General features: G+C 38.8%; 2 protein-coding genes and 1 pseudogene across 2 annotated transcripts in view; 1 reads left to right on the forward strand and 2 right to left on the reverse strand.

Moving 5' to 3' along the window:
• Positions 1-4,910, reverse strand: part of PTGER2 (prostaglandin E receptor 2) — a 9,164-nt gene extending 4,254 nt beyond the window's left edge. Inside the window, exon 1 of the mRNA XM_039865121.1 lies at positions 3,330-4,910. Within this exon, the coding sequence (XP_039721055.1) occupies positions 3,330-4,367 (1,038 nt within the window). The 5' untranslated portion in view covers positions 4,368-4,910. The remainder of the gene's footprint in view (positions 1-3,329) is intronic.
• Positions 4,911-32,417: 27,507 nt separating this feature from the next.
• PTGDR (prostaglandin D2 receptor) lies at positions 32,418-41,461 on the reverse strand. The gene is made up of 2 exons (XM_039865123.1): positions 40,468-41,461; positions 32,418-34,166 (listed from the first exon to the last, which is right to left on the reverse strand). The coding sequence occupies exons 1-2, from the start codon at positions 41,311-41,313 to the stop codon at positions 33,930-33,932; spliced, it is 1,083 nt and encodes a 360-aa protein (XP_039721057.1). The 5' UTR covers positions 41,314-41,461; the 3' UTR covers positions 32,418-33,929.
• On the forward strand, positions 38,601-38,719 carry LOC120604762 (uncharacterized; annotated as a pseudogene).
• Positions 41,462-72,089: the final 30,628 nt, after the last annotated feature.

A 72,089-nucleotide genomic window follows, 5' to 3' on the forward strand; every position in this document is an offset into this window, starting at 1 on the left:
AGAGAAACTTTCTCTTGAAAAGTAATGTATATTAAAACTATTTCAACAATCCCCAAATACATCATTAATGACGCATGAACCATAAGGACCTTCAAGTAGTACATGGACATTAAAATATCACCAAGCAAAGTTCATCGTGATTATGCATAGAGATTTCTGGATCTCTCATCCCTACAAGAATTGTGATATTTTCCACAATGTAATTGACCAATTTCATATCAGTTTTATAACCTCCATTCATGTCATAAAGAGTACTAGGAACGAACAGGAAACTCCAGGGCTGTTTACTTGAGTTTGTTCTGTATTGCAAAGATCAGATTTCCACTAATCAGATTTACTTAGAAATTATAGCCCTAAAGAATTTCTAAAGATGAAGACATTTTTAGAGAGTCAGTGGTTCACTTTTGAAATTTTAGAACTGAATAAAATACATAAGCACTTTATCCTAATGGCATGTGGAAAACCATTTAAAATGACCAGAAGCTATCCACAATTACTAGTAAAGTAGTGAGAAAGTGGCTTGATGTGGATTGGAAATAAAGACACTAACTATCTGAGGCAAGAATGGAGGTCTGATATATTTCCTGTGTTCTATTCCATGTCAGGAGGAAAGTTTCTACTTATCTCTGTGAAATAACGACAACAGCTGATTAACATAAGGAGGAATTTATTAATATATACGCTATCCCTTTAGTGCATAAACAGTTTGGAATATGTTGTTGGTCATATGCATGATTTCATATTGGACAGCCAAAATAATGTCATTTCCTAAACAATACATGCCTTTTTTTCCCAATCAGTTGAGAAATGTTTTACGGTACCAGCGGAAGATTTTACATGAGGGGTAATCCGATTATTTCTTAATTTAGAGCAGCATTTACATTAGCCAATCTCCTAAAAACCCATTCTCAGCCTTTTAATTCACGGGTCTGTGGGGAATTAAAAAAAACAAAAACATACACTTGGCCCCTTTTTCTGACATGGAGAAAAAGGTCTTTGCTATTTTATTTTTAAAACTAACAAATTGGAATTAAGAGGCAAAGTGGTCCAGATACTTATAACTCTTCACATTTCTCTTATGAAATCTTGGATTAATTTTCTCATGTGAAAAATGAGTACTTTCTCTCTGATAGTACTGTGGTTAAGAGCATAGCCTCTATGTTTAAATGGCTTAGCTTTGAATCCTGGCTCCAACACTCATCAGCTGTGGGACCCAGGATAAGTTACTTGCCTCATCTATAAAATGGGAATAATAATACTATCTATTTTACAGGCAGTTGTGAAAATAATGGAATAGTGTATGTAAAAATTAGCATCCCCAAATGTTTGCCATGTTGATGTTGATAATAATGATATTTGAGGTTGAACTTGACTTCATTACAGGGCACTGAGCATTTTACATTTCAATAGTTTCACTTCCCAAACTTTGGAAGTCCTAGACTAGGATTCTTGGAGGAAACAGTAATTCTAACCTGCGTTAGTAGTCCCGACTTTCCTAAATCCCCACCACCCTCTTCCCCCTACTTCTGAAGTGCTAGAATAAGCTGGTAGACCACTGAGTACACAGCTGTGAACTTCCCTCCTTGCTGGGCAACTTTTAAAAGACCTGGAAAGCGGTTCCAGCAGGAACAGGCAGAGATAGAAAATACTGGTAAATTGCCAGTATTTTCTAGGACATAAGGAAGAAAATTAGTTGGAATAGCTCACTAATTATTTTGCATTGATTACATTTTAAATTGATAATATTTTGGATAAATTGAGTTAAATAAAATACATTGATTAAAATTAATTGCATCTGTTTATTTTTGTTGTTATGTAGCTACTAGGAAATCCTAAATTCCATATGTGTTTCACATTTGTGGCCCATGCTGTATTTCTATTGGACTGCATGTGCTCTGTTAAAATAATAGGAAAATTTCCGAAGGCAACCACAAGTCTTCGCCTTGCCTGACAGTGTCCTTGGTTATTATGGGACATGTGGAAATGATTCCTGCCTCAAGTGGGACCTCGGTGTCGGCCATTTCTGAACACAGCTTCAGTGTGGGCCAATAGTGTATGAAGATAATAAAAAATAGTGATGGTGGGAAGTAGGATAAAGTTACTTCTTTAGTTTCTACAGGTCAGTCCTGCTAATGGCAGGCAGTGTCCAACTCTTTCTTGTCTCCAAGACTGTGGCAGGTAGGAATCACTGCCAACTTCTCACTCCCTGCAGGGTCAGTCTTGTTCTTCTGAAGATTAGGAAATGGAGCTGCCAGAATCCTCAATTCCTATTTCTTTGTAAGAGGCCAGCCCGTGCTCAGATACATCCCAGGCTCAGTAAACCTCAGCAGGCTCAATCTCACAGCATCATAAAACTAACTGGTGAGGTTGCCCCAAACCAGGACAACACCCATCCCAGTACCTAAACTGCCTCCAGGTCTCCAGGCAGGCTCTGGCCTGCTGGGTCATGGCAAGTGGACATGCCTAATTCTCCCATCCCTGAGATGGACCAGCCATTCCTGTTATAACCTTGTGCTCATAACATGCACAATGGTAAGCTGAAGAGCACCTGTATATATTTCTGACAGTGACATCAGGAAGATATTTTGTAAGAGGGTAAATGCCTCCTTTAAAGGGATCTCAAAAGCTTAGTAAAGGGTTTCTCCAAGTAACCATCTTTTCCTATAATTATCATTACAGATGTATTATGAATTTTCATGGCTACAGAGTTATGCTCCTAAAATGTAAACTGGGAAACCCATAAACTAGAAACTTGTTGAACTTTTAGGACAAATAGTGATCTGAAGTTCTGCAACAAGGATCTTTCTCACTTGGGACAATTATCAATGTCCACTAGGTTGGATACCACATTTTGCCCTTTGAGAAACAGCAGGCAAAGTATGGAACTAGCAGCAGTGAGTGGGGGGTACCACGGGGCAAACTGCAGCTCAGGGAAGTCAGACTGAACTGGCAACCATCTAGAGGTGGAAGGGGCTGCCTCCTCCTCGGGTACTAAGCCATGCTAGTGGTGGTGGTTTGGGGACACTGTAAGGGGCCTTTCATTCTAGGATGGAGAGTTTGGTGGCTTAGTGAGTGTCAAGGCTCCTTATCAGTGGGACTGTACTACTGTATGAGAAACACTAGCCTAGAGAAACCCCTACACCAGGATTAGGGAAGGAAGGAAGTGGGGTAAAGGTGAAAAGGGACAGGGGAAGTCTACAGACCTTTACAAATTAGGACATATTTTTACAAGTTGCAAAAGATCATGTGGCAGTTGAAAGGGTAGGAGAGGGGAGGGTGTGAGGAGGCTGAGGCAGAGCTGGGCTGTGAAAGCAAAGTGAGTAACTTACTGTGAAAGGCAATGAACAGACGGCAAAGGTGATAGTCATAATAGCCAGGAGAATGAGATGGTCTGTCTCCTCCGCCATGGACATCCTTTCCCCTCTCCTGCGGGTCGAAGGGCCGCCCTGGCCGCTGCCCAAGGAGGGCCCACAGCGGCTTCTTCTGCCCCGGCGGTACATACGGATGAGGTTGAGGATGACGCTGAAGTTGCAAGCGAGCACCGCGACGATGAGGAGCAGCAGCAGGGTGGCATAAAGCTGCAGGTACGAGGTCCGCCCGTGCTGGATGAAGCACCACGTCCCGGGACAGTACTGGACGTACTGCCCGTAGTTCAGCAGCGGCAGGGAGCAGAAAAGCAGGGAGACGGTGTAGATGGCTGGTAGCACCGCCAGGCCGCGGTGGCGCGTGATGTGGCGCTGGTAGAAGTAGGGGTGCCCGATGGATAAGTAGCGCTCCAGGGCCATGGCGAAGAGCATAAGCATCGTGGCCAGGCTGAAGAACGTCATGGCAAAGGCGAAGTAGGTGCACGCGTGGCCGTCGGGCGCCAGTGCCACCAGGGTCTGGTTCCGCGCATACGAAGCCAGCACCACCGGGCTGATGAGGCAGGTTCCGAGCAGGTCGGTGAACACCAGCTCAGTAACCAGCACGTGGAACAAGGAGATGGAATTCCTGCGCCCCGCGTCACCCCGCCAGCGGCGCGCCAGCAGTGCCAGCGCGATGAGGTTCCCCAGCACCCCGGCCGAGAACATCACGGAGCTGATGGCTGGGCTTTCGCCGGAAGGGAGCCACTGTCGAGTCTCGCAGTCCTCCCACCGGGAGCCATTGGACCTATTGCCCATGGTGGGGTGCCGGGAGGAGAGATGTGTCCTCCACTCCCGGCCTGTACCTGGGAGGAGGAGGATCTGAGTGGGAGTGTCCCGAGACCCAGAAGGAAAAGACGAGGAGGGATCGAAATCCAGAGCCCCCTTCTGGTCCCCAGCACGCACCGAGGGCAGGCTCGTCCCAGGTCTCCCGCAGCTCCCGGAGTGGCGGCTGGGCTGCAGCATCTGGGAGGCGCTCGAGGCTCCTCCGACCCGCGCCCACCACGCGTGGAGGAAACTGCATCCTTCTCCTCGGCGCCGCCCGGGGGCGTGCTAGGGCGCAGTGTTATGAATGTCCGAGGCCAGCGCCCTCGGGTCGCCAGGCCGCACTGCGAGTCCCTTGGGTGCACCGGCGGAGAGGGGGAGGGAGAGGGGTCCAGGCACTGGTCCCGCGCTTAGCTGGGCAGGGGCGCGCGGGCAGCGGGAGTGGTGTTCTTGGGTGGGATGCTCGAAGCCGCACGGTCTTCAGACTTCCTCTAGGAAGCGTTTATCCCTGGCAGAGGGCTGAAAGGGAGCAACGGGGAAAGCGAAGCGACTCACTGAACAAGAGAAGTTAAGACCATCAGTCTCTTGAGATGTGAAAAAGAAAGGAACAACAGACTCCAAAGACGGTTTGCAGGTTAAGACTAATATATTTGCTTGCTCTTTCTTTCTTTTTTCTTTTTCTTTCTTTCTTTCTTTCTTTCTTTCTTTCTTTCTTTCTTTCTTTCTTCTTTTCTTTCTTTCTTTCTTTCTTTCTTTCTTTTCTTTCTTTCTTTCTTTCTCTTTCTTTCTTTCTTTCTTTCTTTCTCTCTCTCTCTCCTCTCTCTCTCTCTCTCTCTCTCTCTCTCTCTCTTTCTTTCTTTCCCTCTCTCTTTCTCTGTTTTGTTTTGTTTTCTTTCTTTTCTTTTCTTTTTCCTTTTCTTTTCTTTCTTAACTCTCAGGAAAATACACTAAGAGGGCGGGACCAAAATTGGGAGGAAGTGAAAAGCAAGCCTGTCCATCCAAGGAACTAAACCACACAGGCTACTGAGCTGCCCGTTGCACTGTTGCTTTGATTCGGTGGCCAGCATTTTGCCTTTTCCTATGTCAACAGCATAACGGATAACCACTTGTTTAAGCAACCATTAAAAAAAGAAAGAAAGAAAGAAATGTTTCTTGTAATTGTGTAGAATGTGTTTGTGAACACAGCTTTGAACCACTACACGTTGTTCTCTACTCAAGCTCAACCTTGAAAGAAAATGTTGTTTCCCTGTTACTTTTTGACTTTCAGTTAACAGTGCAGGGCCCATCTGGCAAGCACAATTCCTGGTAAAGTTTATGAGTTAAGTGATAAGTTTAGAGAGTTGGAGCTGACAAAAATGATTACCTACCACCTATTGTCATAATTGCAAAGTCATGAAAACGGGCTGATATTTAAAACAAAAAAAAAAATCCAGTTTGACAGCATGGGCAATTATATTCTATAAAGAAGGTCATATTCATTTGGACAAGGGTGCTGGAAGGATCTACACAGGGAACTGGCAAGGGAAAAAAAGTCATGTTGTAGTAAAGAAAAGATTGCCTGCTGAAGAGCACACCTTACTAGAGCCTCCCTGCTCATTGTGAATATCTTACCTTATCTTGATAACTCTGGCCTAGATGGGGTTCCCAACTGGACAAGCTAAGGGGGGATCTATTTTTCTTATATAAGAAGCTCAGGGGTGGCAAACTAGTGGGCCTCCCAGGACTATTTCCTCCAGCCCTGTTTCCTCCAGCCCTGTCATACCCAACATGCTAGCTTTCTATCTACATGTTTCACCTCCCTACCCTTGGTTACGGATTGCCTATATCAGTCAAGATTTAACCAGAGAAACAGAACCACTGTGAGTAATAAAGAATAAGAGATTTATTATTAGGCACTAGACCTATGCTGTTCAGTATGGTAGCAGCCATTAGCCACACAGATGGCTATCTGAATTAGAATTAGACAAGAGTAAAAATTTCATTACTCAGTGGTACCAAGTACATTTCAAGTGCTCAATAGCCACATGTAACTAGTGGTTATCATATTGGGCAGCTCATATATAAAACACTTCCATCATCACAAAAGTTTTATTGAACCATTCTGCATGAGACCTTACATGATCATGGGAACTTATGGAGGAGTCTATGCAAGGCTGTTTGCTGTCTTTGGTTCTAGTGTTGAGCCTGAAGTTACCATAGCCTGAAGTTACCATAGCCAGAAGGAAGTCAGGGTAGAAAGCTGGACTTGGATGAGAGCAGGAATAGACTTGGAACCTGCAAGGACAAACTGGAATTCATGAGCTGGAATGCTCAAAGACAGACTGGATCTGCGACCTTAATAATGCAGATGTATTGCAGGAGAACTTGGCACTCTTCATGGAGCTGCACATGCACTTGACTTGGGACCCAGAGAAACTGAAGGAGGAGATCTGGTGGGAGCTGGATTCTAGGTGCTGCCTCATGTCAGCAAGGTGAGCCAGCAGATCAGTGACAATGTGCAAGAGTTACCACCATGCCTAGAACCCTGCATTGTCCTTCAGAGCATGAAAACCATGACTGCTGCTTTGCCACTGCCTTCCACATTTCATGTAACATTTATCTCCTGGCCAAGAGTAACCTGAAACCATGCAGGATTCTGGAAAACAGATCCTGCTTAGCTGAGCTGACATTGTACAAAGTCACCACGCTGCCCTGCAGGTTCAGGCATCAAATCAGCACTGAAGGCAGAGGGTGAGGGAGAGACAGCACCTCTTAGCTTGCTCTCTCTTGTGCCATCAAGAAAGCAAAAGGTTTTCCAGAAGCACCCAATAGACTTTCCTTCTTGTCTCATTAGCCAGAACTTGGGAAAATGGCTACCCCTTAGCTCCAAAGGAGGGTGAGAAAGGGGGTATTGAGCATTTTCAGCCTCTTCTAGAGTAGAGGCAGGTAAAAGAAAAGGGTCTGGGAACGGCATTGGGTCTGTCAATGAAGAGTGTCTGCTACAGATCTGCACAGTGCATTCCCATCATCTCTTCCTTATAGTAGCTGGCAAGGAAGTTCAAGAATAGTCATTCCAATTCTTTCATTTACATTTGAATAAACTGAGGCTTAGAAAGGTCCAGTGGCTTACTCAAGGACACAGAGCTTCCAGTGTGGAAGCCAGATTTTCTAATTTAAATTCTATTATATTACATTGTCCATTTAAGGCCAGAATGGTAAGATATCCATCCTTAACACTGCACTAAAACTCACTGGCAAGTCACTCAACACAATTTAGATATTACTTTTTGACTGACACATAGGTAAAATTTGAAAAGATTGCACACTCCCAGTATGACCAAAGATGGAAATGGGCTCACTGTTGGCAGGAGTGTGAGTGGGTTCAACCTTACTGGTGGGAATAGTTTATTATTAAAAATTTTGAATATGCTGCAGCCCAGAAATAATAAAATGTACTGCCCCAAGGAGACATAATCTGACAAGTACACAAAGATGTTACACACACACACACACACACACACATGCACACACACACACCACACACGGAGAGAAAGCAGAAGGAATGTTCATTATTGCAAGAATCTAGAATGAAATGTCCTTCCATAGAGGACTGGTTAAATATATTTTGATACACTTATGTGATGGAATACACAGTCACTAAAAAAGATAGGTATCTGTATTTATTGATAATGATCTTTACTACCCATTGAGTTAAAAGCGTGCATACTATTCCATTCATATAAAATTATATGCATAAGTATTTTCATTGAACAGCATCTAGTTGGATGTTTAGCAAAATATTAAATGGTAATTTCTCTGGGTAGTATTTTCTTCTTTATGCCTGTCTGTTTTGGTTGTTTTTTTTCCTTTAAGTATGTATTACCTTTATGTTAGGAATGCAAGGAAACTGCTTTTTGCTTAGAAAAAAATTAATCATTGGAAGAGACTGTCCTACTTGGCTGAAGGCAGGGAATTAGATGCTAATGTTTTAAGCTCTCTTCTAGTTATTTTCTTTAATGAGTGGGACTGTCTTGCAGTTGTTTGAGACTGATCAAGAAGATTGGAGATTCTACCCTTATGTTTTTCACAGTGGTTTGCAACTGTCTTACTTATTTGAAGACCGGAAATAATCACACATTTTGCACCATTTCTAATGAGATGATGCCCTGCCCTACTTTGTGACTGCTTTGACATTAGATTCTTATCATCCGTTAGTGTCATTGCTTGACCTAATTCTGACACTGCAATCACTAGGAAGTCCTTCTTTCATAAAGGTGGAAAAAACCCCCACCAACCTAAAGGTCAAAAACAAGAACAAAAAAGCAGTCAATAGAAACTAACTTTGAGATAAGTTCAAAGAATTAAGGGAAATGGTGACTGAGCAGGTAAAAAAAAAATCTTAATAGAGATACAGAAACTATAAAAAAAGAACCAAATGGAAATTCTAGAACTAAGATTTATAGCATCTTAGAGTTGGCAGAAGAAAGGGTGAACTTGAAGATTAATCACATCTGGTTGCCTTTCTTTCAATGTCATCAGTACTTTTGTGCTCATGAGAAATATTCTCATTCTTTCTATATTCTGTGAAGCTTAGAGAACTCTTGCTTACCCCATTTCTATTCAAGAAGTGAAGCATCAGTTTTCTATGCCCTCAGCTCCCTCAAACCTCTGAGATTTTTGGCTACAGAGCCACATTATCTAAGAAACCCCTGCATTATCATCTAAGCTCTCTAGTTCTCTTGAAATTCACCTTCCCTTCTTCACAGACTGTGGAATTAGTTGGGGAAGAAGTGGTGCAACTTTGCTCTTCCTCATCTCCTCCAGTCTAGGGCTCCTGTAGGTCTAGGCTTTCAAAAGTCGTAAGCCAAGAACTGATGCCTATGTTCTGTTAAATTGTCCTTTCTCCAAGGCAGTAAGCACAGACTGCCCTAGCTGCTGCTAAAACCAGGGAAAGGCCAGGAGCATCGAGAAGTCCTGTGCAAAAAATACATAGGTTAAATTAGTGTCCGTCTATCTTTGCATTCACATAGGCATGTGTGTGTATCCGAGGCTTAGTGGGATTTATTAACGGCCTCATGGGATTGTTTGAGAAACAACTTGATTAAGTCTTTGCAAAATCATGAGTCAATAAAAAGTGCTTTACAAATGGATGTAAGACTACAGTTCTCTTGTCCTCAGCCAGGAAATATCAGAAGGGTAAATCTATAACACTGCTTATTCGTGCCAGGAGTTTGATCAAATGAGTTAGGAAGGCCAAGTGCCTGTGATTCTCATTTCCTTTTTTTAAGATTGATAGAGGGCAAAAAACCCAATATAATGATGAAAATTCTCTTTTCTTAGGTTTACTTCTAAAGGAAGAACCAACTATAAGGCAGAAAAGCGCATATAACACAAATCTAAGGCTATGGTTATTCAACTTGTTTGTATAAAGTAACAACTCATTTTAGAAATTTTGGAAAAATGAAGAAAAAAAGTCATCCATGAATATAGCCATCATAAATTGCCAGTCTTAACATTTCGATGTGTGATAACATTATTGATATTTTTGTACTGCTTTTTAAACATTTTCAAATTTCAAAGAGCTTACATTGCAATATGTGTTAAAGGCCTTAAAAATGTGTGTGCTATGAGACTTAGAAATTGCATTTTTAGAAATCTAGAATCCATTAATTTATGTACTCAGTAACAATTTATTAAAGCATATATTTACTGAGGCAGCACAGTATAGTTTTTTTTTTAAGTTTATTGGGGTAACATTGGTTAATACAATTATATAATTTTGGGGTGTACATTATAATTTGACATCTATATCTTTTATTGTGTGATTACCTCCCAGAGTCCACTTTCCTTCAGCTACCATATATTTGATCCCCTTTACCCACTTCGCCCTCCCCAAAGCACCCTATATTTGACCCCTTTTACCCTATCTACCTCTTCCCTCCTCCCCCACTCCTTACCCTCTGGTAACCACTAGTCCATTATCCATGTCCCTGAGTCTCTGTTTGTCCTGTTCATTTGTTGCTTTTAGGTTTATATCCCACATATAAATGATATCATGTGATTTTCAATTTTTTCAGTTGGCTTATTTTGCTTAGCATGATTATCTCGAGGTCTATCCAGGTTGTCGCAATTGGCAGTATTTCATCTCTTCTTATGGCTGAGTAATATTCCATTGTATATATGTACCACAGCTTCTTTAGCCAATCATCTATCGTAGGACACTTCGGTTGCTTCCATGTCCTGGCCACTGTGAATAGTGCTGCAATGAACATTGGTGTGCAAATATCTTTTTGGATATGGGTTTTCAAGTCTTTGGGGTAAATACTCAGTAGAGGGATTGCTGGATCATATGGTAGATCAATTCTTAGTTTTTTGAGGAACCTCCATACTGTTTTCCACTGTGGCTGTACCAATTCGCAGTCCCACCAGCAGCGTATGAGGGTTCCTTTTTCTCCACATCCTCTCCAACATTTGTTATTACTTGTCCTGTTGATTATAGCTATTCTAACAGGTATGAGGTGGTATCTCATTGTGGTTTTGATTTTCATTTCCCTAATAGCTAGTGACGTTGAGCATCTTTTCATATATTTGTTGGCCATTTGTATGTCCTCTAGGGAGAAGTGTCTGTTCAGGTCCTTGCCCATTTTTTGATTGGATTGTTTGTTTTTCGTTGTTATTGAGTCATATGAGTTCTTTGTATATTTTGGATATTAGGCCCTTATCGGAGGAGTTGTTGCTTGCAAATATATTCTCCCATTTGGATGGTTCTCTCTTTACCTTATTGATGATTTCTTTTGCTGAACAGAAGTTTTTTAGTTTGATGTAGCTTCATTTATTTATTTTTGCTTTTACTTCCCTTGCCTTTGAGGTCAAATTCATAAAATCCTCTTTAAGTCCAAGGTCCTTGAGTTTACTTCCTATGTTTTCTTCTATGCATTTTATTGATTCCAGTCTCATATTCAGGTCTTTAATCCATTTTGACTTAATTTTGGTGTGTGGCAATAGACAACAGTCTAGTTTCATTCTTTTGCAGGTGGCCTTCCAATTTTCCCAGCACCATTTATTGAAGAGGCTTTCCTTTCTCCACTGTATGTTTTTGGCTTTTTTGTCTAAAATTATTTGCCCATATAAATATGGGTTTACTTCTGGACTCTCAATTCTGTTCCACCAGTCCATGTGTCTGTTTTGCTGCCAATACCATGCTGTTTTGATTACCGTTGCTTTGTAGTATAATTTGAAGTAGGGCAGAGTGAAGCCTCCAGCCTCATTCTTTTTCTCAGGATGGCTTTGGCAATTTGGGGTGTTTTGTGCTTCTATACAAATCTGATGATTTTTTTGTTCTATTTCTTTAAAAATGCCTATGGGGTTTTGATGGAGATTGTATTAAATCTGTATAATACTTTAGGTAATGTGGTCATTTTACCTATGTTGGTTCTTCCAATCCAGGAACACAGAATATCTTTCCATTTCTTTGTATCTTCTTCTATTTCTTTTAATAGAGTCTTATAGTTTTCATTATATAGGTCCTTCACTTGTTTCGTTAAATTTATTCCTAGGTATTTTATTCTTTTTGTTGCAATTGCAAAAGGGATTATTTTTTCCCACTTCTTTTTTTGATGCTTCATTATTAGAATATAGGAATGCTGTGGATTTTTGAACATTGATTTTGTATCCAGAGACTTTACTGTATTTGCTTACTGTTTCTAGGAGTATTCTTGTGGAGTCTTTAGGATTTTCTATATAGAGAATCATGTCATCCACAAATAGTGACAGTTTGACTTCTTTGTTTCCTATTTGGATGCCTTTTATGTATTTCTCTTGCCTAACTGCTCTTGCTAGGACCTCCAATGTTATATTGAATAACAGTGGTGATAGTGGACAGCCTTGCCTTGTTCCTGATCTTAGAGGAAAAGTTTTTAGTTTTTCATCGTTAAATATAATGGCTGAGGGTTTGTCATATATGGTCTTTATTATGTTAAGTTACTTTCCTTCTATATCGATTTTGTTAAGTGTTTTGATCATAAATGCAGTATCTTGTCGAAGGCTTTTTCTGCATCTATTGATATGATCGTATGATTCTTATTTTTTAATTTGTTTATGTGGTGTGTCACATTAATCAATTTGCATGTGTTGAACCATTCCTGTGCCTCTGGGATGAAGCCCACTTGATCGTGGTGTATAATCTTTTTAATATGTTGCTGTATTCGGTTTGCTAGTATCTTATTTAGGATTTTTGCATCTGTGTTCGTGAGAGATATTGGTCTGTAGTTTTCTTTTTTGTGTTATCTTTACCAGGTTTTGGTATAAGAGTAATATTTGCCTCATAAAATGAGCTGGGAAGTATTGCCTCTTCTTTGATTATTTGGAAAAGTTTGAGGAGAATAGATATTAAATCTTCTTTGAATGTTTGGTAAAATTCACTGGGGAAGCCATCTGGTCCTGGACTTTTACTTTTTGGTAGGTCTTTGATGATCGTTTCAATTTCCATTCTGCTGATTGGTCTATTTAGATTTTCCAGATCTTCTTGATTCAGTCTAGGAAGATTGTATTTTTCTAAGTACTGGTCCGTTTCTTCTAAGTTATTAAATTTGTTATTATATACTTTTTCATTGTATTCTTGCATGATCCTTTGTATTTCTGTGATATCAGTCATATTTCTCCTCTTTCATCCCTGATTTTGTTTATTTTGTCCTTTCTCTTTTTCTTTAGTGAGTCTAGCCAGGGGTTTGTCAATTTTATTAACCTTCTCAAAGAACCAGATCCTTGTTTATTTATTTTTTCTATTGTTTTTGTTTGTTTGTTTGTTTGTTTTCAATTTCATTTATTTCTGCTCTAATTTTGATGATTTCTTTCCTTCTACTGACTTTAGGCCTCATCTGTTCTTCCTTTTCTAGTTTTTTAAGATGAAGTGTTAGGTTGTTTATTTGGGCTCATTCTTGTTTTTGGAGATAGGCTTGTAATAATATGAACTTTCCTCTTATGACCACTTTTGCCATGTCCCAAAAGTTTTGATACGTTGTACTATCATTCATTTCTATATATTGTTGTATTATCATTCATTTCTATATATCTCTTGATCTCTCTTTTTATTTCTTCCCTGACCCAGTTATTCTTCAGTAGCATATTGTTTAACCCCCACGTATTTGTAGTTCTTCCTGATTTCTTTTTGCAGTTGAGCACGGTATAGTTTTAAGAGCATGGTTTCTGGAGTCAGATTGCTCTGAATTTAAAATTTAGTTCTTGTCCTTAGGCAAGTTACTTCATTTCTATGTGCATCAATTTCCTCATCTGCAATATAGGATAATAACAGTACTTACCTCAAAGGTTGTAGTTGACTTAGAGCCTGGCTCATAGAAACTCAGCAGATGTCAGCTAGTTTATTATTAAGTTAGGTCCTGAGTTCTGCTAATATGGCCCCTGCCCTAATGAAGCTCATAATCAGATGATAATAAGAAAAAAGGCTACAATTTATTAAGGGCTTATTATATCTCCTAAACTGTTAAAGTCTTCATACACATTATCTCATTAATTTTTTTTTAATTCTGTAGGAAGGGTCAGAGATATCCTCATTTTACATATGAACGAACTGAGGCTCAAAGGATAAATGTTCAAAGTTGTAAGTATAAGAAACTCCTTTCAGCATTTTTATATGCTAGCTTTAGGAACTAACCAAAATGTCCAGTAAAAGGGAGTTCTATAAATACATTATGTGTATCTGTTCAATGGAATATTTTGCAACTATTTAAAAATACAGCTGTGTATTCTTGACATGGTAGATGTCTACAGTGTTAAGTGAATGAAGTGAGTCATGGAACACTATGTATGATTTAATTTCTGTAAAAAAAAAAACACCACTTACTGAGATATATAGCTGGTGAACTTTTCATAAAAAAGTATGTATTCCCCACTGTTAACTTTTTAAATAAGTGTTAAATATTAAACTTATTTATTAAAATTTCACTTATTAAAAGATCAATGATTAATTTTAAAACAATGAGTTATCATCTTAATAAATAATAAATATTTAATACCTATTGTATCAGTTACCTATTTCTTTGTGACAAACCACTCCAAAATTAAATTGTTTAAAATAGTCATTTTACATTCTCCTGATTCACGAGTCAGTAATGTTGGTCTAGACTCAGCTAGGTGGTTCTGTGCTGGTCTGTAAAGGATTATTCTTGTGGCTGAAGTCACTTGGTGGCTAGACTGGAGAGTGGTTGGTTTAGGAGGCCTCAGCTGGCAGGGCTTGTCTCATTTTCCAGCAGGCTAGCCTGAGCTGGTTTCTGTGGTGGCATGGTGTTCCAACAGGGCGAAAGTGGAAGCTGTAAGGTCGAGGCTTAAAAGTTTCGCATCATCATTTCACCACATTCCATTAGTCCCAAGGCCAGCCTGGCTTCAAGGGGCTGGGGAACAGACCCTCTCTCCTGGTGGGAGGAGCGTGCACACTGCGAGCATCCCCACTATCCCTTCTCCTGAATTTTCATGTTTTCTTCTTCCCAATATTCTCACATCAAGTCCAAGAGAAGTAGGAGAGAGAAGAGTAGTGACTTAAGAAGGATGGCACACGAAAATGTGATTCATTTTTTATTATGTGGGGATATATACACATATCCTCTAATTCAATTTGATATTAAATATTGTTGCCACATAGGACGTGTTTCGTTATAGTATAATTGTGTGCTAAAAGGAAGTTCTACAAGGTCATTGCTTAGTTCTGTCTTCTTTTCCATAGACCTTATTGCCTTCTAACATGCCACAATTTAGTTATTTATTGTGTTTTGCTTCACTATCTCTCTCTGGTAGAATATCAATTCCCCAAGGAGAAGGATCTTTGTCTCTAATTTATTGAAATATCCAGAGGATTAGACACATGCCTGGCATAGTGTAAATATTTTTTGAATGAATAAAGGAGCAAGTGGTGGGCTGGGCCAGTGCTGCTGAGAGATCTAATATGATAGGTGCCAAGAACCGACCACTAACTTTTGCAGGAGGTACTCCACTGGTAATCCTGCTAAGAACACCTTTGGATGGCATAGTAGGGACAAAAACCTGATTAGAGAGGAAGGAGCTAGGGGAGAGAATGGGGAGATTAACTGAAGGTTAGAAAGAAAATAAAGGAATGAAGACAACAGTATGGATAAGTTTGGAGAACTAAGAGTGGTGCTAAGAAATTCAGTGGTAGCTGGAGGGGTGGTGGGGTCAAGAGAAGTTGTCTTTCTAAAATGGGTGATAGCATATAGATGGAAATCATTCTAGAGAGGGAGAAAAAGATAATATAGGAGAGAAAATCAGTAACTGCCAGGGTGAACACCTGGAGAATTTTGAGACGAGAATGATTTAAGGCCTAAGTAGAGGTATGTCGTAAAGAGGAGCAGGCACATTTTTTTCACTGAAACTGGATGAAAGTCAGGGTATGTGGCACAGAAGCAGGTAGGTTGGTGGAATTGGTGTGGAGGTTGTCCAAGAGAGAAGGAAGAAGGAATGTTGGTGATTTCAAGTAGAAATGGTGTGTTACCACGTCCAGGAGCAGGAAAATGCATTTGCTGGGAAAGTGCGGTCATTTACACCTATATTATGATAAGCTGTGGTGGAACTTAGCATCCATTGTCCTCAATCTCGGTGAATGGCATCATTGGAGTTTCTCATCCATTGTCAATGGAGTTTCTCATCCATTGTCCTCAATCTCGGTGAATGGCATCATTGCCCAAGCTAGAAACCTGGCTCATCCTTTACTCTTCCTTCTTCTTTGGCTTCTATATCTAAATAAGATATAAATCACCAAGTCCTGTTGATAATTATTTATGAACACTTTTTTGACCCATCCACTTCTCTCTATCCCCATTTCCCCTTCCTTGGATCTGATTATCTGAATGAGTGCAGTGTAAGAGGCTTCATAACTGGTTTTCCAGCCTCTAATCCCATTTATCTTTGTTCAAGTCTCCATATTATGGCCTAAGTGATTATTCCAAAATGGAGATCTGATGATGTTATCCCCTTGCTTATAACTGGTCGATGTCTCCCCACTGCCTTCCAGTTAAAGTCTAAATTCTTCAACTTGGTATATAAGAAGTGTCATGCCCTGGCTCCTGCCTAAATCTCTGCAAAGACAAAGACAAGAGGAAAGAGACAACACCAATGAAATTTTGAAAATTGGAAAGAAAATGGACAATGAATTATTGATTTGGCAGGCCAGTGATAAATACTTTTTATGGTCATGAATTTTTAAGTTGAAAATTAAAAGGTAGAAAGTTGTTTATATTAGAAAAAACTATATATCCCCATGTATAATAAAGAGTATTAATGACTTAGGAGAATAGTAACAAAAAGTATTAAGCATAAATTGAGGGCTGGGATAGGGCCCAGAAGAAGAAATATTATCTGTAAAATCTAAATTTAAAAATATGTCAAAATAGGGAGCCCAGCCAATAGCCTAAGTTGCAATAATTTGAATATCAAAAAGAATAATGATTTAGTGGATCCGAATCATTGCTGAATTATAAAAATCCATGTCTATATAAAGATACTAAAAAAGAGAGAAAGAGAGAGAGAAAGCCAATGAGACCTCATAAATCATTATTTGAGATGGCTTATAAATTGACCTCTTACTTTGACAATTTGTAACCAAGGAGAAAGAATTAAGCATTTATCCAAACTTTCCTGTAAGAAATATATCTTAGAGTAACCAAATAGCCCCAATTAATGAGGGGGAGTTCTATTTTACAGAAGAATGCTAGCCAAGAATGTAGAAGGAATGACAATTAGAAAATCATCATTCTGTTATTCCTATTAAAATCCATTGATTTAGACAAGGGTATTCAGATGCTATTAAAACATTTAAGTAAATGATTGATAGGAACTAAACATTCTTGTAAAACCAAAGAGATCTTGTTGCAAGGGGTGCAAGAGGTATTAACTATTCAATGAAAGGCTCAGACTATTACCCTAAATTTAGCAACCAGTTAATATGTATCTTCTCTGATATGATAAAAATGCAACATGAAGTACAACATCATCCATGATATATTCCAGCTAAAACAAAAATTAACTTGAATTCATCAAGTTTTTAGTTTTAACTTTCAGATTTAAATTCTGGGGATTGAAGAACAAGTTGAATGGCATGACAAAGCAGTAAACAAACTCGGAACGTGGGACATCTGACTCAGTCTCTTCAACAAGTGATATTCGTTAAAAAAAAAAAAGTGGGACTGTAGTAGATCAAGAGATTAAGGCATATTATGATCGGATGCAAAGCATGGTTGTGGATTGAGTTGTGGTTTGAACAAATGAAATGTAAAGGGCATTTTGGGAACAAACTGTGGAATTTGAATACTGATCAGGTATTAAACAAGATGAAAATGTAGTGACATGGAAAATTGGAGAATCTTAAGTAAAATAAGCAGATAAAACATCACAGTATGTCTCATTTTGGTAACACACACACACACACATACACACACACACACAAAAATCAAATATCAGGAAGGATATACACCAAGTTGTTAATAATGGTAGTTTCCTGGTGGTAGGGGATATGGTGTATTATTTCAGTTTTGCTTCTCTATTTTTTTTTTTTTTTGTAACTTTCCGCAAGGCACACATTCTTTTAAATAATAACAAGGAGGAGGTGGTGGTTGAAAAGTGCAAAGATGGGTGAGGGGCCCACTGTGGGAGATAGTAAAGCATAGTACCTCTATTTTGGGCAAATGTTCTGCAAATGAGATGAAAGTCCAGGATCTTGGCCTTTTAATTCATCCTTCAGACTGCGTTCAATACAAGAACTAAGATTCTTGAGAAAGCCATTCCAAATAGAAGAATTTTATGGTCTATTTCCACTTCTGGATTCCAAGAGAAATAGTGCTACCGGCTGCTTCTCTGTCTATATGAGCCCAGAGAGCTACTAAGACTTGTAATATTATCTGAGAAGATTTTCATAGTTCAGGTTTAGTATCAGAAAAAAAGTTCTTGGGCTCCTACCATCCCTATCTTTTGTTGCTATCTAGGTATGTAAACATGAAGAGAGAAATAAATGCTTCTGAAGAAGCTGTGCTCTTCTTTTTATTCTTGCTTCTCAGTAGCTATAAGGCAAAACTGGGTTACTAGAAAGAGATTAGGCATCTTAATTAGGGTTTTTGAAATTTGAATTTAACAAACAGATAAGACACTTTAGAGTGAACTCAGAGCTAGAGAGTGGTTGAGCCCAGATGTAACCTGAGGGCCATCCAAAGCTAAATCCCATCTCCTCTTGCAATTGGCATAGCCAGACAGACACATTTCAGGCGGACCCTTGATCAGATTTGCTTTACCTGGATAGACCCCTAGTCAAATTAACTACACATCAAAGCTGCAAATTCTTTCCTTATCTTGATGCTTTGTGAAACCAAATCTTAACAGGATACCAAAAAACAAAAACAAAGAACAAAACCATTAAATGAGCTCAGAGCACTTTTCTTTGAAATTTCAGGGGATAATTATTTGTAATTCCATGGCAGAAATATTAGGGCTTTGAGAATAGTTTGCATTTTTGATTCTTTCTTTCTTTTTTAAAAAATTTATTGGGGTGACTTTGGTTAATAAATTATATAGATTTCAAGTGTACAATTCTATAATATGTCATCTGTATACAGCATAGTGTGTTCATCACCCTAAGTCAAATCTCCTTCTGTCACCATATATTTGACCCCTTTTTCTCTCACCTACCTCCTCTCCATTTCTCCCTTCCCTTCTGGAAACTACTAAACTGTTGTCTGTGTCTATGAGTTTTTGTTTGTTTTGTTCATTTGTTGCTTTTAGTTTTACATCTCACATATGAGTGAAATCATATGATTCTCAACTTTTTCTGTCTGATTTATTTCACTTAGCATGGTAATCTCAAGATCCATCCATGTTGTCACAAGTGGCTGTATTTCATCTTTTCTTATGGCTGAGTAGTATTCCACTGTATATATGTACCACATCTTCTTTATCCAATCACCTGTCGAAGGACACTTGGGTTGTTTCCATGTCTTGGCTACCATGAATAATGCTGCAGTGAACATTGGGGGGTATATATATATATATATCTTTTTCAGATAAATGTTTTCAAATTTTTGGGGTAGATACCCAGAAGAAGGATTTCTGGGTCATATGGTAATTCTATTCTTAATTTTTTGAGGAACCTCCATACTGTCTTGATTTTCTTTTACCATTTTTCTCTCCATTGGGAACCTCAACTCAAAAAGATTATATGCTCAATACAGGGAAGTCTGTGTCACTTAAAAGCAATATTAATAACAGAAACCAAATTATTTATAGCTAGAGATTATCTTCTGTATATCCCTAAGACTAAAGAAAACACATCAGATTTTCTTTGAAGTCCCTCGTAGCTCTAAAATTCTTGACTATTGTGTCTGTAACAGTTATGGTTATGATGTGTTTTAAGCACTCGTGCTCCCTCTAGAGGAGCAATATCAAAAAATCAGGGCAGTCTGCTTTTGCTAAGAGTTTTGAAGTTAAATTTTGGTGTTATTTAAAAGAGAAAGAACCCATTTGGAAATAATCAAAAATATATAGTTTTAATTAACTATAACTTTTAAGTTGTAAAAGTAGTGATCCTCCATAATGATACCACTCTAACATGATTACTGTTTCTATTCTGAAATATATCCTTCCAGTTTTGTCTGCTGTACAGTACACAAAAATACTGCATCCCGCTTTTTTTTCTCTCATTGTTAATATTTTCTATGTAGTATCAGTGTAATTTCCATATCCACTGGATAAAAAGGGTTGTGCTAACTTATATATTCTCAGTAAAGTCTGAAAATACCAATTTCAACACATTCTCACAGCACTGGGTTCAACTGTTTTTAAAACATTTTGATAGTTTAGTAGACCAAAAGATGCTATTTCATTATTTCGATTTGCATTTCTTTGACTTTTGGTGAGGGCGAACATTTTTTCCAAGCTTATGGGTTTTATATCCTCTTTGAGAACTCTGTTCACATTCTTTATGCATTTATTTTGGGGGGACTTAACGTTCTCCTCCTTAGTGAGCTCTTACTATCATGACCACCACCACCACCACTTAATAGTGGTACTAACGCTTAGTAGTTAGTACTATCATACGTTGAGCAACCATAATGTGTCAAATATCGTGCTAAGAACTTTACATATATTTTAAATCCTTGCCACAAGCCTGGCAAGGAGGAAGAAAACTGGTTCTCAGAGAAGCTAAATAATTATCCAAAGCCACATGGCCTTTGACATGTGGCTACTACAATCTCTGCCTCATATGAAGATATATCTTTATTTTTATGACTAAGATATTAATCCTTTGCAGTATTTTCCCCAGGCCTATATACTCTTTTATTTTAGCTACTTTTTGGACAAATAGAAGTAGCATATAATATTGTAACTGTAAATCCTTTTCAACGTCACACATATCTTGGTTTTAATTAGGTGTCACATAATGACCATTGGAAGTCATAAAAAAATAAGACACACTTGGCTTTCTCTAAAAACAAATTAGGGCCTAGTAACCTAACAACATGTTCCACATTGTTAAACAGTTATTCCTATAGTATATATTGACTAATCTTTCTCTTCCTCACTGATTTGTGGTGTATTCTCTGTCATTCATATAGTAAGATTTATATTGGGACCTGTCTGTTTTATTGACCTAACCTTCTTCTTTGCACAAATACCACATTTTAAAAAATTACTATATCGGTGTAAGATGATTGAAATAGAATAGGACTAAATCTTCCCACAATTAATTTTTTTTTCAGAAATTTCTTCCCTTTTTATTTTCCAGGTGAACTTTATGATCATTTTGTCAATGTAGGCAAAAAAATTATTTTTCTTTTAAAGAAGGAACTCAAAGGAGTAGAAATTTTGATTGGGGTTACATTAAACCAGTAAAATAATTTAGACATAATTATTTTCATATTCAGTTTTCCTAACCAGGAATAAAACTCTAGTGACTTTTCCAAGTCTTATTCTGTATTTTTAATACAATTTATATTTTTTCTTTATGCCATCACTACATATTCTTGTTAAGATTATTCTCAGACATTATATATGTTTTAGTTGCTATTGCAAACAGGACCTATACATCTGTTTGTTTGTTCTTGTATGGGTTGCTATTAGTATATAAAAATGTTACTGATTTTTTATATATTTTATATTAAGACATTTATAAACTCATTCACTTTAATAGTTTAACAGATGATTCCATTATATTTTCTAGATACTAATAATATGTTAAGAACTCTGCTTTTCTTCCTTCATATAAAATTTCATGTGTAGAAAAGGGGTTAATACAGCAGGCCTGAGACTGCTCCCCTTAGGAAGGCCTGCTCGTACAGTTGGCCTGGGCTGTGTTTGGCAGCTGGGAACTTGGATTTTGGGAGGGTTCTCACTATTTCCTAAGTGATAAAGGTGGTTTACTGTGCCTACACTGTTCGTGCAAACAATATGATTTACGCTGAACATCTGCTTTCCTTCTAGGAGTCTTAAATTTTGGTATGTGCCAGTCAAAAGCTGTCTATGTGACCAATACCCAATAAAAACCTTAAGCACTGAGTCCCTATGCACGTCCCCGGAGGACAACATTTCATAAATGTTGTCACAATTATTTGCCAGAGGAATTATACATGTCTGTGCAACTCCACGAGAGAGGTCTCTAAGAAGCTTGTGCCCAGTTTTCTCTGGACTTCACGCCATACGCTTTTTCCCACTGCTGATTTCGCTTTGTATCCTTTCACTGTAATAAATCATAGCCATGAGTACAATCATATGCTGAGTCTTGTGAGTTCTTCTAGAGAATCCTCGAAATGGTATGTGTATGCGAGGGCTTGTCTGGGGGACCCCTAACACAATTTGTAATGCTTATGTCTTCTGTGTGGTAATTTTTTTGTCAAGTCTAGGTATCAATATAAATGGAGCTGCTCCAGATGACTGAGATGGAGAAAGGTTTGGCCCCCTCCTGATCTGATTTCCTGCCTTACTCCCCTGGTGCTCTGGGAAGTAGACTTCAAAAATTCTTGGTGCCTAATATCTTCTCACAGCTGCAAATTTTTATCAGTGTCATCCCTTTTATCTTTAATTTTGTTTATGTTATTTTCCCAATTAATTAGTTATAATTAATTTGGTCTTTCCAAGTTCTCTTCCCTCAAAAAATCAGCTTTTAGTTTACTTACATTTTTTTCATCCTTCCATTTATTTAACCATTTGAAATTCCATTTTGCTTAGGATCTGTGATCTTTTTTCCAATATTATAAATAATGTAATCCCTTTCTCTTTTTAATATTAAAAGTACTTGTTGCTATGGATTTTACCTCTACAATACAGTATTGACTAACTCATATATTTTTTACATTAACTGATCTTGTTTTAATTATTCACTAAACGATTTTAGTTATTTCATTTAAGATATTCCTTTCCTCTTTCGTGGTGGTTTGATAGTCTGAAAACTTAAAAGAAGTCATATTTTGGGTAATGTAGCAGACTAGACTCTTCAGATTAATCCTCCTGCTAAAAACAAGTAAAAAATGCGCAAAGATTTCAAAAGTCTGAAACTATGAAAAACATAAGATAATAAAGATTTATCGGGCCAAATATAAATGAAAACAGGAATCTAAAGGGAAAACAGAACACTAACATTGTTTTTGCCTCTGAGGACGTCCGCCAGCTAAGGAAACTTGATTTTTATTTTTTAGGACTTTGCGGGGCCCACAAGCTCAGAAATTAAAGTCTAAATTCTGCCAAAGATGGAGAGTGTCATAGGAAATCTTCCCCTGTAAGGTTAAGGTTACTTCTTCAGGTTGAGAATGAACCAGAAGTAAACCTACTCTCACTCTAACCCCTGCCCCCGGGAGTTTGTAAGAAAAAGTCCTTTGGTGTTGAACAGCGAAGAGGGAGTAAAAAAAAGAAAACCCCTGTCCCTGGGAAGTTATAACCACATGCTGGCAGTCCCCGTAAGTTTGTAACCCCAATTCATGTCATCTGGATGGTCCAAAAAGAAGCCTTAAGGCCTGAACTCATTTAAAGTAGTCCTAGACTGAGCTAGGTGACTGGCGAGTGCTAATCCTCTCTAGAGGAAGGCGCCATCATCTTAGGTGTCAGAGAATCTCAGAAATATGAGCAGTTAGCATATCAAGCTCACCAGGAAATGAGGTGTCATAAGCCAGATTCAGCAAAAACACACCTACAATGGCTACAGGTATCCTTCATTATCAAAATTCTCACATTGAATTCCAGGATTTAAGTAGATTTGGATTTACTAGAATTTCCATACCGTATAATATTTTGCCAAATACTGCCCAAAGCCCCAAACTCAAGAATCTAACAGAGCCAGATGATGAAACTCAGTAAGGAAAAGGCAGACAACTTTATATAAATGGAAAAAGACTTGAACAGATCCTTCACAGACATAGATATCCAAAGGACAATAAATATATGCAAAGGTACATATTAGGGATATGCAAATTAAAACTACAATGTGATACCACTCTATAGTCTTAGAATGGCTAAATTGAAATAGGAAGACAATATAAAGTACTGATGAACAAGTGGATTGACTAGAACTTTCATACACTGCCATAGAAGTATAAATTAATATAATCTATTTTGGAAGACTGTTTGGCAGTATTTACTAGAGATAAAATTTATGACCTAGCAATTACATTCACAGTTAGATCCTGAATAGAACTGTATGCATATGTGCCCAAAAGATGTGTACAAGAATGTTTATTATTATTTATAATAGCCCCAAGTAGAAATAACTCAAATATTTATCTATAACAGAATAGATTAATCTATTGCAGTGAATTCGTACAGTGAAATAGTACACACTACAATAATGAGAATAAATAAAACATAACTATGAATGAATTTCATAAGCATAATGCTGAGTGAAAAAAAGCTAAGTAGTATATACTGTGATTCCATTTTTATAAAGCTCAAAGGCAGACAAAATTAACATATGATATTTGCAGTTAAATAAGTGGTTACCCTTTGTTGGTGAGGTTAATAGCTAAAGAGTGTTTTTAGAGGAACATGGGATTCTGGTAGTATTCTGTTTCTTGATGTGGGTGCTGGTTACTTAGGTGTTTACTTTGTAAAAATTTATTCCACTATCTACTTATAATTTGCATATTTTTTGTATGTATATTATACTTTAACAATAATTGAAACCTTTGTAAAAAAACATGAAGAAGACCTAAGTAAATTGGGAGATATACCAAATTGATCAATAGATCCATTGCAAGCCCAATAAAAATCTCAGCAGGTTTTTTGGTTTATTTGCTTTTGGTTGAACTTGGCAAGCTTGTTTTCAAATTTATACAGAAACACGAAACACTAAGATTAGGAGGGCTCACCTGAAAAAGAACTAGGTGGAAAGATTTAGTGTGCCAGCTATTGTAAAACTAGAGTAGCTAAGAGGCCAATGCTATAGTATAGAGAGACTAGAAATAGACATTCAAATTTGGAAACTTGCTATGCGATAGAAGTAAAACTTATTATCAATGAGGAAAGGATGAACTTTTAAATAAAAAGTTCAATTGAAAGCAACTGATTATGTGGTAAAAATGAGAAATTGGATACTTATATCACACATACACAAAATAAATTGCAAGTGGTTTAAGACCCAAGTCCGAAAGGCAAAACTATAAAGCTTTTATAAAATAATATAGAAAAATATTTCAGGACTCCAGGTTAGGAAAAAATTTCTCAAACAAAACATAAAAAGCTTAACCATAAAAGAGAAGATTAATAAATTAGATTCTAATAAAATAAAAACTTCTATTCATTAGAAGTCAAAGATGCTGAAAAGAGAGATTACAGAATAGGAAAAGATTTTTGCAACATATGTAACTGAAAAAAATAACAGTAGGCAGCACATTTGCAAATCAATAAGAAAAAAACGACATTATATGAAAAACCTAGGCAAAAGACTTGAACAGAAATTTTACAAAAATAGAATTTCCAAACAGCCAATAAATGTATGCATTAACACCTCAATGAGATACTGTTACAAACTGACCAGAATAGTTAAAATAAAAACTGGCAAAGATGTGAAGCATCTTTGGTAGCAATGGGAGCTACCAAACAATGCTAGTGGTAGTATAAATTGGAAAATAATTTTTATAATATAATAAAATCAAAGATGCACATACCCTACAATCCTGCAATTCCACTCCCGGGTGTATGCTTTAGATGTCTAACAAACAACATGATATGAATAGTCAAAACAGCTTTTTTTTTGTAATAGACAAATCTGGAAACAACTCAAGTGTTCATTGGCAGCATATGATATATTCATACAATAGAATAGTTCTTGGCAATGAAAATGTAGGAACTGCAGCTACACATAGAGCAAGGCTGAATCACAAACATAACATGGGTGCTGTCCAGATGCCTTTTCCAGGCCAATGCACCCCCCCCTCCGCTCCCAGAGTACTGACTGCTAAATAGCTCACCACAGGCTCCTGCTTTGAAAAATTGCCCTTGGTCTAAAAGGAACCCCCAGCACACCCTCGCCAAAGACTTTTACTTACGTGCTGTCACAGGTATCTCATTGGAACACATACTGTGGTGGTATCCATGTGCCAGAGCTTCCTTGGGGATCAGGCTGTAGCTGAGACCTCATCCTCATTGCCTGTCCCTGCCATGTCCTGTGTCCTTTACCACCTTTCTCCTGAGAGCAGGAGCTCCACAAATCATATACATCTGACTTCCTGTTCTCACGTCCACATGTGAGGAATCAGATCTGAGACATATTGCTAAGCTAGAGAGACACTAAAAAGTTCATATATTACAATGCACACATAGGTGGTAAAATAAAAGAAAGCAAAGACATATTTATCACAAAGTCAGGACAGTGTTCACCTCGAGAGCTATGATGAGGGAAAGCACTTGGGTCTTCTGGTAATGTTCTGTTTCTTGATATGCCTTGTGCTCACTTGGATGTTCACTTTAGAATTATTATTTAAACTGTAAATGCATATCTTATGCTCTATTTAATATGTATGATATACACAAAAAGAAGAAAATTTCCCAAGTAATTAGAGTTTATTTTTGTTACAACTTAAGTAAAAAGGTATTTCCTAATCAGAGAAGACGAACTGTTCAATTTTGCCTTATATTTGTTGAGATTTTTTGTAGCCTAATATACAATCAAGGTTTGTAACTATTTTGTGTTATCATATTTGTTTATAAGTTGCATTAATTTATTAATTAATTTATCCATTAATTTAATAAAAATGTACTAGTTATCTATGACTACAAAAAAAATTACCCCGAAATTTAGCAGCTTAAAACCAGTATTTTCTCTCACCTTTTGTGTGGGTCAGGAATCTGGGCGTGGCTTAGCTGGGTCGTCTGTATCTCACAAAGCTGCAGTCAAGGCGCTGGCAGGGGTTGCAGCCACCTAATGGCTGGCCTCGGAAGGCTCCACTTCCAAGAACGCTCACACGGTTGCTGGAGAATTCAGTTCCTTGTGGGTCATTGCACAGAGGGCTAATGGCTGGCGCCCACCCCACACTCCCTCAGTTTTTTGCCATATGAGCCTCTCACAGCATGGCAGCTGGCTTCCTTTAGCGCGAACAAGCAAGGCAGAAGCCAGAGTCTTTTTAACCTAATCTGGAGTATAACACCACAGATGCTTTTCGCTATATTCCACTCATTAGCAGTAAGTCTCTAGGTCCAGCTCACACTTGAGGGGAAGAGAATACAGAAGGCCATGAAGACCAGGAGACAGGGAGCATTGGCAACTCCATTAGAAGCTGCCTACTGCAATGATATAAATCAACAGCTGGCTTCTCTTCTATTGCTTTGGAGAATCGCTAATGATTATTAAACAAAATTCTGACTGATATTTATCTTGGATCACAGTATACAGAGTTTTGCATGCGCAAAGCAGCTGGATCGCAAACTAACATGTAACAGCCAGAAATTCTTTCCTTATGACTTTGAGTTTGGGTCTTGTATTTGAAACACTGTTCATTTCCTCTGCCTACAATATCCTTACAAATGTGGCATGTATCTTTCACACTGAAGCCTCTTGTTGAACCTCGGTTTGAGCTGCTCTGGATGACCACTGCGTGTCTCTCTTAAGGTTCTTAGAATGGCCTCCAGAGTAAATCTTAGTTCTGTTATCATAGCCTATGCTTAAAAATAGACCATCCTAAATATAGTCTGCCTACTGAGTAAAAATCCATCTGAGTTTTCAGTGATGTGAAAACAAAAATATAAATATATTTAAACAAATGTCTTTGTCTATTTTGATCTACCTTTGATTGATGTTGGGGCATGAACATCATCCATGACAATAGGGATTACTTCCATTTCTCACGTTTCTAGTGTTTTTTCCTTTGTACTTTAATTGCCATATTATTTGGTCAAGATAAGTCCATGCGGTAAGGCAGTGGTCCCCAACCTTTTTTGCACCAGGGACCGGTGCTCCTGTAATAATCTAATGCCTGATGATCTGAGGTGGAGCTGAGGAGGTGATGCTAGCATTGGGGAGCGGCTGCGAATAGAGTTGAAGCTTCCCTCACCCACTACTCACCTCCTGCTGTGCAGCCCTGTTCCTAACACACCACAGACCAATACCAGTCCACGGCACAGAGGTTGAGGACTCCTGCAGTGTAAGGTATTCATTACTGATTCTATCTTGTAGCCACAGATTGACTTTTTATTTCAAACCTATTGCCTTAAATTCTGCTTTGCCAGATGATCATTTTTGTTCACATTTGAAGGATAGATCTTTGGTGCCCTTGTAGCTTTTGAAGGGGATCATTTTATTTTGGATGTGCTTTTTCAAACTTGTGGTCTAAACCAGAAATTGATGTTGGCAAGCTACCAACTTCATCGTTTGCCCAGGTGTCTATACAATGTACTATTAGATTAATCTTAAATATCAATTATCTCCGATTTGGAGCTCTGCTGTATGAAAATCTATGCCCCATACTGTAGCACCTGGTAACACGTGCACTACATTGTATTATTTTTAACTTCTGATCTGTCACTTTTCCAACTGGATTCTTTCTATTTATTAAGTACTTTCTATTAATTAGGAATCATTATAAGACCCTATGAGTTTGACTTAAAATATATTTTCTTATCAGATTTGACTATGCTTTATTGTTCTTACTGGTTTTAGCATTTAGGTAGCAAAAAGAAAAAAAATCAAGTTCATTTCTTGTTTTCTCTATATTTGACTCCATAAACTCTGTAACCAGAGCATGACAGACTCTAAACATCTTCACTGCAAATATTTTTAAAACTGGACTGATTCCTGAGTATATGCAGTTCTTAAAAATTGTCTGGAAGACTGAAATTTTCTTCTCGATGGTATCAAGTGAGATCTACTGATTTGTTTCCAAGAGTTAGGCAATTGTGGAAAGGCAGGGAGAGCAAGCCCTAATTACAGTCCCACCCCTTACCTGTGAGCTCAGCTTTCCTCCACCTAGATGCTGTACTGGGAATACCCAGACTGGCAATTTTAGTCTCACTCCTGAGAGGAATTACAGGAGATGGCATGAAACACTCTGTTCCCATAAGAGGAAGTGGTTTTTAAATGTTAAAATTGCCTAATCAATACACTTTTTATAATGTTAATTTTGTTAATTATGAATTGCTATTTCCTAATTGAAATGCATGTTAAGTTCCATAATTTCTATTACAGCAGGAAACACATGGAACAAAAATGTTTTCTCCTGCATTTATTATTTTCACTTTTGAATGGTCTAAGAAAAAAAATCCTTATATGCTGGAGTTAGAACATTCCTCATCAGGTACAGAGGAATCTCTGACCAAGTTATAGTAGCCTCTTATTGAATATACTTATGTTATTGGAAGCTTATGAAAGAGAGAACCTTTTATTCAATGTATACTTATGATATGTTTGTAGCCCTTCTATAGCACATGTTAGTCATTAGGGAAAAAAAGAGAAAAATAGTTGAATATCTGGCCCTCAAATCTTGTAAAGCCTGGAAAGGAAGATGAAACCTATATTTCTAAAACTATGCAAAAAGGTCAAATAACAAAAGTTTAAAAACAGCTTTACATATTTTAATGAGAATTTCTATTCTATAGAGAGCTAAAAATATTAAATCCCTCATAAAAGCTCACCTTTAGATATAATCTCCGATAATATTTTTGTAAGTGCCCTTCAGTTGGTTTTCTTTAACAATGGTACAACTGTCAGGTTTAAGCCCAAAAAGCATCTCCAGGAGGCAGAAGAAGCAGCACATCTCAGGGAGCATCTTTCCCTCCATGGACCAAAGGCTCATCAGTCACTGCCATCAGTGCTTTGAGCAGGTGAAAGAATCAGTGATGGCTGCCTGTATGTAAATGCTGACAACCGCCTCAAGAACATTACAGATAAAATGCTCCTGGGAGTCAGGTGTGAGTGATTAGATCTGAGACCCAGAATTCAAAGAAACATGAATGAAGTCTATTGCATATTTTGGTTTCTTGTCTTTTTTCTTTTTTTTGCATGCATTAGTCGTTCTCAAACTTTAACATACATGAGAACACTTGGAAGGTGTGTTAAACTACAGCTTGCCGGCCCCACCCCCAGAAATTCTGATCCAGTAGATCTGGGTGGGGCCAGAGATTGTATATATTAGGTGATGCTGCTGCTGCTTGTTTAGACCACGAGCTTGGAGAAGCACTGGCCTGGAGCACAGAGATCTTCAGTTAAATGAGCAGGAAGCCTGCATGCCTAGTGACTTCTGGGGTCATCCAAGTGCATGTTATTAGTAGGATTCCTTCTCTCCTCTAAAGTTTCAGGAACACCTGGCCTGATGAATTTCTGGAATGAAATGAACATTCCTAATAGCTGGCCCGGTATGAACTTGGCTGAGTAGTATATAATCAAAATTCAGGGATAACCCAGAAACTTCACTGTGTTCAGTACTGCAATCTTTCTGTACAGATACACTGGACATGTGGGAAAAAAATTGAGAGAGACTTTTTTTTTTAGAATTTTTCCCTTTCTTAACTTGTTCCTGAAAATATTAAAACTTTGAAATTAAGAAGCAGAAAATGATCAAATATATGCAGCTGAAAGAAGAACAAAAGGCATGACTGAGTCATAAGTTGGAATCCTTCCCATCAGCTCTACCTACTAAAAAGCTATGCAATTCATCTTTCCCTCCCTGCTGATTGAATTCAGTTCCTTCTCACCTCTTTCCCTCCTTTGCAGCAGGGCACTCCTACACTTGCATATATGATGTCTTTGTTCCCCTACAACTAGAAAAATCACAAAAAGGAGCCCTTCCCTTTGAGCTGATGAAGCCCACAGTCAGGAAAGCAGGGCTGGGGCTGTATTTCAATCCTACTCACTTCTTTATCTAGCACCTTAGTCTAGCGCACTGATTGCATGACTGTGCAGATCCCCAGCACACCCACTCTCACCTCACCTGACGGCCTCATCTGCCCCATCCACAGTCCGTGCCACCAGCATGATCTCCCTCAAACTCCATTCTGATGGCATCCTGGCTTCGAAGTCATCAGTGAGTATCCAGGCTTCATAGAGCTCCAACCGCTGCACCCGACACCTTTTATGATGTGAAACCTGCCTCTCTTTTCAACTTCTTTTCTACCTTTGCTCATAATTCCCCAAATTCTGCCTGATAGAACTAGGAACTAAGCCTGGGCATGCCATACTCCTTTATTCCTCTGGCTTTGTACATATTCCTTTAGACTAGAAAGCTTTTCATTCATGCCTTTCCCTTTTGTTTGTTCAGTCCATTTTTATTCATTTTAAAAATATATAATTTCATGTAAAAGAAACCTGAACTTATTTTAAAACATTTTGGAAAATACAAAGAATTATGAAAGCATTTCCATTAAAAAAGGTAGCTGGTTCACACTTTGATTTATTTTTTCAAAGTATTTTCTATGCCTGTATATTTGTGAATCATACCTGAAAATTGTTGGTATCATGTTTTTTGGTTTTTTTGTTTTTTTGTTTTGCCTAATATTACACTGTAAACTTTCTTCTCAGTTTTTATAAATGATTTGAAAAAATCTTTTTTTAATGGTTGCCTAATTTCCATAATGTTTGTGTGTGTACATATATATCTGAAGCATTTGTTTAACCCTTGTTTTGGTCATTTAGATGGTTTCCTTTTCATTTTTTTCTTTGCTATTATTATGCATAATACTATAAAGAAGAGTTTTGCACATAATGAGTATACTCCCTCTGGTTATTTTCTGGGAGAGAATTCTAAAGTGGAATTACTGGAACAGTAGAAAAGAACACTTTTGGGCTTTTGATATGCAGTAAAGTTGCTATTAAGAAAATGTGGACAAATTTACAAACTCACCAGGGGAACATGAACGTTCCTCTTACTTAATAACAGCCTCTCTGTTACTGCGAGTCATAATTTTTTTGTTTGGTCCTTGATAATTTGATTTTAATTCTTCATTTCTCTGATCGGGCAGGAAATTTTTCTACGTATATATATATATATATTTCCTTTTATGTAAACTATCTCTTTGTGCCCTTTGTCCAGCTTTCAATTGGAATCAAAATTCCTACTCATTTTCAATACTGGACTTAAGCATCTTCTCACTGTGAAGTTCTGACAGCCCCACAGATCACCGCTAGTCCAGGCCTCCTCTTCTAACAGAACTGTGTTTGCACATTAACAGCTGAGATTTCTATCCTCTACTGTAACAGTTTATGTGCATGTCTCCCCCTACTGGACAATGAGCAACTCATGGGCCAGCAGTGAGTTTTATGTATTCTTTTCCTCAGCACCTAACCAACTGCCTGGCACATGGTATGTGTCAATTAAGACGTATTGAATCAACTAATGAATAAGTCAATAGAGATCCCTGAAGAGTTGACTTTTACCTTAACATGGATTTCATCAGGGTGGTATTAAACAGAAAGGATTACTAAGTCCTTGGATAAACTAATGCAGACTTGTTTAAAGTAATATAAGTGTTAATAGAATAGCCTACAAAAATTCACACTATCAAACTGCTAGAGAACGAAACATTGCTAGAAATTGTGTATTAAAAAAAGAAAACTAAACTCTTTTCTTTTTTTAAAGAAAGTAATTTCCTCTGCAAAATATTATAAAATTACATTTATTGATTCATCTGGGGACTTTCAAATTACCTTGACAATGATCATAATACACCTTTCAAAAGGAGATCACAAAAAAGATGTACTTGCACTGACAATAAAACACTATATACTTATGCATTAAATATACATATGAAAGTTAAACTTTGAACATGACTACATTTTTCATCACATCATACTCTCAAATTATAATTCACCTATTCCTAATTTGGCCATTTCACAGTGTTACTATACAAAAAAGACACACGTATATATCCAGGTTAAAACTGTCACTGAGATAAACCAGAGGTGAAAAATGGGGTTGCTGCTAATTTAGAAATAAGGCACATACTCTTGTCTTTGGAGGGGAATGGCTAAATGAGAGTCTCGGGTATATTTGACTGTAGCTGGCTCTCCATCTCAGAGTCTGCATGTGTTGGGGTACAAAGGGGCTCTAGAGATGATGAAACCCCACTACTGTCCCCTATCTGTTCTTTTATGAAAGGTGAATGTTCTTACCTGCGAGCTGGGTTCAGAGTCTCTTGTTCAATTGAACAGCTGCAGCCATATTTTCCCCACTTTTCTCTTTTGGTCATAGTGTTGCTAATCTTCGTAAACATTTAAATGTACAATTAAAGTGCTCAGTTGTGCTCCAGCTGAGCCCATTCTGCTCCAGTTTGCAAAGTGCATAGTTCTCAGAAACCTCAGTAAGATCTTACTGTCTCCACAAGGAGCAGAACATGATTGTGAATGGGTAGATGTTAGGTTGTTGCCACCACCCTAACTGAGGTCTACTGAGTCCTGGGTGGGCTTTTTGTTGTGCAGGTCACCCTGCCGCTTCACACAACCACAGGTGGTAGTAAACACAGCTCTCTGCCAAGTCACACATCACTGTTTTTCAAAGAAGCACAAATCTCTTCCCCAAAGAATTAATTAATATGATAAACCTATGAAATGGAAGTGCCAAAAATTGAAACAATACTTTTATAGCCACTCTCAAATTTTGATTCCTACTAACATTCCTGCTTCACCACATAAGAAACTGGACTTCAAAAGATAAAAATTAATTTTTCTCCTCTGGGTTGTGGGCATAGTCACATCTTGCCTCGCATCTACTTATTTATAGCTTTCTTCTCCATGTGAGGCAATGAGCGCCTTCCAGATGTTGGCTGGGTAAGGCCCCTCCATACTCCTAATTTGGCTGTATTTCCCACCTCACTTCTCTGAAGAGCATCTATAATCCAGGTATACTTAGATCAGTTGACAAAGAAAATAATTAAACAGGGGAAATTATGATACAAAATAAACAAATCAGGTTTCACTAGAAATGAATAGGTAAGAAATTTTAAGAACACCCATCACAATTGTAAACGGTGGTGTTTCTATTGGATTTAGAGACTCAGAAAAACCTCTCTAAAATATTAGGGACACCAAGTACAAATGTTTAAACAATATCATAACTTTAGGACTTATAACATTGTTTACAATATATAAAATTTTAATCAGTATTAATAACCTGAAATTTAAAAAAATCTACTGAAATTGTTCGTAAATATAGAGTGACAATATATTGTTAAGATAGCTAATACATTTAGATATTTTGTTACGGGAGATAACTTTTAAGGATTTAAATTGTAAGATTTTTTTTTTTTTTGTCTTGGTTCTTTGACAGAAAGTGATACATTCCTCAGTTTACCAGAGACTGTAAAACATTATCACAGACTGGATTCCACGTTTGTTTGGCAGGAATTGTACCAGTTTCTATACTTAAGAGGCCTTATGAAAATCTTGTGAAAAAACGTCCGAAATCGTGATGTTCTGAAAATGATGAAAATCCAAGGGTCCACAATTGAGATCACAGATAAAAAACGCAAGGCACGGAGGTCTCCGACTTCTTCAGAAGTTTCGTTTTCCTTGTGGACAGCTCTAAATGCTCCATAGTAAGCCTGATACTATTTTAAAGAAAAACATTCCATTATAATATCGAAAGGCTGATGCCAGCAATACATTCACTTAGTTCACTTAGGACACATTACGTTTCTCTAAGAACCTTGCAGCCTGGTTTGGAATATTCTGTTTTGGTAAATTTATAAGCCACTAAGGCTGCTGCAGCATATGGGTGCAAGTGAGGAGCTGGGAAGATCCAAGGCTGACCTGGGAGGCTCAGTGTAAGTGAGGGACTCCCAAGAGATCCTGTCTAACTAAGCCCCTGGAAGCTGTTGAACCTGCTGTGAGCACTGAAGTTTCCATGTCCCTGCCAGGCCATTCAGGGGAAGAGCTGAGATGGGACACATCCAGTTCACTGAATCTGTTACAAACAGGGTCACCACACTTCCATTAATACAGAGTTTCCCTTCCCATATTCTCTTCAGTTCTCCTTTCTTTCTCCTGTCTGCTTCCTATTCTCTCTTATGAGTTAGCTCAGAAATAAGTCACACATATGACATGTCGCATGTATAGAGACATTAACAAAACAGAAGCTTTTAGTTGATGTGAAGAGATAGGACATACTAGGAAAAGGCAGGAGACTTGCAAAAGGACTCGTTCAACTCATGTAAATGACTTAGCAGAGATGGTTACCTTTCTGTGGTCGACAGCCTCTTTTCGGACTAGGGTAAAAAAACATGCATAGAAATATGAGCCTGCTTACCTGTGCCCAGTCAATCCTATTGCCTTGATCCTCCCTGAGGTCTCTGTGGCCTCCTCAGAGCCATGCAAACTGCCTTACCCGTGGCTTTTCCTGCCATCCAGCCAACTCTGCTGTCTAGACAAGCACTACCACTGTCTCTTACTCTGCTGGAGGCCAGTCACTTTTTCTCAATGCTATTATACTCCCTGTGCCTACTGAGATTCTAAATCCATAATTGGACAAAATGGACTTTAAAGGGATAGTTAAACTCAACATTAGTGTGTCGGCGGCGGGTGGGGGTGGGGGATATGAATAAGTACACAGACCAGACCCATTTAGGGCAATCAAGGAATATCTGCTGGAGAAGATGCGTCTTCCCATAATCACTTCCTTGCCTTTTTACTCTTTGCTGCAGAGAGCATTTCAGTGGGCTCAGCTACTAAGTGCACCTAGTGCACTTAGGAAGATATACCATATCTGGAAGTCCTCTCCCATCATAATTGCTTAATAATACTAATAGTAATGATAATGACTAATGCCCATGTTCCCAGGCATTGTTCTAAGCATTTTACTTTGAAAACTTCATTCCTTCCTCACAAAAATCCCATGAAGGAAGTATCATCATTATCTCTGTTTTACAGATATGGAAACTGACCGCATCCCCAAATTCTATCTCCTTTCAAGGTCGGCATCAAACATTACCCCCTTCAGAAAGCCCCTTTGGAGCAGTGGCTAAGCACACCAGCTTTAGAGTCTGATTTTCTGGGTCATTGGCTGTGTGACTTTGGGTAAGTTATTCTGCTTCTTCATCTGTAGAATGGAGATAATTGTACAGACCTTCCAGGACTGTTATGAAATTCGAATAAGATGTTATGAGTAAAACATTGACAACAGGTCCTAGCATATAAAAATTAAATATTATAATTACTTTATCAATTAGGAGTGACTTTTTTCCTTCTCTAAAATCCCTATGACCCTAATCATTCCCTCCTACCCCTGGTATTATAGCTTATATGTACAGATGTGATGTTTTTCTCATTTTGCATCCCCACAATGAATGACAGGATTTTGAATGTTGTAGGTAACAGATATAAGCTGAATGGGTAAAGATGACAACAGCTATGTACCTCAGCTAATTTAAAAAGCAAACGCTTTATGTGAGTTTGTCTCTAGATTTGCTTCATTATCCTCAAAGTGCAGTGCAACACAATGTAATTCCAACTATTTAAGAATACTTGATTAATTGGGATCTGGATAACTAAATAGTACTTATATAATTAAAACAATTTTATTTCTATGCAGTATTTACCCAAGTCGATTCTATTGTATATTCTTAGGTTATTTGTATTTTCAAGTCACTTGATTTGTATTAGAAATGTATTGCTCTACACCTGGCCTTTTAATTTAATGTAATTTATTTTTATGTTTTGAGTTTACTAAAAATATAGATTCATTCATGGCAGTGATCAAAGTGTATATTCTATTAATTCTCACAAGATATCAATTTGAAGACAATTTAGACTTTCAAAAATATCTGTCAATCAATAGTATTTTCTAGGACATACTTCATAAACTGCTAAAATAAGGAATAACCTCAATATACACCAGGCATTTTTTAAATAGCTCAATTTACATAAAGAAAATCAGTGTGAGGAGAGCACCCTCTGTTGGATTTAGGAGTCCATGAAAAAATGTTGCTATTGCCAATTCGCCGGAGTGTTACCTTGGAGTATTTCTGTTCCCCAGAGCTCTGCTGATCCTAATGCCCTGTTCTTTCCAGTCCATCCATCACAACACCTTAGACATCGCTCTCTGCTCTAGTTCTTTAAAGCCACTTCCAACTCTTTCCCCTGGGCCGGCTCCTGCCTATCATTCCTTATATGCTTCCGATAGCCTACTTTGGAAGAAGCATACCACTCACTTTTTCTGCATCAAAATGAAACACACACGCACACACACACACACGAGTTATCTCAATACACGCAGGCTGTCCTCTGTTACTTCTCTAACTACATGCATTTTGTAGTTAATGCAATAACACAAGATCGTACTTATCTTTACCTATCTAGATCTCTCAAGTAATACGTCTAATCTATACACGAACACCCACTCTCACTCATCCCTGTTCCCCTACCAACCTCCATGCAACTATGGTTTTCTAAGGTAAAAATAATTTTAATGAAAGTGTGTTATCCACATTAGAGAATGTGCTTCAAATTGCTTCTAAAGCTCATCCTGTATTCTCTATACTTTCTTCCCACTGTATCAAATTAGGAAATCAAAAACTCAATCTTGCTTTAATCCAACATTACAGCATAATTATATTTTTAAAAATGATACTCCAACAACCTTTTCACTGGCTTAATGAAATACAATATTTGTGCTATGAGTAAGGATCTTTTTAAAAGTCTTTTCCCTCCTTCACATACAGTCTTATTTTTTCCAGTCACTAGATTCATTCCTTAAAAGAGCGATTTTCAAAGTGTGGAGGTCTCCAATACTCTTTCAGTGTGTCTGCAAGGTCAAAACTATATTCATAAAAAAGACATTATTTGCCTTTTTCACTTTCATCCTCTCATAGGTCTACAGTGAGTTTTACGGAGGCTACGTGAGTGTGATGACATTATCACGCCCAGGCTAATGGAATATGTACTTGTGTAATCTTGTGTTTTCTAGACTTTTCTAAGTAGTAGCTTTAGGAAATACATATGTGCATTTTCAGAGACTGTTCTTAGTACTTTCGTGATCTTAATATATTTTTTTGTTTTACCTGCCATAATCTCTGTAGTTATCTTATTATTCATGTAATCATTTTGAAATTCCAAAGTTTCCCTTGCACCTTTGCAAAAACACAAGAAGTAAATTTTGTTAACTAGTTTTGCAATAATATTTTAAATTTTCCTTATTTTTAATTTCTAAAATGATAAATACTGATAAAGCTCTTTGGTTCCTTAATAATTTTTAAGAGTAAAAAGGGGTCCTTAGAATAAAACAAGTTTGAGAACCACTGCCTTAGAATATAATGCTATCTCCTGAGGAGACCATATTTCTTAATTAATTTTCTATGTCTAGAAGGCAATAATAATAAAAGGAAATAATAATTAGTAATAATAGTGATACTAATTTTTTTAGGCCAGGCACCTAGTCAGGTGCTTGATATATATTACTTCAAATCTTCATAGCTATCTTACAGAGCAAGTACATTATCTTCATTTGACAGATGAGAAAACTGTGGTTAGAAAGGGTAAATAAGCCATTATCATCGCTAGTATATGATGCAGCCTGATTCAAATCCATGTCTGATGCTGAGGCCCTTATTCTTTCTAGAAAATGGGAGTTCCTGTAAGAATGTTGTCAGCATTGCATCTCTTTGGAACTTTACAAGTTTTTTAGGAAATCATTTTCAAATCCATTATTTCCGTCAGTCCTCACAAACCCGTATGAGTTATTTACATCTTTTTAGAGATATGTCCAAATGCAATGTCTTTCCGCTGTATTATGCTGCTTTCTGATTATTCTTACTAAAACGTTTGAACTCAGGACACAATATCCATGCAGTTCGGTATTGTCTGCTTTTACCACAGTATAGGTAATACGTCTTAAGAGCAGGGGTCTGCAGACATTTTCTGTAAAGGGACGGACAGTAAATATTTTAGGTTTTATGGGCTAAAAGGCAAACATATATGAAGAGAGAAAACACATTTCCACAACTTTTGTTGATGAAATTAAAAATGTAATAATAATAATAATAATAATAGTCTACGGCAATGCCACCCTGAACAAGCCCGATCCCATCTGATCTCGGAAGCTAAGCAGGGTTGGGCCTGGTTCGTACTTAGATGGAAGACCACCTAGGAAGATCAGGTGCTGCAGGCATAAAAAATAAAAAAAATAAGGGATTGTAAACTGATAAGGTCCTTGCAATCTGTGAGGTCAACCAAGGGTTGCCTCGCCTAAAATAAATAAATAAATAAATAAATAAATAAATAAATAAATAAATAACAACAATAAAAGTACAATTTTTTGTAATACATGTCTACTAAGGAGAAAAATAAAAGTCTTTTTTTTTTTCTTAGAATAGTATTTGGTTCAGAGCTCGTGTGTCCTGTCATCAAATTGATTGCAAATGTTCATTTGTAAAAAATATTCTTAATTCCAGGGCTGTACAAAAACAGTGGGCAGGACGGTTTTGGCCCGTGAGCTGTGGTTTGCCAACTCCCGCTTTAGAGCATGGTTCTCCAAATGTAATCCCCAGATTAGCAGATTACACTTCACTTGGGAAGTTGTTAAGAATAAAAATTCTTCAGAAATGTCTAAATCAGAAACTCTGGGAAATGGGGCCCAGTCATCTGTGTTTTAAAAGTCCTGCTGATAATTCTGAGCATGGTAAAATTTGAGAACCACTGCTAAATATCTATGACTACATCCATATCAATTAATATATGTATAGATTTATTTATTTGGGGGAGTTCTGATCCTAACTTTGCATGATGATGCTACAGATCACTCTTTCCGCCTGACATTAAGGTCTTCATTTAAGGAAAAATCACATCATATCACCTTTATCCATCCTTGAAATTAACATCCAAAATTGCAATGTTATCATGAGAAACTTAACGCTCCTATTCACGAAAGTCTCAGGACTCTAAAGACAATGCATTTGTTTAAATGTTGTTCATGTTGAACAATTACACTGGGAGATGAGGGAGAGGAAGAGGAGTGATACTGAAAAAGTTTTCTCAAGCCTCAGCCACATTCATAGGTGTCTTGGCTGGGACCCCAGGAGGAAATACCTTCAAAACTATGGGGTAATTTAATCTCCTCCACCACCCCCGTTACTAAATTGAAACCCGAGATAATGGCTTTCATGTCGCCTTGCTTGCCAAGATAGAAACAAAACCAACCTGTCAAGACAGGTTATCAAAACATCAGTGGCTGAAACTTACTTTCACATCTGCCTGTCCAAACAGCCTCTCTGCCTCTGTCACCACTACTGCCCGCGGGAGCAGCACCAGAAACAGGGTCCAGACTCCTCAAAGTTTAGCATGAGTTTTTAAAAACCAAGCCTATACGTTTAGTCACTCACCTCTGCAAACCATTCTAGCAAGATTACACCTCCCCTTATTCTCTTCCCACGCCAACTCCTGGGAGAAGAACTCCCAGATGCCATTCTCCCATTTCTGATGCCACTAAAATCGTGGGCAGGTCTAACGAAATAAAACATTAACTAGCCATCGGGAAGTAGGAGAGGACTCCTATTGCCAAAGAAAAACCAAGTTCTGCTCCTCGAAGTTCTGAGGCACAAAAATAGCTCATATCTTCCCAGAAGGAAGATGAGAGCCAACTGGAGTTCTGCCAAGTGGAGTTCTCCGGGCTGAGGAGGCACCACTGGACTCTCTCTCCCTTCCTTTCTCTGACTTTCCCTCTTCTCGCTCAACAAATTGGGTTATATCTCCTCGCAGTTGTCAAGGGAGGGAACTCGATCTGAGAAGCGCAGCAACAAACCCTCCTAGCCCAGGATGCACCTTCTCTTGCACCACGTCCAACACGTCCCATCCTTTCCGTCCCGCACCCGCAACGGGACGCCCTTCACGCCCCCTCAGCCTTGGCGAGGAGCGACTCACAATTAAAGGCAGGGAGCACATGGTGAAGAGCACGGTCATGAGGGCCAGCAGTAGGAGGTGATCCAGCTCCTCCAGGGGCGGCGGGGAAGCCTCTTTCTCACCGGCGCTGGTCTGCGCACGGGCCCTGGTACCCGAGCGCGGAAGCCGCTGCAGCCGCCGGTGCATCGCATAGAGGTTGCGCATGGCGCTCAGGTTGCACAGCACGGTGGCGAGGACTAGTAGCGCCATGAGGCTGGCGTAGAGCACTGAGTAGCCCAGCACCGACAGAGAGCGCTCCTCGTGGACCATCTGGATGAAGCACCAGGTGCCAGGGCAGTACTGCACGAACTTCCCGAAGCCCACGAAGGGCAGCGCGCAGAAAGCCAGGCAGAAGGCGCCCACGACGGGCGCCACTAGTGCACCCCGGCGCAGGGTGATGTACTGTCGGTAGAAAAAGGGGTGCCCCAAAGATAGCCAGCACTCCAAGGCCATAGCCAGGAGCTGCAGCGTCGAGGCGAGCCCGAAGAAGGACATGATGAAGGCGAAGGCTTGGCACAGCGAGCTGCCTGGCTTGGGCACCAGCCCCCACAGGCTCCGGTTCTGCGCGTACGCTGCCAGCACAAAGGGGCTCACGAGGGACTTGCCCAGCAAGTCGGTGATGGTCAGACCACACACCAACACATAGAAGACCGAAGGCGGCGGGCGCGGCGAGCGCAGCGGACATGACCCCAGCCCCGAGCGCGCCAGCAGCCCCAGAGCCAGCAGGTTGCCCAGGAGGCCCGCGCTGAAGAGCAACCAGCCCATCGTTGCCGAGTAGCTCTTCTCCACCGAGGTGGTGTTTTGGCAGCGGTAGAACGGCTGCCTCATGGCCGGCGGCCCGCGGGCCCGAGTGGAGGCTGCGGGACGGCCAGGTCCTCAGCGTCCGGGTGCAGAGGAGCCCCCAGCTGCTCAGCGCGCGCCTCGGGAGGAGAGGCTGAGCCGCAGAGGAAGCTCGGCTAGCCGCCGGGTGTAGCAGACAGACAGGCACCTCCTATCTAAACTCTCGGGTCACACTCCTCCCCGAAGGGCGGGACACGCGGCTAGCTGCTCCCTCGGCACTGCCTTTGCCCAGCGCGGAGCAGCCCAGCGAGGAGCTGGTCCTGACGCTCAGCGTCCTGAGGAGAGACAGACCCTCGTGCTCAGACTGAGATGGAAGGAAGGAAAGTAGCCAGATTCTGAGCACCCTCGACCAGCCCTTGTGCGAGGCAAGGGAACTACTAAAATGAAGGAGAATTAAGCAGCAGCTACTTGGGAGGAGGCGGGTGCGAGGAGATGGTGGCGGTGGTGGGACTCTGGTGGTGGCCAAGAAGAACGCTGAAGATGAAGTCAGTGGGGAGGCTGAGAAAGGGCTTCCACCTAGTGAATTAGTGAGTTCGGGAGGGGATAAAGGTAACTAACATTTGCCTAACATTTGAGGCTTAGGTCGAAATCTATTCTGGTTTGGTGCACCAATTAACAATGATCTTCATCGCATAAGTGAGGAAACTGAGATCTTGAAAGGTTAAGTGATCTGGCCAAGGTGACGGAGCTAGTAAGTGGCAAAGCTTTTCCTGGAACCTGGATCTTCTATTTGTAGAGTCCATCTATCTTGATTTCTCCTCCCAAGAGACTGGCCAGATTTCGGGGAAGTGGCTGCAGGGAAAACCAAAGGAGATGTTGGCCCTGGGTACCATGAATCACAGTGGCTGTGTTGACATGGTGGGAGGATCATGGTTAAGAGCACCGGTGCTGTCATCAGATAGACCTGGGTTCAAGTCCTCATTCTGCTAATGACTGCACGTGTGACCCTGAGGGACTTGCTTAGCCTCTCAAGTAGTAACGTCAGTCCAGGCTGCTTGGCTCTTTTGAGGCATAGGAATAACACATGAAGTGCAGATACATAAAAAGTCCTCGGTACAGTGCAACTCGCAGGATTCTCACGTGTTTTAGGAAGGGTGTTTTAGTGGTCGATGTTTAACTGCAGTTTTTAGCATGGATTTTGAAACCAGAAAATAGACTCGATATAAAGCTTTCTCACTCTGGTTTGTGACTACTAGAAAACATTTTTTCCCTTCTGGAATTTGACTTGGCTGCGTCATAGAGGCAAGGGAGTCCCTTTTGATAAATATGGTTTATCTCTTTAATAATCACTTGATATCCTGGGAAAGGATATCTAGTTTTGTGTGTGGAATATGAGTGGGATGACTGAGGCCAAAAGTACCTAAATTAGGCCTTGGCTTGAAGAAGTTCATTTTTAAGCTTAATGCCTGTTCTGATGACAGATGCACAGAAATAGCAAGAGTCTTGAGCTTTGGATGTAAAAGCCTTAAGTGTAGCCAGAGAGGCTGCCTCCTGACTGAAAGGGTCTAAGCTTTGCAATTAGATAGTTCTGAACTCTACCACTAGCTGTGTGACCCTGGGTTAGTTTACTCAAGTTCTCTGATTTTGTTTTCTCACCTCATAGTGGTGTCGTGAAGCTGAGGAAGCATAAAAAGTGTTTGCATAGAGTAATAAGAAGAAGCAGAATGAATATTTTAAGGTCTTTATATATGATGAGCACTCTCTCATTCCTTCACATCTATCCAATTAATAGAAGGCCTTCCACATGGTTAGTTCCCTTGTCTTCCACCATCTCCCTCTCATTCCTGACCTCTCATCTCCCCGTCGAGCTCCTAATGAATAATGATGGTTTTAGAAGAGCCCCACTTAAGTTGATGAAGTGAAAGAAGGAAAAGGCCCTGTAACCAAAAGACACAAGAATCTGAAGAAATCTGAGGTCTTCTCTCCAGACAGACAGACAGACAGACAGACACACACACACAATTGCACACACTCACAATTTGCACCAATTACAGGGTGTTCAGTTTCCTGAAGCTCCATTCTGGTGCCCAGAGGAGGCCCAGTGGACTCTAGCTTAAGAATCCTCCTCTACGGACATTCTCTAAAGTGTACCTATGCCAGTTCTTTGCGGCCTTATTTTCCTGTTACAGCTGCGTCCACCTCCATACCCCTTCCAAGAGTAGTGCACAGGGAGAGAGGAGCACAGGACTGTAAGCGACTCTTTTGAAATAATTCCAATATGTGACTGAAGGAACAGCTGTGGATCTCTGACATGGTTTATATATGTTATGCTTCAAAATTAATGGCCTTGAATGGGTGTAATTCAGGAAACCACATGTTTCCTCCTGGCCAATGTAGATGGCCTTTACCATGGGTTTCCGGCTGCTTGCCTGCCTGCTGTGCTCTTGTTCACCCTGCTCTGTTCTCAGGCTGAAGTGTGGAGTCTTCTGTCCCTCTCCCTAAGAAATCTTATTTTACAACTTCACTGATCGGCCAAGAAAAACATCACTTGTTCATATATCAAGTATGTTTTGAACTCTTTGTGCCAGGGAGAAGTGTGGGCACCAAGAAATATACAGCAAATAAAAGAAAGCAAATGTCATTTCATTCAACTGTGGCTATAAATTTTACATCAGCTTTCAGAGTAACAAGACTGTTATTTTTTTCTGAGGGAATTTTTTAAAAATCAAGATGGCAAAATTGTGAGTTGATAGTTCCCTTTTCTTTTATTTATATTTTATTTAAAATTTAAAAATTTTTCCATTACCATCGACATTCAATATTATATTAGTTTCAGATGTACAGCCTATTGGTTAGATATTTATATAACTTACAAGGTGATTCCACTCCCCCTTGAAAAGACTAGTACCCACCTGATACTATACGTAGTCATTACAATATTATTGCCTATAGTCTCTATGCTGTACTTTACATCCCTGTGATTATTTTTTAACTGCCAACTTGTACTTCTTAATTTCTTCACTTTTTTCACCCAGCCCCCCAACTCCTCTCCCATCTAGAGATCTTCAATTTGTTCTCTGTATCTATGAGAAGAAACCGTTTCTGTTTTGTTTGTTTGTTTATTTTGTTTTTTAGATTTTACATATAAGTGAAATCATATAATATTTGCCTTTCTATCTCTTATTCCGCTTAGCATAATACCCTCTAGGTCCATGCATGTTGTTGCAAATGGCAAAATTTCATTTCATTCTTTTTTATGGCTGAGTAACTTTCCATTGTATATACGTACCACATCTTCTTTATCCATTCGTCTATCAACAGACACTTAGCATGCTTCCATATCTTAGCTAGCGTAAACAATGCTGCAATAAACATAGGGATGCATATATCTTTTTAAATTAGTGTTTTGAGTTTCTTTGGATAACTGCCCAGAAGTGGGATTGATGAGTCATATGGTTAAGAAGGAAACTTTTAATTAAAACATCTTGGGCCCAGTAATATGATAAAGTTATCTTCATTATCTGCAGAGCTGTACTAGCCTACTGAATTCAGTTATAAGACTTATCTTCTGGAAAAAAAAATATATATATATATATATATACATGGCATAATGTGAACAAATTTGAACATATAATTATATTGTGTTTTTGTAAATGCAAAAACCATACATGCTCATGGACAAGGCCTAGAAATTGACATAGGCAAATGAAACATTGACTTGAGAAGGGGTGGTACAAATATGTCAGATAACTGATACTTTCAGTATGATATCTGTAATAATTACCTAAAAAGATTTTAAACAGAAAGCAAGTGTGTGCTCATGGCCAGGTTTAGGAAAGGGAAAGAGTAAGAAAAGGGATAACTTTTCTTGGATCCAACCTGATTTTATTTCTAAATCTTATCCATCTTTCATTCCTACTGAACTCCAAGCAATATTTTAGTCTGGGGGTTGTGAAGAGCAGAGAATGGAGAAAAGAAAAGCTACAAAGCAAAGAACAAAATTAGCTACCAATTTTGGAGCATCTTCTGCGGACTAGAGGCCATGCCAGGTGCTTCTTCACGTTCAGTAGGTGGGGTGGTAGCTCAGTAGTGCGGCAATGATTGATGAGGTCTTCCGAGTCATGCTGCATAAATTCAAATCTTAGCTTTGCCCCGTGTTAGATCTGTACCCTCCAAGAGTCACGTAACCTTTCTAAACCTCAATTTCCTTTTCTGTAAAAATAGGGGAAGGACAGATAATGGCACTGAACTCGTAGGGTAGTTATGTGGCTTAGACACAATACTCTGCATAGAACAATAGTTCTCAACTCTGGCTGCACTTTAGAATCACCTGAAGAGCTTTAAACATTTCTGATGATTCAGCATCCCAAATCAATTACATAAGACTCTTTGGGGTGCCTTTCAGGCTTCAGTATTTTTGAAGCTACCCAGTTAATTCCACTGTGCGGCTGAGGTGAGAACCACTGGACCAAAGTGTTAAGCATAGTGCTGTGACATGCTCTGCTTGGCTCTGACAGTGGCAACATTTTTATTTCTACCAACTATACCAGCAAAGTTATATATATATACACATATATACATATATGTATATATATATACACATATATATACATATATATAAAAATAGATTATGTGTATATATATATACATATATGTATATATATACATATACATACTCTATTTTTCAGGTAAGGAAAATGACACTCAGGATAGTGACTTCCCCAAGTTCACATAATTAGTAAGTAATGAAGATAGAATGACATCCAGGTCTTTTGGATTCCCAAGACACTGCTTTGGAGAAAGAGAATAGCAGAGAAGACAAAAGGGTGAGAGAGAAAGGAGGGGACCCTGCGATTTCCTGTATTTGCTCAGAAGTAGGGAGGCAGAACCACCATCAAGGCCAGGCAAATGCCAGTTTCCTACATTTTTGCTGCATAATGTCTTGTGGCAAAGGCTGCACAAATGTCATTTCAGCATCTGTTTGCTAAAATTTGCAGGGGGGTTAGTAAAGTCTTCATTTTGTCTGACTCTGATTCCTGCCTTTTAGGATCCCTAAATTTTTGTCCAGCAAGAAATTCCATTTTGATATCTTTTGCTGCCAAAGTGAGAGATTCTATTTTCCAGGGTTTCTAGGGAGTAGGCTTGTCTTGGCCAACCTCGGTTGACCTTTTTTTCTGTTTCCTGTTTCCACAGGCAATTCAGGATCAAGATCTCTGTATGTTTAGGATTGGAGAGAACATACTTTCAATTTTAGCTTGACTGTAGTTTAAACCCTAAAGATAAACAAAAATCTTTGAAAATGTCTGTGGTTGATGATCTGGGAGTAAATAAATGGTGGGATAATACATTCGTTAACCCAATTATAGGTTGTGAGGATTCTCTGATTGCTGAGACTTTCTAGCAGTTTGCTGGTGGTTCTAAGGGAAGTCATTGGCAGGTGTGGCTGGTCTGTTCCTTGTGAAACAGACTCCGAGATGAGGATTAGTGTGTAGGATATTTATTAAGTGTTTTTGGATTAACATCTGTGACAGGGAAGGAACAGAAACATGATTGGGCAGAGGAAGAAGTCAAGCTGTGAACCCGTTTCAATAAAAGGCCTTAATCTACCCAACTGGAAGCTCAGGAGCTGAAAGAGGTCCTCAGAGTTGTCTTGAGTTGGGAGTGAGAGTCTTTACACCCTTGGGTGGGCCAGGCACTTGGGGCCCACATGGCCTTGGGTATAGCAACTCTCTCGAGACAGGGAGATACTTGGCTGACAGTGAAGGGCTGTGTGCTGCAGCTGGAGGAATAAGTCTTTGGGTCCTGAAAGGGGATGTAGGTGGCTCATTACAGTATTTGCTACTGGGACAGTGCCGGTGAGCATCTCAGCTGAGACCCAGAGGCGGTTGGCCCTTCTCCTCTCCTGTACTTATCTTAGGTTTAAAGGAGCCTCCCTAAACAGCTTTTTGGTGACCTCAGGCAAGTTAAATCCTAACTTTCCAATTTTATTTTTTTATTCATACCATTTTTGATCTAGCTTTCCTCAGCATAATCTTAGATTTTTATTTTATATCTCTGATCACCGAATGGTTTTCTTCAGATTCTTTCCACAAGTTCCTCACCCTCATCCCCAAACCTAAGCAACCCACACTCTCTTGGGCATCCTCGAATGAAGTATTATTATTACTATTAATAAGATTGGAGAGAGAGAAGGAGAAATTATCTGGTTCAAATGTTTATGTAATCACCCTGAGTATGAATACAGATGAAGTCTCCCTGCTAGAGAGTAATCTGAGCTGAACAAAGGGTAATCCACAGGCATGTCACTTTTAGCCAGTGGATCAAGGTTAGACAGTAAATATCATCTACATCAGTAAACATGGTATAGGAATGATGGGAAGGATTTTGATTTAGAATCCACAGAGAGAATCAAACTAATGGAAGGGTTGTTGATCTGGGCAGTGAGACACTGTGATCCCTGTATGTCTTATAAAGCTCATCTGTACTTTTTTTTAATACTTGGCAAAAAATATTATTGTTGACAACAACCAACATGACTCTAATTTTGCAATTTTGTGTCTCTTTGGGGATTTAAAGTACAAATTCATGTTAAAGCTTATCTTATCTATTTATCTCAGTATTTTTTAAACTTCACTTTTCATAGCTATAAAGACTTGTAGTCTAATTGTAACCGGTAATGGTTCTTATTATGGCAGAATGCAGATTAACTCATGGTTTATGACAACAATAATAAGGAAAAAAATGTGTTAAGAATAATAAACTTGTCATGGCAGAGAGTAAAGAAGAAATGCCGATCATTGGCTTAAAAGGCTGATCAGGGAGCTGTGACTCTGGCCTGTTCCAGTCATGCTTACTCATTTGGCTGGGCCAGAATTCATTATTGAATGGTTCTGTGGAGCAGAGACTGGCTAACTACCCACCAAATCTATTTCCTCCTCTTAGGCAATCACATAAACTACATTTTCCTGCCTCCCTTGTATCAACTTATAGCTGAGTTCTAGCCTCCCACATGCTATCCTCTACACCCTTCCCCATCTGCTAGCTGAACATAGAGGACTTTGAGGTCCTAGAAAGGGATGAACCAATATATGGAAGGAAACTGGGTCCCAGAATGAATCATGCAGAAGGCTTGGAATACACATTTTTGGGTGTTATGTAAGCAATAAAAAAAAAAATACGGTTGTCTAAACTGATGAGAATTTAGAATTTATCTGTTATAGCAGCTGGCACTAACCTAAAGCACATCAGCTTACATTTCATAAGGCCATCTCTACTGTAACAAAGACTGGGAAATATCATCATTGAGTTGGACACTTTACCACTTGGAATAAAATTGGAATTGTGTTGGTAAGAAAGGGAGAACGGGACATGTGGTGGTCAGCGAGCTGTCTCTCCCATGGTGTGTAATAATTTCTGATACTGCAAAGTGACCAAGGAAAATGAAGACTGAGAAAGGTCATTAAACTTGGTAACTGGGAAGTAACTGATGACCTTTAAGAGCCCAGAGTAGAGTGATTATCAGATTGCAGAAGGGAGTACATGGACCATGAGTCACTAAAGCCAGTAATTAATTTTAGCTGTGAAAGGAAAGAAAAAAATTAAAAGCTTGAATGGCAGAGGAGCAAAACAAAGCCTTTTTCCAACTGGGGGAAAATTCTTTATATTTTGAGAGATGACAAAGAAAAACCAGTGGAAAGGGAGAACATAAAGATGCTGCAGGAAGAGGAGATGATTGAGGGAGGAAGTCTCAAAGATATTGGGACGGGGCATAGTGGTGAAGAAGAAATAAGCCATAGAAAGAAAAGAAAGATCTCCCATGACAGGAGTTAAGAATGTGAAGGTGTTATCTATAGAGACAGAGATATTTTGAGGTGAAAATTGGGGTATATGCTGACTGGTGTTCATTCACCAAATATCACTGGAGATAGAGCTGTGCGCTTGAAAAATATGGCCCCTGCCTACCTGGAAAAGGAAGAGATGATCACTGAGAAAAAATCGCAATTAAACAAGAAGAGTGAAGTGATTAGTTTGTCTTGAAAGTAAGGAATGTCAGGAGTATGAAAAATTACAAGAAAATAGTGGCCAATGTGAGGAAGGCCTGAGGCTCTGCTAGGAGGTGATAGGGTGGTGGAGGTGGAGGTGATGAGCAGCAAACAGGAAGAGTGCGGCAGAGGTTAGCATGAATTCACTGTGGGTCCCTTTGCACAGTTCTTCATTTCTCAGCATCCACACTCTGTGGCCCCAAGCAGGAATTGAAAGAACGCACACACAATTTCCAGGCAGGAATTGAAAGAAAACACATAGGTCGGTCCAGGGAGTACTCTGTCTCTAATGTAGTAGATAAGTGACCATTCTATGTAATAGACTATTTAAAAGCCACCAGTGTTATTATTTTTGTTAGTTATAGCAACAACAACAACAAAAAAACACTAATAGAGATAAACTACACTTTGGTGGTTTAAAATTATTTATCGTATGTGAATTAATTAAAGCACAGATTGAATGTATGTAAAGAATTCTTAACTTCTTGAGCTTGGTTTGGAAAAAGTTAATGATTATAAATTGAATTCCCACCAATTACTGTGTTAGAGTCTATTTGCTCACTAACCCAGTTTCTTTTTTCCTGGGCGCACAGCTAGATGACATTTCCCAGCTTCCCTTAAATCTGGATGTGGCCGTTGACTGAATCCTGGCCCCTGGAATGTAGGTGGAAGCGATGTGTGCCGCTTGCAGACTCAGCCTATAAAAGCTAGCTATTTCTGATACTGAAGTTACCTTCTTCTTTCTCCTGCTGGCTGAATGCAGAACACCTGATGGAGGACCCTGAGGCCCAGGGATTAAAGGTGCCACGGTCCCTGAATTCCATATAGAAGGCTGCCCACTGAAAACCCAAGGTAATGTAATGAACATTACGTGAGTGCAAAGTAAACTATTATACTAGGCTTCTGAGATTCTGAGGTTTGTTTGTTATATTATTCAGCTGGTATTTCTTCCCCTAACCAATTAAATTATTAATCAGAAGGGAAGTAGACTTACTTAATAATCATGCAGTTATCTAGTCTAAAATAGAGCAAGCCCTTCCCAACCTCACATTTCTTTACACAAAATTTTAGTGCATAACAAGTTACTTCTCAACACCTTTCCTAAATTATAAAAATTCAGATAATGTGCATGTGATCTTCAAGTCACTAATATTGAAAATTAATGAAAACATAGCTAAGAGAAAAGGGAGGTGATGTATCTGATGGAGCAGCATAAGAACGCAGCCACAGGAAAGGAATAGGATCTAAAACAAAGTCTTTCTGGGTCTTGAACCTGCATTCCTGACACCACAGTGGGCAGACAGCTGAGCTGCCTGAGCAGCAGTGCACTGATACATGCTAGAGGGAAGTTTTCAGGCAATGTCAAGTGTTTTAAATCCTAGGAACAGGGTAAGGGGTTTGAGAACTATCCCTGGGTGCCAACCTGGAATTCTACACCGAGTGAAAATATTCTTCAAATCAGAGACAAAGCAAAGACATTTCTCGACAAAGAAAAGCTAAGAGAATTCATCACCAGAAGATTCACTCCAGAAGAAATAATGAAGAGAATTCTTTGAGCATAAAGAAAATGATCCCAGACTGAAAAACAAATGGAGGAAAGAAAGAGTAAACATGTGGGTAAACCTAAATCAATATATGCTATGCAAAACAATAATCATAATACCCTGGGTAGTTTAAATATATATACACATATACATATATATATATATATGTGTATGTATATGCATATGCATATGTATATGCATATGTATATGTATATGTATATGTATATGTATATATAGAACTAAATGCATAGGGTCTGAGAGAATGGAGTTAAAATATTTTAAGGTGTTAATATTATCTAAGAAGTGGTAAAACTATTAATATATACTATAGAATAATAAGCCAAGAATGCATCTCAATCTCTAGAGTAACCATTAAATAATAGTAAAAGCATACATAGTTAGTAAAGAGGGAAATGCAATAATATAAAATATTCAGCTAATTCAAAAGAAGGAAAAAAGAAGAAAAAATATAAAATAAGTGAGACCCATAAAAAACAGTGAAATGGTAGTAGATATAAATCCAAATATATCATCAATAATGTTAAACGTAAATGAATAAAAATAACTACGCATTTTTAATTTGAAAAAAATTAAGCTGTTTCTCACTGGGTAAAAGTGCATAGCACATGGTAGATACAGTGAAACTGAGAAAAACATTTTTTGCAAACTACAGATAAATTAGACATCTCTCTGCCTCTTATCTTTCCAAACGAAGTGTGCTAAGTTCTGAAACATCTACCAGCAGTGAGGAGATAGAGTGAATGAAGGGAAACTAAACCAAAAAAGGAAAAGGACCGGCAACTCTTTAAAAAATTGACTTCAAGAACTTTTTTAAAAGGTGATGCAAATATTTGAATAGAATAGGTAATTAATATTTTAAAGATATTAAAAATAAGAAATAAAATGAAAAGTTAGCATATCAATTTAATGAGTATTAAATGAATATTAGTAAAGCTTTTAAGTGTAGGCTCTGGGACTCATGGCTAGAGAGAGACCATTTGGGTGCAATCTTTACTTCAAGTTTCTCAAATTTGAACTCCCATACATATCCCACAAAATGAACAACTTTCATGAGAGCTTTTAATTTTGTGCTTTCATTTAAGTAATTTAACAATCTTATAGAAATCTCTTCTGGCTCATGCAGTCAGTGTGACCTAGTGCTATTCTCATGTTTTTGTTCATAATTACATTGGTGCCAAGGCTTTATGATGTCATGGCACAGTGTGAGAAGAAATGATTCACACTTGTTCCAACAAAGAAAAGTTGTGGAGGAATGGCTTTATCACATGGCGCATAGTGATGTAGGTCCTTAGAACCCAATAGAATCTTCAATTCTATATTCATATTTTGAGTAGATTTTTTTTTTGTAGATTTTGCATATCAACTTTGCAAAGTTTATCAGCAGTAAATATAGTAGAAAAAACCCAATGAAGACTTATTAGTTAAATTTGTGCTTTGGGGTACACAAAAATTGAGCCATCACAATAATAGATCTGTGGTTTAAAATGCCTTCATAGTAGAAAGAAAAACTAGCAACACATAATGAGGATGATGACTCATCACCTTCAAAACCAAGTCGTAGAGAGCTGTAGCTGGGCTCCCTTCTCTGTGGTCCAAACGAGAGATCAGAGACAACCGTGGGAGAGTCCCAAGCAGGCAGCCATAAGCATTCATGCCTAGGGTATCTTGGTTCAAGGGAATCCTTGATGCTCTAGGGAAGATCAACATCATTTGGTGGGAACATGTTCAGATTCTTTGGGCTTAAGGAGATGAAGAAGGATGAGACCTCACTAACCCTGAGAGATAAAGAGAAAACCAAGGAACAAAAAGTTTCCTCCCGGAAGCTGCCTGGGTCATGCAGATTAACTGAGTCCTTAAAAGCAGCTCTGACAGAAATAACAACAAACCGAAAGAGCCAAGTTTTAGTGGAAAGAAAGGACAATTAAAACAGGCTCCCATACACCAGAGGCACAGAAGGGGAATGGTGATAATTCGAACATACATACATACATACATACATACATACATACATACATACATACATATGTAAATGTACTTAAGAAGATTCAATATAGCTCAAAACAGATGTTCTGAAATTAAAAACATAAGTTTCAAACTAACATAGCTTACTAAATGAATTGAAGGAGAAGTTGATTGCTTTCGAGACAGAGATGCTTTCTTTGCGTGTGTCTAGTCATTTATTCAGAAGTTAGGTTTCTTTTGGGTGTTGTAGTACGAATTGCTCATAGCTTCTTGCTGAACCCTGTCATGGCCTAAGGGATTTGGTTTTGGACTCTTTATTTACAATTTTTCTGTGTGTGCCTGATATATTTTCAAACTTCTTTCCCTGTTGCTAGGATTTAAAAAATTTGGTGCACCTCTGAAAACTTTTCTCCAGCGTATGTCAATGCACTGCTGCTCAGGCATCTCAGCTGTCTCTCCACTGTGTTGTCAGGAATGCAAGACCCAGGAAGACTTTACTTTAGATCCTATTCCTTTCCCATGGCTGCATTTCAAAGGCTTCTTTCCATGTTTTGTCAAATACTTTACCTTTTTCTCTTCACAACTTTTCTGTTTGTCCTTAATAAGTAGTAACCTACATATATGTGATTCAAAATTTTAGAGTTCTAGAATTTACTCGTGTTTTTATACATTCTTGTCCTTTTGTGAAATTCTCTATCCCATCATATACTTTATTAAATATTTTAATCATAGTTATTTTAAAGTCCATGGCAGATCATTCTAGAGGTGAGTCATTTGTAAGTACATTTCTATTGTCTACTTTTTCTCTTGGTCCTGCCTAATAACTTTTTATTAAATGCTGGACATCATGTAAAAATATCAAAGCAGAGGCTTTGATGAAGTTATCTGTCTCCAGAGAGGGCTCACTTACCTTTTAGTGAATAACTAGAGTGAAGGCGAGTTACCTGAATCCACTCAGGGACTGAGCTGACACGAGGTTCATTGCAGTCCTTTGGAAACCACCTTGGCTGAGAGAGTGAGCGGTGATTAAAATCTAGCCTGTCACTCTGCTCCCTAAACCGTCATCCTTGCTGTGGCTTTTCAAAGGTGTTCTTTTCAATTCACACAAAGATATGCATATGAGCTAGAAGTTGCCCGTTTTTACCTCTTCCCATTACTGTTGTTTTCAAAGAAAATGGGAATAGGAATGAATAAGTATCTTATAGAAATGTCGCTTATGGCTATGGCCTTCCAAAACTTGTAGTTTTTAAATTCCAAGAAGCTTTTAAGGCAAAGTAAGTAAAAAGAGCAGCACCAATCCATTAAAAAAAAAAAAAAGCAATAAAGTGGCATCATGCTGTATTAAATCTACATTTAATAATAATTTTGTAAAAAAAAAAAAAATCCAAAACAAAAACATGAGATATTTTGATATCTAATTAATTCAGGGAGGGACTTATTAGCAAATGTCAAGACAAAGGGGCCAAGGTAGAGAATAGATGCTATCTGAAGAGTGACTCAGGCAAGTTTTCTCCAAATTCCACATATGCTCATTTATAAACTTTCTTGGTTTCAATATAATGGGAGCAAAAAGGGCATAAGACCTAGCAAATAATTAGAACCTCCACTAAAGCTAGAAACCAGGCTTGTCATGTAAGGTGGTCTTTTAATCCTGACCCACAATAGACATAAACTTCTTTACTTATTTAAATTGCTTTATTTATAGGTATTTGCATTTTAAAAAAATAAAAATATCATTTAAAAGTCACTCCTTCAGTAAGTTTTGACTAAAAGAAGTACAACTTGATTTGACCAAAACAATTTTGCAATTATATAATATTTCCCATGAATTAGTAAATTGTGTAAATGATATGAAACGAAAAGGGAAAGGTGCTGAATCCTATACTGCATTTTTCCACTGTTTATTTTCAGGAGAAATTTACAGGTACTGTCTAGCATGTGTACTTGCACATTTATTAAAGTTCGCACCAGTTAAGAGTAATTATGAATTTCCAATGAGACATACTTAAATGTGAAAGAAGGAAAGAAATCTGTGAAAATAGTTTCTCTCATGACTTTTCATTCCTCCGCAATGTATGTGTCTGTATCTCGTCCAGAAGTCTTGCTCTCTGCCCTGCTCCATCTGGATTTTCCCCTGCTGACTAAAGTCGCAGTCAGCAGGAAAGTCTGTGCTCCTTCACGATAGGCCTCTTCCCTTCCCTTCCCTTCCCTTCCCTTCCTCCTTCCTTCCTTTTCCACCCATCCGGCACGGCAGCTGTGGACTCTGGAGGTGGCATCTGAAGTGGGAAAGGAAAAGCTCTGAATCACCCCCAGTGTGATTCTCCAACTATTCTATCTAAAAGTAGAGTTTGTGGCATAAACTACTACACCCAAGAGTTTAAAAATTCAGAAGCCCTTCTTTCTCAGAACTACAGCCTCTACCATGAATTTCAAAGTCCTGTTAGAAACTCAAAAGCCTTTCCTTCCTTCCTTCCTTCCTTCCTTCCTTCCTTCCTTCCTTCCTTCCTTCCTTCCTTCCTTCCTTCCTTCCTTCCTTCCTTCCTTCTTCCTTCCTTTTTCTTTCTTTCTTTCTTTCAACAACAACAACAACAACAACAACTGAACTTTATTGTTTCCTGACTCATTATTACATCCCTTACCTAAGGCAAAGGTAGAAAGCCCTGACCCTTTGTTCTGGGGAACCACCAAAGGGTACAAGGTTTCAGAAGAGTGTCTGGCCACATTAGGTATCATAACACTCAAACATATTTTTACAACTAACACTCTTTATAATCTGGCCAAGATTTTTTCTTTTAAAGCCTTATCACTTATTCCCTTCCTCCCTTACACCACATCCCCGCCCCAGCCTGCCTGCCCACTCACTATTTATCCTGTGGTCCAGCTGTTTTTCATTTCCTGAACATGCTATGCACTTTCATGCCTGCATTTCTTGCTCATGCTGTCTCTGCCTAGAATGTTCTTCTACCTTCTTACTCCCTCCACTACTGAAAGCTTACTTATTCTTTAAGGCTCAACTTGTACATTACTTCCTTGGAGAAACCTTCTGGCTTAAGCCCCATCCTCCTTGGTCCTTCTTCTCTGCTTTGCCATCATGTAGTCCTTATGGTCAAAAAAATAAAAAAGGCATACATTATATCATTTTACAGTCAGCTGTGGGTATCCCCCCACCAGCAGTGAATCCCTAGAGAGATGGACATTGTTCTCAGCATCTTTGAATCCCTAGTGCCTAGTATAGTAGGAAGCATTCTATAAATAATGAATACTTAAATAAATTAAAGAATGAATGGGGGAAAAGTGGCAAAGTCTGGAGGAGGAGTAAATTTGGATAAGGGGAAGGCAATAATGAATTTGATTTTAAATACATCAAACTTGAGGATGCCAGTGAGACATTCAGATAAAGATTCTCCATCATTTCCCTTTATCCCTGACACTCCTGTATTCCCCAGTCCTGCTACACATATCTTAAAATGATGTTAATTGGATCCTTTCAATGTTAGGACAGTGTCAGTTAGGTTGTGGCAGCAAAAAGGGATACTACGCTTAAGTGTGGAAATTGAAAAGGAGTTAATGGACTATTTCCAAAGATGTCGAGGGGAAATAACAGGGATATTGAAGCACCCAGGAGCTAGCAATACCTTTCTTAGTCCTGAAAAAGCAAGGAGTGGTTACTGGAATTCATGAGTGTGGATCTGGAGCTGTGATTGTAGTTATAGGTGTAGGAGAAGCTGCTGAGAACTTGTGGTCTTCAATGGAGAGATGGCCACTGGTAGCCTGCAGCCACACAGGAAGGAGCTGAAGGAATAAATTTCCTGCTGTCTCTTTTCTACCTACCCTCAAACTCCTACCGGGCCTTCCAATTGGCCTAACCCAGTTGGAAATCAGTGGGCAAGGGAACCTGCTTGCTATCATCCATAGAGGTCAGCTTTCTGGAGAACAGAACAGTTGGAAAAGCACAGAGAGTGAATCTAGTGGAAAAACTGAGACTAGCTATCCCAATCAGGCCATCAAAGCTGCTTCGCAGCCCTTCTACATGCTACCCTTTAACGGAGCATGCCTCTTGAGCATATGCTGTTAAAGCTTCCAGGGCTCAGGACTGAACAAGGTGATTAGCTACAAAGCAGAGAATTCAAGGAATGAGTTGGAATTGTAATGAGTAGGGAGGCTAGAAGTCAGAGATGGCTACAGAAGTAATACTAAGCCTAAGCCTAAGGAGTGAGGCTGTTAGAGGAATGGGCGAAAGAGTTAGAGTAAGGAGAGCAGGATTAAACAGTATACAGAGGGCTGAAGTGGTAGAGGTGGCTAGCTTGGGTAGGAGTGCACAACGGAGGTGAAGTTGTTATAGGTGAGCTCTTACAGGGGCTGGCTTCACAGCAGGGTGAAGAGAGATGCCAGCCTGCTAGGTTAATCATACCAGGCCAACTCCAACACAACTTTTGTTGATTTCCCACTGAATGTTTTGAATCATTACTGCAATACTTAAATTTCTATCTCCAGCCCAACCTACGATTTTTTACCATTGGACCTGGCCTCCTACTTCCAGGATGATGAGGTCATCAGAAGTTGACTTGCTCAGCCTCTACCTCAGTACCTCAGAATATGTCTCCACACTTCCTGTCTTTCCTTCCTTTTGTCTTAGGGAAAAAGTTACCTTTCTTCCTCTCTATAGTTTTCTGAGCCTCCCCTGTGTCTTTGATTTCTTTACCGCTCCCACTCACCCACTCAAAAGGACTTTGGAACTTCAATTGTGTTCTCTCTCTAACACTTTACACTAACTTTCCTCTGTGAGTAAGCACAAATATAGTTAGCTTGAAAAACAAGACCAAAAATTGATCACTCTATTCCAAGTACCAGGTATTTTCTCTCCCTGGGCACCAAAATCCTAGAAAAAGTGGTTTATGGCTGCTGCATCCCAGTCCCACCACCTAATCCCTATTTAATCCTCTGTGTTTTGGGTTCCTTGACACTGCTCTGCTGAAGAGGCACTCCTGAAGCCTTCTGGGGCCAACTAAGCATTCTTTTAAAGGCTTTTTCTCAGTCCAGGGCTATGGATTCTCTGAGAGATTTATAACTCTAATGACTCTTGTCTTACTGAATCTCCATCCTCTCTTCATATTCATGACTAGTGTTCTCCTGGATCTCCGTCCACCTTTCACACAGTCCCTCTGCATTCTTCAGCAACATTGGACTGTGCATAGCTCTGAAATCACAGTGACTGGGTTGAAATCATGGCCCAGCCACTTCCTATCTGTGCAGTGTTGGGTGAGTCATTGGATTCTGCTGTACCTTGGTTTCCTCATCTGCTAAATGGAAATGAGAACGGGGTCTGCCCCTTTGGGTTGTGCGAGGGTTCAATGGCATGATGAACATAAAGCACTTTGCAGGCTACCTAACGTAATAAGTGTTTAGCGTTAGCTGTTAACATTTTTCTCTTTCTCCTCTTGTCTCTGACATAGTTTCTTCCTCCAAGCGTACCTAAACATTACTTCCCGGACGTTCTCTGTGCTTTCTTGCCTTGCTGCTTTTGTTCACGCCAGTGCTGCCTCTCCCCATGAGGTCTCCCTGCCACCTTCGCCTAGTGAAATCCTTCTACAGTTTTAAGACCCTGCTTAAACGTCAACGTTTCCACAAAGCCCTCCCAGGTCATTCAAGCTAAAGCTGATTTCTCTACCAGTGAAACTTAAGTTGCTCATTTTTTCTGGCATATCTGCCTTGTATTATAATTATTTAATTCTATGATTTATTTTTCTTACAAGATTTTAAGTTCTTTAATGGCCGAAGAACACATAGAAGGTAGTCATGAGTGGTTATTAATGTGGGACTATGTTTCCTGATCCAGTTAGAAAAACATTACATTAGATTCAGTGGAAATGTCTTTATATTATAAAGATCTCAAGAGAATATTGAACATAATTAACTGAAAAGATTCTAAAACAAGATTGCATGGGAAAATTAAAAAAAATCAAGTAAAGTAAGCCAGACAGAGAAAAATATACCATATGGGTTCACTTTTTGTAGAATCTAAAAAACAAACAAAAAGAGCAAACAAACAAACAAAAACTCAGATATGTACAGAGAACAAATTGGTGTTTACCTAAGGGAAAGGGGGCTGGGAGAGTGCAAAATGAGTGAAAGGGATCAACTGTATGGTGATGCATGGTAACTAGACTTAGAGTGGCGATCACTATGTAGTGTAAACAGATATGAAATTACAATGTTGTATGCCTAAAAGATATATAATCTCGCATACCAATTTTATCACAATAAAAAAATGAACACATGGATTTTTCAGTTGTTTTTAATGGCTATCTTACTATTTTTAATACATGTCTAAGAAACTGAAAGTCGTAGTCTCAGAAAAACTATTTACTTTGAATGTACACAAGAATGAAATGCTGAGTTGAAGGGATTGGAAATTAATCAAGTAAAAAACGGAAGTTTATTTATTGAGTCCATGCCTGTTCTCAGAAGCTAAGGAAATACCTGAGGATTTTAATTTGGCTCAATAAGAGAGGAGAAGGGAAGAGAGATATTGGCAGAGATCTTGCACACAGTGGTTCTTTACTAAATGTGAGTGAACAAATTAATTAAGAAATGAATTTGTCAGAGTAAAATCTTATTGCTTTAAGACTCCCATTTCAACGAGAGTAGATTGGACTTGATTAATTTGCCTATGTGGCTTTGAAAATGCACACTTTTACTCTGCTAATTGATGCAATTGTCATTGTCATTGATGCACATTTTCTCTACAATATTCTCTCTTCTCCTGGGTTCTTCCCAACATACTGCCATAGTTTTCTTCCTACTTCTCTTGCCACCAATTCTCAGTTTCTCTTCCTCAGCATCCTATTCTTGGGGTGAGTCTTCTCATTTTGCTCTCTATATCCTTTCTACTTGATCTATCCATCCATGCCCATGGTTTCAACTCTCCTTCGTATGCTGGTAACTCCCAAATATGTATTTCCAGGCTCCAGACACCTATATCCAACCCATTACTTGAAATCTTCACATCTCACTTGTCACATACTGAATTTCTGCCACCCAGCATGAGACTGCAATACGTGGACCTTTTAGCTAGCTGTTACTTTGCCACTCCATTCCACCCTTTCAACCTTTATTTAGAACAGAGGCAAGAGATTTTGAGAGGAAGCGTAGAGAATGAATTTTTACTGTTCCCAAAATCTCATTTTTCTTTTATTTTTCTGTCCAAATTAGCTTGGTCTTATATTTGGATATCCTGTTCATGAAAACAAAACCCATGTTGCTCATCAGAACCACCCTTCTAAAATTTCAGACAAGTAAGTTGCAGTCTTTACTAGAATATTCCTTTGGGGGAAGAAGAATCTTACCCTCTTCTCGAGGGGCTTATCAAACAAAGTATTCCTTACGACTACATGTAATAATCTCTTTCACCGCAATTCTGAAGACAATTTTCTTCATCTCTTTATATTTGAGTAATGTTTAGGACCCCACATAGATAAATTCTCTAGGAAGCTACTCACTTACTATGGCTCTGCCCTCACTCTAGGCTCACTCTCCTGCAGAATTAACAATCTAAGTAAATGGTATCACATCATATATTTTCCCAAATCAGAATACCAGATATCATCCTTATTTCTTCTTTCTCTTACTCATTCACCGAATCAGATCTGCTTCTTGATTTCTAAAATTAGTGAACTAGCTTATTTTAAATAATTTATCCATAGATTCTCTTGAATTTTTGTGCAGAGAATGATATCATCTGTGTGTAATGACAGTTTTGTTTCTTTCCTTTAAATCAGTATGCCTTTTTGTATTTTCCTTTGACTTCTGGTAAAATATTAGATGGAAATAGTAATGATGGGAATCTTTGTTTTATTTCCTTCTTGAAAGGAAATTAGGACCATCTTTCTAATGATTCATCATTAAGTATAATGTTTGCCCTAGGGTTTTGGTAGATTCTATCAAATTAAGAAAGTTCCCATGTATTTCTAGCCTGCCAAGAAAAATTTTAAAATGTCATACATGTGTGTCATCTTTTATCAAATGTTTTTTCTTGAAATGATCATATTTTTTGACCCATATAAATGGGAAAGAATTGTATTTCTCTATTTACTCATAAAACTTTTATTTTTTTTTCTCATATTGCTCTTGTCTAGGTTTTGTATCAAGCATATACTTGCCTTGTAACATGAGGTGAAGAAATTGCCCCTCTTTTTTCCTCATTGGAACGGATTGTAAAAGATTAAGATTACATTTTTCATAAAGATTACATGTTCTGATAAAACTGACTACGCCTACTGTTTATTTTATTTTATTTTATTTTTAGAGGGTAAATTTTAATTTTTTTAAATAGCTATAGGGTTAGTCAAGGTTTCTTCTTGAGTCCGTTTTGACTACTTTGTTTTTCTAGGTATTGTTTCTAAATCTGTCTTCAAATTTATTGACATAAAATTTCCATAGTAGTTCCCTCTTTCTCTCTCGCTCTCTTCCTCTCTCATGTAATTTACTTTTTTAACTGCTTAGTATTTTTCAAATGTATCAAGATCATAAATGACAAGTAAATACTAAGGAAATGTCACAGATTGGAGGGAAAAAGGAAAAATAACAACTAAATGCAATGTCTGGGCCTGGATAAGATCCTGCAACAGAAAAAGAACGTTAGTGGAAAGTCAAGTGAGATTTGAATAAGGTCTCTAGTTTAGTTAATTTCTTGGTTTTGAGAATTATACCACAGTTATGTAACATGCGTGAAGGGCATATGGAAACTTTTCTATTTTTGCAACTTTTCTGTAAATCTAAAATTAGTTTACAGTAAAAAATTTTTTAAAAAGAGATCATTCTGGTAGCTGTGTAGAAAATAGACTCAGGGTGGGCAGACTATACCTAAGGAAAACAAGTATAAGCTCACAAAAGTCCTTTTGGAAGAGTAAAGATGGTAGCAGTAACGATGAGAAGTGGTTTATTAATTTTTAAAACTACTACGTCTGCACCTGTCTCTTTTTTTGATTCCCGATATGGTTTATTTGTACCCTATCTCTTTTTAAATTGATAAAACTTGCTAAAGTTTTATTGATTTTATTAGCTTTTTCAGCAAACTAAATTTTTAAAAATCCTTTTAATTTTTTGTTTTTTAAAAATTACATTCATTGCTGCTCTTTGTTTCCTCAATAAAACTTTGTTAAGCTCCTATTATATGCCAGGCACTATTCTAGGCACTTGAAATAAATCAGTGAACAAAACTGACCAACTTCTTGTTATCAAACCCACCAAGTCTCAAAGTCAGATAAGCCCAGCAGCAGTCCATCGTAAGAGGGAAATAGTACATCTAGGATCAAGCCCAAGTAGCATCAGAGGGCATAAGGAAGCTGTATAAGCAGGTAATCCAGTCCCCCCCACCCCCATGTTACCTCCACAGTTGTACCACTGCCCCTGTCCCAGCTCACACTTTTGGCCATATGGCAAGACCCATATGACCAGCCGAAAGAGGAGGCATAATCCCAAACTTGGTTTACAGATGAGTTGGCTTAGTATGTTATGTAAGCTGAAAATGAACAGTGGCTGCATTATAGCCATGTTCAGGAGTGACCTTGAAAGACAGAGAAGTGTGAAAACCTTATGGGCGGAACTGTGGGAGGTGCACCTGGTCATCTACTTTGTGTTGAAGAAACGGCCTTAGGTGAGAATGTATATAGATGTCTGGGCGGTGGCCAATAACCAGGTTGTCTGGATAGGAAATATACTGGAAGATCAGAGACAAGTCTGGTATACAGCTATATGGATGGATCTGTGGGAGTGAGGATGATCATAATGATCTTTGTGTCACATATTATGCACACCAGAAAACATCCACCATAAAAGAGTCCTCAAGCAACCAAGCAGACAAGCTGACTCAACCAGTTGACATTAATCAGCCTTCATCACCAGCCACCCCAGAACTAGCATGATGGGAAAAGGAGTGGTCATGGTGATTGAGATGGAGGTTACTGACAAGATTTAGCTACTGCTGCCTCTGAATGTCTGACTTGTCAGCAAGAGACCAATACTGGGCACCTGGGTATGGTATTATTCCCTGAGTCGACCAAAGAGCCACCTGGTGGCAAGTCAATTATATAGACTCCATTCTTCCTGTAAGGATCAACAGTTAATTTTCAGAGGGGTAGATGCTTATTCTGGTCATGCTTTGCCTTTTCTGCCCATAGAGTGAGCCTCAGGCATCATTCTCATCTGGGTGCTTATTGAACTACAAACTATAGCCACCATCAAAGTGCTTTGGATTCCTTGTATCTTGGGCCAAGCAGGCAAGAAGAGATGTCAGGAGATAGTGCTGCTGCTACACAATGGGGACAGGAAGAAAACATGTAGAACTTGGGAGTCTCTATGTGCTCCCTGGCCCCTTGTAACTGTAAATGGATGCATGTAGCAACCCCAACCTGAGACTTTGCCTCAGAAATGACAGTTTTGGTCATACCACCAGGGAAGCCACCAAGATCTGCTGAAGTAATAGCTGAGAGTGAGGGAAATTTAGAATGGATAATGGAAGAGGTAGATGATGAGATGAGTACCACTTATGCCTAGTAGCAGCTCCAACAATGCCCTTTCCTCTAAGTTTTTCCTTAAGGCTAGAGGCCATGGGAACCATGGAAGAGTTGTTCCCCAAACCTATATGGAATAGATCTATGCAGCGTATAGGGTAGACTGTGGCTGCCATGGAAACAAAATGCTCAGATCTTCTATTATGGGGAGTGTAATTGTTTGACAACCCCTCCAGATTCACCACGTTGTTCATCAAGAAACCTTGATTTCCCTGGGCTATTTTTGCCATGATTGAGCACAACGGGGGTACTAGTGCAGATCTATTCCTATAGGTCACCAAATAACTCTAATGGGAAACTTTGGCTCAAGGGTGCCCCATCAGCTTGGCCAAAGAGTCCTTGCTCTAACTCCCTTCTTTGCCTAGGCCCAAGCCTCATGTGGGGTCAGTTAAACTCAAGTCCTGGCATACAAGGATTACATTTCCCAGCCTTCCACACAGTGTTGCATCAGCTCAGGCACTCACCACTCCAATGTTCTTTTCTTTTTTTATAGCAGCTTTTTTTCTTTTAGTTTCAAGTATACAGTACATTGGCTAGACATTTATATAGTTTATAAAACGATCTCCCTAATTGCTCCTTCTCTCCTCTGGTTTTCCACCTAGCCAATATATTAATGCTAACTGCATTTCCTATGAGGTGCTCCCCATCCCCGTGACCATCTATCACCTACTAATTTGTACTTCTTTAATCCTTCACTCCATTCTCCCAGCCCCCAAATCCCCCTGCCCTCTGTCCATCACTAAATTGTCCTCTATATTTACCACTCCAATTCTCAGTTCCATCTTTGTGTTTGGTACCCAGGAATTTGCTTTGCTTTTTGTGATTTCAACTATGCTTTTAAACTAACTTTATAACATTTGCCCATTTCGTATTTTTGTGCCTGAAATTTTTCCTGGCTATCTCAGTCTACTGTCTTACTGCAAATGGGAGTCTCCTGGAGTGGTTTTTTCCTCAAGTGCAGATCTGATGAGGATACTTCCCTACAGTTATAATAAGAATAAAATCCAGGCTTCTGATGATTACATATATAACCTGTTTCTTCCCTCTCCAGGGCCCCAGCAGTCTATCTCTGGAGCCTCAGGAAACACCAATATTCAGTAGTGAAATATGTTAGTTTTCCTTTTCAGTTTCTGACCTTGGTGTCATTCTAAGAATGGCCTTCTTCACTCTAAGACTGCAAAACTGTTCAATGTTTAATATAGTATGTTTTATTTTATTTTTTTTTACATTTCAGATTTTTAGTCCACTTACAACTTTTTTTTATGACGTGAGTAATTACCTTTACTTTTTCTTACATTTTTAGCCAATTGCTCCAAGCCCTTTCTCCAATTTTAAATATTACTCATTTGAAATGAAGTCTTTAGCGTATTTTCATTAAGAGCACAGATTCTGGGGTCAGAGGAGTCTGGGTGTGCATATTAAGTGCCAGCTCTGCCCTTTGTCTGCTGTTGTGAGGATTCTGGGAGTTTATGTGTGGTGCTGGCACCAAGGGGTCATTTACGTACATCATTGTGTTGGACATTGTTATAACTTAGTAGTAGAAATGAAATTAATGGATTTTTTTTTGGACTGTAGTCTATTCTCTTGATCTATTCATCTATACCTGTGTCAGGATTGTACTGCTTTAATTTCTTGTGGTTTGACAGAATGTTTCAATATCAGATAGGCAAAATTTCCTGTGTGAACTTTAACTTTTTGTAAATAATTTTAAGCATCTTTTTTTATTGCATGTATAATAATGTTTTTCCATGGCTCCTATTTCCCAAGTCGTTAATTATTACAAAAACATTCCAATGTATTTGAATGTATTAGTAGTTAGGATTTAGTATTTAGGGTTTTGGTATTCAGAATGCAATCTTACTTCAGAATTTTAAAAGATTACAGACAAAGAATTTCACAGAGAAAAGCTGAATAGCTTAGGGTTATTTGGATTGGCTTGAAGTATCATGAGGAAGAAATTAACTTATTATTTTCCATTGCTCTTGAGAATCAAATGAGAAAATAGGTTTAAATTACAACATAAGTTTCAGTTAAACAAAAACAAAGAATTGTTTTGTTTATGTATAAGTCTGAATAGGGACTGAATCATCTTTCTAAAGAAAATGTTAAATATTATTTATTTATTTATTTATTTTTAATGTCTGGTCTCCTCTCTCTCCCCCACCTCTCTCTCTCCCTCTTCTTTCTTCCGTCTCTCTCCCTTCTTCCCTCTCTTATCCAGTTGAGGGGAAGGGAACAAAACCCAGCTAATTGCTTAAGGGGCTTTCTAATTCTATGATTACATGAACTTTAACCTTTAATCCAGGCTAACTTGCATTTTGGAAACTATTCCACGTGTCAGGAACCAAAGTTTCACCATCCTCATCAGAATCTCATTTAAGCACATAGTTTTGCCCAATAATGTACATCTCTTAAAACACTTAATTCCTTTGTCTTAATCAGTTTCTCTTGCTTTGTCATTAGTATTTCAAGTATTATCCTTAGTCATTAGTATTTCAAGCATTATCCTGAGTCATTATCATTTCATATTCTCTCTTGTTTATTTTCTGTACATATATCATGGGGCAGGGAGCAACAGGAAATGATCCTTTACTGACCACTATGATTTAGCACTCTGTGGCTTCTTTTGCTGCATGTTTTTTTTTTGTTTTAATTCACATTCACACTAATTTATTAATGCTCCTCCCAGCCTAATGCACATTATTGATGCTACTTTACATTTGAGGCAATTGCAAAATATGACCAGTGAGCTGAACAGAGAAATAATGGAAACTCATGGCATTACAGTTTCCAGAAAGGTCTCGGTTTCCAGTAACTTCACTGCTTTAGATTAACGTTAATCAACCAAATACTATTTAGGGTTAGTATTATAGTGGGTGTTGTGTGAGATGTATAGTTATTCATTCATCGTTCAGCAAACATTTATTGAGAGTCACCTATAGGTGCTGGGAATAGACTGGTAAGAAACTAGACATGAAGTTTTAAGTCTGCCAGGGTTGGTGTTACAAGTGCTATGAAAGAAAAATGGTATCAAATTTATTCATTCAGCACACATTTCTTGACCACCTCCTACTTTGTGCAAAGTATTGAAGTTATACAAACTGGGAAGTGGATTGGCAGGGGCTGCCTTTGAGAGAAGTTGCGTACCAGTTAAAATGTAGGGGCTTTTTGAAGTCATGAGTGAATCATTTCCCGCTGGCACATGAGCTAAAGATCAGTAGCGGGGCAGAGTCAGAAACTTCCCTCCTGTCTTCCTATTGCCTGCCAACATTAGAACCACCCACCACAAGGGGGACAGCAGGAGCAACTGTGAAAGCCATCTCAAGCTGGCAGGTAAAGAGACTGGCAGATGGGTCTATAGTTCAACAGAGGGAAAACGAGGCAGACAGAAAAATCTTCCCAACCAGGGCACTGAACAAGCCCAGGTGAGGGGTATGTGTAGGTCTCTGTAGCTCTTCCCATGTGCTGTGGAAGTGGGAGCTTCCATATCCTTTCCAGCTTTGGTTTAAGCTCTAAATTGCATTGAGAGCCATGCCTACCCTCCCCTCAACCAACCATTCATTCCACCAGCCATAAAATCAACCAGTCAAACACTTACATTTTTCCCATTGACTAGCCTTTCATATAGAGCACCTTCTCAATTTTTTTTCTCTCTTCTGGATGGTGTTCAATCTTGGATGCATATTGGAATTATCTGGGAAGTATTTAAAAAATATCGATGCTTGACTTCCACCCCAGAGATTCTTATTTAAGTGGTCTGAAGTATGGCCCAGAAATCATGATTTTTAAAAGCTCACCAGGTAATTCTAATGTACTAACAAGGTTGAGACTCATTAGTCTAAAAAATAAGCGTGATCAATGCACCATCTAATTCAGTAAAGGAAAAAGAACACTGCTAATAATGTTCATCTGTTTTCTTCGTTAGGAAAAAAAATTGCAAGCTTAAATTAGAATCATAGGTTCTTAAATAGACATTAAGTTTAAAACTGTTGTAAATACAGAATTTCCAGTTCAACCGTGGAGTTGTCTTGTAGAAATTTAAATCTAGAACACAGGATTAATTCCATGGTGGTGTTATGGACTGAATGTTTGTGTTCTCCTAAAATTCATATGTTGAAATTTGAACCCTCAATGTGATGGTACTAGAAGGTGGAGCTTTGAGGAGGTGATGAGGTTATAAGGATAGGGCCTTCACGATTGGGATTAATGCCCTTATAAAAGGGTGAGATATCTCTCACCCTCTTTCTGCCATGTGAGGATACAATGAGAAGATAGCAGTCTTCAACCTGGAAGAGGGTCCTTCCCAGAAACCAGCCATACTTGCACCCTGAGCTTGGACTTCTCAGATTCCTGTGAGAAATAAGTATTTGCTGCTTATGCTACCTGGTCTATAGTATTTTTGTTACAGCAGACTGAACTGACTAAGACAGGTTGTGACAGCTGATGAAGAAAGTTGGACTAAGGGAAGGTGAGAAGTTATAAACAAGCACTACCATGCTAGATTGATCAGGGAAAAATGCTTTTGGAGAATGCCTACCTAGGCTTTTATAATAAATTTATATGATTTAATCAGTCCTTTCATTTGGTCATATAAACAAAGGACAGTTTAATGCACTATTTACTGAACAGCAGTATCACCTCTTTATCCATTCTTCTGTAAGAGCGATGTCAAAGAGCCGTCTATGATTTTCCTAGGAGTTTTTTGGTTTTGGGTCTTACATGTAAGACTTTAATTCATTTTGAGGTTTTCTTTTTTACTATGGTGTTAGAAAGTTGTCTAGTTTCATCATAGTCCAGTTTTCCCAGCACCATTTATTGAAGAGATTGTCTTTACCTTATTGCATATTCCTGCCTCATTCATCATAGATTAAGTGACCATATAGGCATGGGTTTATTTCTGATCTATGTGTCTGTTTTTATGCCAGTATCATGCCATTTTGATTACTATAGACTTGTAGTATAGTTTGATAGCAGGTAGTGTGATTCCTCCAACTTTTTTCTTTCTCAGGATTGTTTTGGCTTTTCAAGGTCTTTTGTGGTTCCATATAAATTTTGGGATTTTTGTTCTAGTTTTGTGAAAAAATGCCATTGGTATTTTGACAGGGATTGTATTGAATCTGTAGATTGCTTTGGGTAGTACAGACATTTTAATAATGTTAAGGACAGTGAGATTCTTGACTCAGGAAAAATTAAATCAAATATTGCAAAATCTTTTAGTGGTTTTTCTGTATTTGAGAGATGTGTTTATGTGGGAGAAGTTAGGAAGGAAGAGCTCATGGCATCCACAAGTCAATACGATGTGATTGTTTGTGTTTAAACACACACATATGTTTAAAACACATATTTACCAGAATATAATTTAGATTTTTCTTCATTAAAAAACAAACAAACCTGAAATGAGAAAAGAGAATGCAGCCAAGGTCGAGGCTTTGATTTCATAAACGTAAAGACATGGGTGATGTTCCATCACATCACCAGTCCTTACACCTACTCCTCAGCGTCACTTAGGAAAAGGGGTGCAGGATAGGATTGGCAATCGACCATGTGCATACAAATTTGAAACTGGGTCCACCATCAAAAGACTCAAGCAAAAAAACAGTGTAGAACCCGCAATGTTCTTAAGTCTTTCTGTAGTTCTCTCCTGCCTCACACGGACCCTGTTCATTGAGCCCCAAGTTCCCAAACGATTATACTGCTTGTCTGCAGTCCAAACCTGACCCCCCACCTTCAGGGTATCTGCTGCGGATCGACATCTGTCTTATGTCCGGTACTCTGTCCTCCCCCTCTCCAACCTCCTTCCCACCAGATTCCCTCTAAAACTTTCCATTCTGCTTAGTGTCTAAAGATGACAATCTGAGAAAGTTATGTTAATGTTTTGAATGACCGTTGGCTCATCTGTCCATGGGAAACAAAAATGTATGTGGAGGTGGTTTGGAATATGTGTAGTGGGTCGGGAGGTGGAGGTCATGAGCAGGCCTGAGGAGAACCTTTTTCTTGTCCTCAGTCCTTAGGGTCAGGCAACCTGGAAGCCCACTTGCAAAAGATTGCCAAATTTTGATTTATGAGTGTAGAGGTAAAAAAGTGCTATACTTCTTAGCCGCAGATTTATTTCTGTTATGAACCCAGGAAAATTATATACATTATTCCTGTGTTATATCAGGATTAATTCCTACGAATAATAAACCAGAATTTAATCTCATATAAAGTTCAGTTTAGCCTGGAAGAGAAAGTGAAAAATGACATGTCTTCAAAGTAGCGGAAGGAATAGCCATGTTTATAGGAACACTCACCAACAAAACACCCAGAGGCCTTAGGGTTTTCCTAAGAATTTTATTTCAGTGAAATGCCATGAAAGAATGAAACTGGGTGCTTTTTTTTCTTAAGGAAAAACTAGTAATAGATTTTCTTATGCCTGGGAAGATTTTTTAAAATTATTTTTCGTCTGGTTTTTAAATTGTCTTTTACATGCTCCAGCTGAATTTTGTACATCAGACTCTTCTCCCTCCTCCAATATCAGAAATAAGTCTTTTCTGTGTGTAGGTATTTTTTTCTCTTCCTTTGGAAATTAGCTCTGAAGACAGGATATGAGTAAGAATAACAAATACCTGAGAAAGTGAGCTGCAATATATTTTATTTCTTTCTACCGTCATCAAAGACTAACAGTCAAACACAAGTTAAAATTGCCTTCTCCCCAAGACTGTCAACCTCGCCTCTGGAAATTTATCTGGGAAATGTTGCCTGGTTAACAATTAGAGTAATAATGCCACACACATGTTTGTATGCACACCGACACACACACACATAGACACACACACACAGACACACACGGCCTAGCTTTCTCTCCCTTCAGCCTTTTGCCTTCATAGACACATAAAACAAGTTGAAAGGGGACTTATCGAGTGGTGGCAGAGTCCCAAATTCCCATTTTTAGAGGAGAATGGCAGCCAGTAAGAGTTATCACTTAAAGCTGAATGTTTTTCTTGTGATGTGTATCTTGTTGGCGAAGCCATAGCAACTGGGTAGGAAAATGACTGACTGGCATATAGGAGGACGGGTTCACTCCTGATTACGTGGAATGGAGTAGGACGTCTAACTTTCGTGTTCTTATGAACTGGGGGGATCTCGTTTAAATACAGATTTTAATTCAGTAGGCTTCCGGAATAGGATCCAAGATTCTGCAGTTCTAACAAACTCCCAGGTCATGTGAATGCTGGTGCTTTGCAGCACAGATTGGCCTCTCCCTGACCCCCTCTTCCTACTTCCTGCCCATAACAGGATTTTATAACTGGAAGAAATCTCCAACATCTTTTCTAGTTACCCCTAAAATATTGATCTCTGGAGTGACTTCATTTGAATCACCCGGAAGGCTTTAAAACCCTAGATTTCCAGAGGTTCTGAGTCAGTAGGTTTGTGGGAAGTCTTATGCATCTGTGTTCTCTCAAAGCTCCCCAGGTCAATTGGAGGAGTGAAAAGCCTTGGACCATTAAAAATCGTCTCATTTTATAAATAAGAAAACAAGTTGTGAGTAGTTATGTGACATGCCCAACAAGATCTAGTTAGTGACATCATCAGGACTGGAACTTAGAGACCCCTTTTCAGCCCACCACCCTGCTATTTCCTTTTTGGGTGCCTGGGGCAATTGCTTCTGCTAAGAAAGGAAAACAATTTCCCATCCCTGAATAAACGATTCTTAAGTATAAAATAAACGTAAGGTCCAGTGCTGTTTAATGGGGTGCCATTCCACCCAGAACATTTTCTCTCGCTGGAAGCAAGCCCAAAGAGGTCTAATGTGAATTAGTTTCTATCCTACTCTGAAAGGAAGTTGCTCCGAGAAGTGCACTGTGGAAGTGAGACTGGAAGTGCTTTCCGTTATATACCCCTGGGAGAGAATTTCATAGTTTAAAAGTTCTTTGTTCTTGGGTGTTTCTCTGATGCCCAGTGAAAATATTGATGGTTTCCACACAATCAGCAACTCTGAAATTGACAAGCAGTCTTTTCCTGTTAGAACTTGAAGTTTTTGTGTTTATTTTCACCTCACATGCCATAACTCCGGTATGGGGTTGCTTTGACTTGGTCCCGTTGATTTTAGCCGAAACACTGAAATTTTGCACTTTCTCCCTCCCTACCGAGTGGTGCCAATTTGGGGAATGGAACTGTGGTTTGGATTTCCCCTGCAGTCTGGGTTCACCATTCCCGCTTCACCATTTTCAGTTCTTTCTCTTTGAGAAGAAGAAAATCTCTATGACTGTTAATGAAAGTGTATGCTGGTCTTGTCCCACTTAAATAAATAAGGTTGAAAGAGATACCATGTCTTTGGAGAGCTTTCTTTGCAGTATCTGCATCTCAAAGCCGGACCTCCGCCTCTCTACTTACAGTGAGACATCTCAGCCCGGGGGGGCCTCTCTCCTTCCTGGTCCTGAAGCCACATGGGCTGCTCTGGAAACCAGGTACTGCAGCTATGGACATCTCTTGAAGGAGTTCCCTGGTAAACAGGACATCTTGTGACCCTCTCTTTGGGTTTCTCTGCTAGAGACAAATCTGTTCTCATCCTATGAATGCTGGGGTATTCAAAGAAGAGCCTTCTTTGGAGTGAAGTTGCTTTCTAGAGTAGTCTTTAAGTAAGTGGCCTAAGATCAAGTCTCACTTATACGACATTATAAACATTTCCTGGACAATGGGTTTCA

This window comes from Pteropus medius, unplaced genomic scaffold (assembly GCF_902729225.1).
Source record: "Pteropus medius unplaced genomic scaffold, Ma_sr-lr_union100, whole genome shotgun sequence".
Classification (NCBI taxonomy): Eukaryota; Metazoa; Chordata; class Mammalia; order Chiroptera; family Pteropodidae; genus Pteropus; species Pteropus medius.

What these genes read in the sequence shown, in the direction of transcription:
- PTGDR (XM_039865123.1), bottom strand. Translation starts at nt 41,313, where the DNA reads ATGAGGCAGCCGTTCTACCGCTGCCAAAACACCACCTCGGTGGAGAAG. An exon ending in TGTGCTCCCTGCCTTTAATT is followed by an intron (nt 34,167 to 40,467) that starts GTGAGTCGCTCC and finishes TCTTTAAAATAG; the next exon opens with TATCAGGCTTACTATGGAGC.